The following is a 72,089-nucleotide window of genomic DNA, read 5'->3' as shown; positions in this document are numbered from 1 at the left end:
GGAATCAGTTCTAGGACAGCATAGGGCACAGTATGAAATGATACATGTAACTCCTAAGCTATCTGGAGCACTTTTATAATTTCCAAAGTAGTTGCAGAAGGACATTAATGCACAGTTTCAATCAAATGTTTTATTAATAAACTTTCAAAGAGACCCCCACGGGAGAGGTCATTTTCTTTTCATTTCAGGAGATGTTTCTGCACAGCTCTGCTAACAATTGGAGGTCTTCCAAATGAAACTGATGTTATTTCAATGGCTTAGTATACCAGAAACCAGATCCTAAAATCAGATGCCTGCAGTGGAAGGCTAGGCACTCAGCATTCAGGCCAGGATGCTTTATGAAGGGTTATCAGGGATGCTGAATCGTCTGTTCCGGCTTTTAAATCTGAACAAATTATGAGACTTAAGAGGAGAGTTTACACATGAAAGTTTGCCAAAAACAAGTGGGTGGTGACATTCCCCGACTGTAATCTATTCCTCCTCCCACTCGCTGCAGTCTATCACTTAGGATAGTTTATGTTTCAAAAAACAAAAACCCATTTGAAACTAGCTTGAGCAAATAATGGAATTTGTTGGTTCATATACTGATGGCTTCAAGGTATTTGGCTTCAGGTATGGTTTGAGGCAGAGACTCACCATATTCTCAGGGGCACCATGGATTTGAGAGACTTTCATCCACTTTGGGTGTCAGATCTTTTCTTCAGGTTGGTCCCAGGCTGAGGTTCCAGAAATGGCTGTATGTCTCCAAACATCACATCCTTTCCCCATGCTGATCAGAAGATGAGAAAGCATCTTTCCTTAGTCCTTACCAAGAGCTAGGAAGCATTTTCCCCCTGGAACTTCAAAGTCTCCTTGCATTTTGTTGGTTCAAATTAGATTATATTCTCATCTCAAAGGTAATTGCGAAGCCTGGGAAGGGGTAGATGGAGTTTGCAGATCAGCTTGCGTCAATCAGAACTCGCCCCTGGAACAAAGTCAGATCACTCCTATTGGGAGTGGGGCTTTTTCCTGAAGGAAATCCTGGGTGCTGTCATCATGAAAGAGGGGGAAATGGACATAGGCAATAAAATCCCAGGTATCCTCTACAATATGCAGAACCATGATGGGCAGCACCACCCACCCCTGCCCTAATGGGCTTCATATAATGGCTTCTACTCTTGATACTAATTACAACATATTTTACAGAATAAAAAAAAAATATATATATATATATGCACACACACACACATAACAACAAAAGGTAAAAAAGGACCACTGGGATTCATCAGATGCTTTTTGTCCTGAGCAGTCTGAGAGGACCTGTCCCTGAAGTGGCATGCTGGAAGAAGGAAGATGATGGAATAGTTAGAATGAAGAAAGCTGTGGTAGGCTTGACGGGCACCCCACCCTCATCCCTTTCATGAGGCTGCAGGGCCCTTCCCCAGCCGCTAGAGGGCTGCTGGGGAGTTGCTAGTAACTGATGGCAGTGCCTTGTCCACCTCCCTCCCTGTCCCCCAGTCAGTTGCTGACAGACAAGGCACAAAAATCCAGCCCCTTTTCCCTGAGCTGGGGCCGATCTGTGGTGCGTTTGTCTTCTGATCCTCCTAGGCCTCAAGTCAAATCTAGATTTCACCTGAAACCACCTCCTGGCTCAACCCTTTCCCTTCCTTTTGATCCTCTCACTCCCATACAGCCATTTCTCGAAGAGCACCCCCTCCATAAATCAGATCACCTGAATCTCTACCCGAGGCTCTGGTTCTAGAGAATCTGGCTTTAAACAGGGACTACTTGGTATAGAGAAAGAAAAACCAAAACATAAGCTAACAATTTGAAATAGAAGTCAGAGCCTTGGTTCAAGGTGGGTTTGATGAGTAATGGGTATAAGAATCAGAAGATGCTTCAATTAATTAGGACTCAGTGGTTTCCCAGTAACAGACAGCCATCTGAAGTGACTGAATGCAAAAAGATGAGTGTTTCAAAGCATAAGGGTGCAGGCTGGGCACAGTAGCTCATACCTACAATCCCAGCACTTTGGGAGGCCGAGGCAGGTGGATCACTTGAGGTTGGGAGTTCCAGACCAGCCTGGCCAACATAGTAAAACCCCATCTCTATTAAAGATACAAAAATTAGCTGGGTGTGGTGGTGCACGCCTGTAATCCCAGTTACTTGGGAGGCTGAGGCACAAGAATCGCTTGAACCTAGGAGGTGGAGTTTATAGTGAGCCAAGATCATGGCCCTGCACTCCAGCCTGGACAACAGAGTAAGACACTGTCTAAAAAAAAAAAAAAAGAAAAGAAAAGAAAAAAGAATTAGGTTGCCACAGAGGACCTATGGGCTGCAGGTCAGCTGTAGTAGAAGGCCACCCACATTCTCCTCCTCTCTGTCACCTCTGCACCTGCTTCACTATTTTCTTCACTGCCCACCAGGCCCGGTGGAGGAAAGCACAGTCATGATAAAGCTCTGAATATTTCACTCTCTTCCACTTGGGAGATTGGACTGGACTCCGTTGTCCCAATTTTTGGTTCTAGTAGAAGGAATTTTTATTGGTCGTGTGTCAAGTTAGCCCTGGACCAATCAGTCTTAGCCAGTGTAGGGTAAACGTACCTGAGGGCAGTGACTTAAGCACACCCCTAGAACGACCCTGGATGGTAGATGCATCTGAAGGGTGCTCCAAGCTAGGGAACTTGAGACTGGGCAACATGGAGATCATTCCTTGTCTATGAGAAACATCTGAGCCCCAGACCCATCCCCTGGAACACAAGCTCTACGGAAATTGAGGTCCTGAGTTTTGGGTTAAATCAAGGTTACCAGGTGGAGGTCGTTTAGGGGAGGGTGTTAAGTGAAAATGCTGTATAAACTGCACGCTGTTTGCAAGCAGTTACCCACTGGGCCATATGGGTATCTTATCTGGCACCACTGGGCTATAGGTAAGGCAGATATCCTGTCCAGCTCAACCACTGCCACTGGACTCTCTCTATATGTAAGCCTCTAGTAAAACCCTATGTCTTGTTTGCTGGTTCTAGGTCTCTTCTTTGGCCTCTTGAAGCTGGTGCCTTCCTCACTGAGGTAAACAGGAGTTTGGCACAGCAGCCAGGAGCAAAGGTTTGGGGCAGATATAGCATTGTACAAACACACCCCAGAAGCCTACTTTTGTGGCCACATGAAAGAGAAGAGATGGTTCTCCAAGAAAGGCCATTGGCAGATAACATTATGGATGCCCACTATGCTAGTGAAAGTAACATGCCCCAAGGGAATGTCACTTTATGAATTCTATCACCCTGAAAGTGATTTCTATCTTTGCCCTAGTCAAAACAGTTATTAATGATGAGGGCAGCATGCTGATTAGATTCAGGGGACACTTTAAACTGGGAGAAATAGCTAATATGTTAGGTGACAGAAAAAGGACGCTGAAAGTTTAGTAGACTTTCCTAGTGCCCAAAACAATAATATCATATCTAATGGGATAAGGACTCTTTAATTATGTTAACAATTGACTTGGCAATAACAGCATGGAAGAGCCTTGACTTGACAATGATTAGTTTTTTAAAATCTAAGAATTTTAGTTGACCACGAGCTGGTTGTGGCACGACTTGGCTTTAAATAAAAGATTTGCCATCTCAGGCTGCATTTACAAGTACAGTATCCATATCAGATCAGAGTAGGGAGCAGGGAATATGGGAGAAGGTGGCTCCTTCTGTGCTCTGTGCTTGTTAGATCAAAGGTGTGTTCAGCCCTAGGGTCCATATTAAAGGCCTCAGAAATCTGAACGCAAGAGTAGAGGAATGCATATTTATTTAGCACCTACTAATTACTAGATACTACGGAGAGATTTTAAAACACAGTCCCCAGGTTAGATGAGTTGTCTAGAAATTCAATTTTATGACACCTGAAACTGAGAATGTTTTTCTGAGAGGAGAGAAGACCTCTAGAAGGAACAGGATAGCTGTGTTCAGATATATGATAAATTATCATGTGGAGGAAAGACTAAGACTGGTCCGTGTTGTTCAAGAAGGTAAAAGAAGCACACCAAATACCTAATAGACAGAAGCTAAGGCAGATTTATGCTGAATAAGAAAGAGTTTGCTGCAATTAGAGATGTTCTGTGTGATGAAACTGGTTTGTTACCAAGTGATGAGTCTATGCTGCCTTTCGAAGTGTCCAAGAAGAGACAGAAGGTTAACAACCATCATACTAGCTTGCTATATGCCAGTTTCCATGATATGTGCTTTATATACACTATCTCAAATCCTTACAATAATCTGTCAAGGTAAAAAAAAATACTGCTCCTATTTTACAAATGAGGAACCTGAGGTCTAGAGGGGTTACATCACTTGCTTAATATCTTATTACATGTAAGTGGCACAGCCTGAATTCAAACCCATGTCTGTGTAGTTTCAAAATAGGGATATAGCCAAGTGAATTCCTGCCTTAGAAGGTGTATTAGTCTGTTCTCATGCTGCTAATAAAGACATACCCAAGACTGGGTAATTTATAAAGGAAAGAGGTTTAATGACTCACAGTTCTATGTGGTTGGGGAGGCCTCACAATTGTGGTAGAAGGTGAGGAGGGGCAAAGTCACATCTTACATGGTGGCAGGAAAGAGAGTGTGTGCAGGGGAACTGCCCTTTATACAACCATCACATTCATGAGACTTATTCACTGTCATGAGAACAGCACAGGAAAGACCCGCCTCCATGATTAAATTACCTCCCACCAGGTCCCTCCCACCACATGTGGAAATTATGGGAGCTACAATTCAAGATGAGATTTGGGTGGGGACCCACAGCTAAACCATATCAGAAGGAGGTTGGAGAAGACAAATAGTAAGAATTGGTATACTAATTTTACCAGCTTACCAAGCTTCAGATTCTGCCCAGTAAAGTCCATGATCTCTGTATGGGTACAGCATACTCATAATTCTAAGTATTTTTTTGGAAGAACAAACAAGATATTCTCCTTCTATGAGGTCAGAGTAAAAGAAAATAGATAGTAAGGATCTGCTAAACTGCAGAAATAAACAATCCCTAAATCTCAGTGCCTTAACCCAATACCTCCTGCACGGATCGGCAGGGGAGTCTTCCCATCATAGTCAGGGAGCCTGGCTGACACAGGCTTTATCTTGCATGTGCTTACCTGATCACAGCAGCTGCAGACAGAAAGCATCACAAACTATGCACTGTCTCTTAACACTTTGCGTGGAAGTGATGCATAACCCTTCCACTCACATTTCTTTGGACAACACCTGGTCACACCTAACTTCAAAGAAGCTGAAGAAGTACAATCATATGAGACCAGAAGTAGAAAGTCATATGGATTTGAGACTACACTAGTGATTTCCACAATCAAATTTTGATAACAGTCAATATTGAGTTGATATTTAAATTATAACCATGATCATTAAGAATGTTTGAAGGAAATATTGGTGGAAAGATAGTGTGGAATGCATGCCCTGAAAATGTGGGGAATAATAAATTAGATCTCATGATACCAAATCTTCAGAAGATGAGTCATGTTAGTGGTTTCCATTCTGTGTCGTGGAATGTCCCAGACACTTTTATAACGGGTAAGGGGTGGGGCTCCAGGCTCCTTTTCTTTCCTCTCCTCAACTTTGTTCATCTGTTTTATTTGGTGTGTGGGTGCATGTTTGTGTGTGTGTGTGTTTGATGAATTTTGGTTTCTCAGCACCCAGTCTTCTCTTTTAACAGCTCCCAAATTTCCATGTGAAGAATTACACCCTTCATATTGTATAAAGCCTCAAGATGTCCTGACTGCCAGCCACACAGGCTATTGGTTTCTATGAGAAGCTCTCACCACCTAGGTACAGTTAACATGTGACCCCAGCTTAATCAGACTCTCTCCCCTTAGATTTTGACCCTCACATCAGCAACTACAATGGCAAAAGAAAAGGTGAAAGTTCATTCATTGCCACTTTGGTGTTCAGTATTAAATTAGTTTTCAAAATATGGCTTTATGTTTGAACCCCAATCTAAGGAATCAAGCATTTGCCTGATGCTCAAATATCCGAATCCAGATAGTTCCTATTGACTATCTGGCAGAAATGTTATATCATTAGCCATATTTAAACTCATAAATATCAGCCATGAAGATGGAGGAGATGGTGCTAGGATGATACAAATTAGTCATGGTAAATGATATCGCTGTTGCACAGAAAGGGCGCAACCCTAAAAAGCACCTTGTTCAAAGTCAGTAAGTGTGTGAGACAATGTTCTTCCTCTTCATCACAAAGAGAATTACCTGTATATTCAAAGCCCCATGTTTATATCCTCTCTTCAATCATGTGCAAGCATTAGTATCTTTCAAGTGAATTTCCTTATGCTTTAGTTAGCTCATTACTTTCTCTTGCCTGCAACCAAATAACCCTAAGGGTATAAGTTTTATCAAGGTACGTTTTTGCTTTCTTGCTTGGTTTTTGCAAAGAGTTCCATGCTAAAATATTAAAGTTTGGACCAAATGATTTTAGATATTGCTCCTAGTCTTATGCTTTTAAGCTTAAAAAACAACAGAAGAAAATGCGTTTTGCAGATCTGGCAGCTGACTCAATGCAAATGTTACCACCAACAGGAACCACAAAGAAACCTAGGTCAGTAATATGATCATGTAAAAGACGTCTCAATCTCTTTCCCACTAATCTTCCTGCACTGGCCTGTGAAATTTAACTCTTTCTTAATATTTCTTAAATGACGTTTTTCTTAAATGTTTCTAAATATTTAAAAGCTGCAGGCTTGCTGCATGTTCTGGAGCTGTGTGATACGGGTTTCTCTTGTAAACCTCGCTGTATACTTCTCTCTATGATGAAGAATAGGAACATTATCTCCTGCACTCCTGCTCTTACTGACTTTGAATGAGGTGCTTTTTAGCCACACCCTTTCTGCACAACAATGACACCATTTTCCATGAATAATTTGTATCATCCTAGTACCACCTCTACAATCTTCCTGGCTGATATTTCTGAGTTTAAATATGGCTAATGATATAACATTCCTGCCAGAATGTAGGAAATACTGGATTTAGATATTTGGGCCTCAGGCAAACGCTTGATTTCTTAGATTGGGACTCAAACAAAAAGCTATCTTTGGAAAACAATTGAATACAGGAATCATAAACATCATAATGAGCTGAGGGTAGACCATGCATTCCTCTCACTAGAGTGGGTAGTTGGTATCTCATTAGGACTGTTGCATGTCTTGGAGTTCTAGCTGTGTGTTCTGTTTGGGATTCCTGTTACTGTACAGGTTGCAAAGAGTTAACATGCATTTTCTCTGTGATCTATCCAATGTCTACTTATTTTGTTTATAGGACCTTGCTGCCTCACCATAATGTTTATAGGTTTTCTTGATGATTTCATTGCCTCTAGGGAATGCACTGCATCTCACCTCTTGCACATTACTCTTCTGTGGGAATCTGAACGTTCTGTGTCTTGCACTGCCCACAGGAGTCTACATTCCACTCCTGCCTTCTGCTGAGTCTCCATGCTGAAAGCTCACCTGCTTCAGTAATTCTCCAGCCTCCCCCTCTCTGCCCCCCTCAATTGATGATTATTGATGAGCTTTCTTGAGCTGCCACTACCCCATTAAATAACCCAGTTCTGCACTTGTTGAATAGTTTCTCATTCTCTGCAAAATAGGCACTTCTCCCTTCTTGTCCAGAAAGCAGTCTGGTCGCTGCTAGGAAGGCCTGGCCTCTTGGCAGAGGGCCATAGGAAGAGCATCACCCCAGCACTGAAAACCAATTTTTTGGTGTGTAAATGTTTTGTTTGTTTGTCGGCTTTGTTTTCTAGCTTTAAAAACATCACTTGGGCCAGGCGCGGTGGCTCAAGCCTGTAATCCCAGCACTTTGGGAGGCCGAGATGGGTGGATCACAAGTTCAGGAGATCGAGACCATCCTGGCTAACACCGTGAAACCCTGTCTCTACTAAAAAATACAAAAACTAGCCGGGCGAGGTGGCGGGCGCCTGTAGTCCCAGCTACTCAGGGAGGCCGAGGCAGGAGAATGGCGTAAACCCGGGAGGCGGAGCTTGCAGTGAGATGAGATCTGGCCACTGCACTCCAGCCTGAGCGGTAGAGCGAGACTCCGTCTCAAAAAAAAAAAAAAAAAAAAAAAAAAAAAAAATCACTTGGCCATGGGAAAGGCAGGCATATTTTGAGTGCTATCAGCAAGGCATAGAAACACTACTTCTGTACATTCTCAACATGGATCACTCTTATAATTAGGTAAGAGAGTTGAATAAAGAGAGTTTTGCAGAAGAAAGGATTCGCGGAGACTCTAGAACAAAGTTCCAGTGGAAGAGTGTTGAGGAAAGCAGAAAGCAACTAGTTTTCTAAATTAAAGGGAAACCACATACAGACTCTAGATGAGTTCAAAGGCATTTAAAGGCTGGGCTTTTTTTTTCTTTAAGTATCATTTTTGTTTGCACAGATTTCCCAAGCAATCCACCTGGCTGACTTTACTCTTCTCTCATCCATATGGAGGTCTCTGGCTAAGTCCAAGGAGCCATAAACAAAAAACTACAAATGAGAACTGTGTAAACAGAAAGTCAGGCTCCCAAGCGAGAAACGTGTCTAGTAAACGATGTGACAATACTAAGGAGTCATTGTAGCACTCCTTGCTCTGATCTTATCGAGCTCTTTCATTTCTGTAAAAGTGCCTGCGTAAACTGGCACCCCAGCCAACAGCCTGTTGCAGGGGAAAGACACCTGCCTAGCCTCCCTCTTATTCCTCCATCGCTTAGTCTGTCCCGAGATGTCATTGTCAGGTACTGGGAATTACAGAGTCAATCTGCCCCGCCTGTGATGGACTCCGTGTGAATACATCTCTTATGTGTGTTTCACACGCACTCTCTGGTCAACAGCCAGTGTTCTTTTTTCTCCTCCCTCCTCCCATCACCATCATCCACATGTGGCCATTCCCCTCACTGCCTGGTATCTGGGGCCAGCCTTACCTCTCAGGGGAGAGACAGATTTGCTTTGCTCTTCACCCTGAACAAGGAGACCTTTCATTTCAAAAGGGAAGATGCTTTATTTCCCTGTGAATTAGAATAATGAAATATTTCTTGTAAACCTGAGAATTAAAATGCAGACAATACGAGTCCTTCAGTTTCTTTTATTGGTCTTCAGAGGTGAACCTGGGAGCAGTTGTAAATATGCATCAGGGTATCTCCTGGTCTGATGGTATTGAAACTCCACTCACAGAAATGCTAAGTTAAGTGTCGCTGCTGGATTTGTCTCCAAGAGCTCCCTCCCATTTCTCCCCACCCTCTACCTCACTTCCAGCTCCCTACCCTGGTTACAGTGACTTTGAGACTAGTAAGAAGCATTTTGAGGTGACACTCGAGTAGCTGTGTGGTCTGGAATGCATTATAATGTTATGTCTCAATTACAATATTCTTTGGTTGATACACAAGGCAGGCACAGCCAAGATTCAGCCTTAGGGCGCACTGCCACCTCCTGGAAAACCCTCTGTGTGCGGCGCCTGCTATATCCTTCCTCCAATGCCACCAACCAGAAAACAAGCACTTGTTCATGGCCTTCTGTCTTTAGAACCCAAGATCTGGGCACACCTAGCCATCTTCTCCTGCCCCTTCAAATTGGAATGTACTAATTCCTGAAGGAAATGAAAAGGTGTTGCATTGTTGCATTGTCTTTTTTTTTTTTTTTTTTTTTTTTTTTTTTTTTTTTTTTTGAGACAGAGTCTCACTCTGTTGCCCAGAGTGGAGTCCAGTGGCATGATCTTGGCTCATTGCAACCTCTACCTCCTGGGTTCAAGTGATTCTACTGCTTCAGCCTCCCGAGTAGCTGATATTACAGGATCGCACCACCACACCTGGCTAATTTTTTTATATTTTTGGTAGAGATGGGGTTTCACCATGTTGGCCAGGCTGGTCTCCAATTCCTGACCTCAAGTGATCTGCCCGCCTCAGACTCCCAAAGAGCTGGGATTACAGGCGTGAGCCACCACACCCGGCTGCATTGTAATCTTAATTAAAAACAAGTAACTAGGTTGGGGAAGCCACTGGTGCAGAGATCTGTGATCATTACTCTCACCTTCTGCTCCTGAGGCTGGTAACAGATGCTGCTTACTGTAAATGAGTGCCTGGCACCAGCAGGATCCTGCCCTCGGGATCTCTGGAAGAAGTGCCAGCATTATTTACACCATTATGCCTAGTGTTCCATTATTGGAACGCTAAGCATGTGGAAGTTATTTATATCCCACTGCTCAAGGTCATTGCCAAGGTCTGATCGCAAAAATTCAAAAAATTGCAACCTCAGGCATAAATGGGTTAAGGACTGGAGCAAGGACTTGGAGCAGAAGTCACATGCACAGGCAGAGTGTTGGAGTGGAGGAAACCCTGAGTTATTCGGCCCTATTGCTATGTGGTGATTGTTTGAGATTTCACCTTACCAGCATGTAGAGACATCTAATGAGATCTTTTGAGAAAACACCAAAGACACAGAAAAGCACCTATAGGTTTCCATTTAGACTCACAGCAAATGAAGGCCAGCACACACAACTGTGTTGTGTCTTCGAGGCACACCCTACTGACTAGAGGAGGCTAGCTGTCAAGTTTTGACTAGAAAAGCAAAAATACATTTGGGGAGATGTCAGCCTCATCATCATGAAAAAGAATGGGTTAACAGATTTCTCTATCAACAGCTTTCCTTTAAAATAACAAAAATATGATTATCAGGCAAATAAGAACATATTCTCATTAACCGAATTGATTGATTTCAATTAATTACCTGAATTGCTTAAATTCAACTAGTATCCCTCTGAGTCAGCAGTTCTTATCTTTTGAAAGGGGGTTTAGAGATTCATTGAAAAATATTTTTAAAATGTGAAAATGTCTGTATGCTTCTTCCAGAAAAATGTATACACATTTTTTTCTATCATTTAATAATGTCTGTGAAACCCCATCACCACTGCCAAAGTGATCTTAACGGCACTTAATTAAAAATGCCTCTTGTAGCTAGCTTTCTTTGCAAGCCTGGGTTCAAGTTTTGGGCATCCTGGTTAATTTGGGGAGAAAGGAGGGGCCACAGGAATATTTGCAATAAGCAGATCCCTGGGTTGGGCACCTACAAGAAATGGCCAAGGATATTTCCACTTCTCTTCTGTTCCCTGGTCTCACACTGAAACTAGATTTAAATGTTCATCGTTTGAAAATCCTGGACCTTCAGAGACACACATCTGAAAAGCTCAGATAACACCTTGCTTCAGCCCACGCTCCAGGAAAACAAAGCTGAATCAGGGTTCTGCCACAGCACCTGTTTGGACACGTTCTCTGTCTTTACCCCTAGAGAGAAACCCTAATGAACGTGATTTGGGAACATAGCCTTCCTTGTGGCAGGAGCATCAGACACCACATTTTCTGACAGTATCATTAGTATTAATAGTCTTAACTCCTAATATTTACGGAGCACTAACATTGTGGTTAGAGTAGGTGGTCTAGGGTGGACAAGTCACTCTGTCGTGGAAAATCATCATTCAAAGCACTTTACAAACATTAACCCACTTAATCTCCCCAACAGTGGTGTAAGGTAGGTCCTCTTATTATCTGCATTTTATCAGTGAGGCAGTTGAGACACAATAAAACATGTTCTGCAACTTGCCCCAGGTACACAGCCATGAAGTGAGTGGGCGGAGCTTTACCTGGGCAATATGGCTTCAGAGTTTTTGCTGTTAACACTTCCCTACAGTGTCTCTCACTTACCTGAATCCTGGGAATGGTTCATGAAAATAGATTCCTGAAGATTTTGTGTAAGTGCAGAGACATGGCTGCTACAATTAAGTAGACACTGTGAGTAGAATGCACTGTGACTTTGCTCTGGGGGATCCTGAACCTAATTTTGAATGTATGTCCATCACATAGCTAAGAAATAAATGGTTTTACCTTCTTTTTGAGAATATGACACTTAGAATCTGCTAGGGTGAACTCTGAGACGTAGAAAGGCCCTGTGCTTTTTCTGGGATAGGGGGCAGCTGTCCCCCCTTTTTTTTTTTTTCTTGAGATGGATTTTTGCTCTTGTTGCCCAAGCTGGAGTGCAATGGTACACTCTCAGCTCACTGCAACCTCCGCCTTCCCGGTTCAAGTGATTCTCCTGTCTCAGCCTCCCGAGTAGCTGGGATTACAGGTGCGTGCCACCACGCCTGGCTAATTTTTTGTATTTTTAGTAGAAACGGGATTTCACCATGTTAGCCAGTCTGGTCTTGAAGTCCTGACCTCGGGTGATCCACCCGCCTTGGCCTCCCAAAGTGTTGGGATTACAGGCGCGAGCCACCCACACCCGGCCAGTTGTTGCTTTTTAACTGACCAGTGTCTACTCACTCTTCTTCCAACATAAGCGGCCTGATTTTATTTCCTATCTCAATCTATGTAGTTTGGGAAGCTGGTCTATGAGTGACCATGTGACCTTGGCTGGGACAACAGCATATTCCAACTTCTTGACTCATGGAGGCCCATTCAGTCCCTCTTTGGGAATTGTATTAGAACCACTATTAAGAGAAACACTTTTTTTCCAGGGTTGTGAAGAGGATAGGATCCAGGACTAGAGCTGCAGGGAATGGGTGGGAGGACAACAAGGGCAGGGGTTGCATTTTGCTCCTACATGGAAAGAGCCTGCTTTAATAAAACCAACAGAAAAAGATCTAATGCAAAATTAAAATATGGAAACTCATGAAATTCTGATAACATCTTTGGAATCCCTGGATCCTTTTATTCTTTCACTCCCTTCAGATCTTTTAGTTAGATGAACCAATACATCTGGGAACAGAAGCAAACATCAGATGGTTGACTTTCTGAGAAGTGAAGAGCCAGAGACAACCAGGTTACTTCTTGACTATGATTTAATTCCAGCCTCTTCTTCCTCACTCTGAGGGAGGGCGTGTTCAGGTTTAGCCCCTTCTCCATTGCTTTCGCTGCAAACCCCTGATTCTCAACACTCCTCCCCAACTACCCCATCCTGTCTCATAAAAGATGTTGAGATTAGTTTTAATTACAAATGCATAATTAACTGGTATATTCATGGCTATTATCAGGATCTCAAATTAAAGACTGTGTCTTGCACAGAGTGCGGATCATTTAAGCCATCAGACTACCTCCAAGTTCCTCTCACGTTCTAAGAAAACGAATGAACCCTTTCCTAGCCCCCTCCCACGCCCATCCCACAGAGGCTGATTTAATGGCTCTTCTCAGTTAGTTGCCTGCACGTGGTCTTCATTTGAGTACTTATTTTGTGAGGTGTTTACTTTTCTGTATTTTGAACTAGACTGAAAGATCCTTAAGGGCAGAGACTTTTGTCTTTATTTTGTATTTACTTCTTTTTACTCAAAAACTAAATCAAGATACCTCTGCTTACCTAGTGGCAACTTTTCTTAATTATGAGCCAAATGCTCTAGTGCGTTCCCCAGAGAAACAGCATCAACAGTGCCTGGGAACTTGTTAGATATGCAGATTCTCCACATTCCCTCCTTCCGTCCCACTACTGAGTAAGAAATTCTCATGGGGAGATGGGACCCACCAGCTCAGGTTTTAACAAGCCTTCCAGATGATTTTGATGCCCACTAACATTGGAGAATCACTACTCTAGCTTCTTGCCACTTGATGTGCAGTAGTGTGAGGACCAGCAATATCAGCATCACCTGGGAGCTTGTTAAACATGCAGACTTTCATGCTCTACCAGTGATCTATTGATGTGGACAAGAATCTGTTTTAACAAGCTGTCCAGGTGATATCTGTACTCTAAAGTTGTGCTAACTAAATTTTCAAGAGCATCAAATTACCTAGGGATTTTGTTAAACGCAAGCTCTGATGTCAAAAAATCTGAATTTTGAACAAGCTTTCATCTAAAACTAATGCTACTGGTCCACGGACCACAATTTGAGTAGTAAGTGCTTCAGGTCTGCAGGGAAATTGGGGGATGGGGAGTATCTTTAGACCCATTACCCAGCCTTCCCAAATCAGACAGAGCAGTTCTGTTTTTATCTGACTTATATTTTATGCTTCAAGGAAAATTTTTATTTGAAATAAGAATTCTCCTGCACAACAAATCTTTGAAGCAACAGCCTTTGAGAAAATAGTCAACCTTTGAAGTGATAGACTTGCAAACCCAATTATAAAGTAAATGTCATAGGGTGAATTAGCGTATGTGTAAGAGGAAACTGATGGCGATTACAGTTTTTAATTTTTTAAAAACTTTTCAAGTTTCCATATTGAATGAAGTTTGGAATATGAGATTGAAATGAAGGTTGCATGTGACTCAACACCTGACTAGAAGATCGAAAACTAATCCTGAATTTCAACTGACACCTCAGCGTGACAATTCTGCATTCCCTATTTCCTATCTGAAACCACATGGCTCCTCATTTTTCCATTCTGCTTCCCTTCTGGATTCCGTAGGTCTATCAGTCAATTTTCAGCATTATTATACTTTCTCAGGCAGGGATGAAACAAAAATGATTGAAGACAAGTTCTCATGATCTTATAATACTTGCATCCTTCTGAATAACCTCTCTGATTTCTGTCACTTTGTGGGGAAAGAATGGAAATTTCTGTGGCCACCAACTCAACGTAGTTGTTATTCAATTCATGTGTGTATGAAACCACCTTTACAAAAATCATAATAGTGAGAAAATTATGACAGTGAAAGGGATCTCATCTAGCCAACTCCATCTTGCCTTTAACTTCCAAAATGTCCTTGGTCATTCCTGGGCATAGGTCAAGCTAACTTTGGGAAAAATTTAGTTTATAGCTTAAATGATAATAGCCCTTCCCCAAACTAAACCACCTTTGTAAAACTAATGGGCGGCCACCATATTAGGAGGATGAGGGGCTTGATTTATGCTAAGACCAGTCTTTATTTTGAAGGTTGTATGGTTTTCAACTTCCCCAATTACTTCTGTAAATATCATCTCTATTGTAAAACTTAAGATTGGCCCTTTGAGATGTCTTTTCCAGCTTTTGCATTTCTGATGATGCCTCACCTAGACTAGTGACTCTTCTGTGGCCCCCACCCAGAAGCAGACTCCGCACAATGAGGGCCATTTTCCATACCCCTTTGATTGCATGCCCAACCAAAGAGCATTTCCCCTGTCCTAGCCTCCTCCCAAACTATCCTTGAAAAACTCTAGCCTCCAAATTTTCAGGGAGGCTGATTTGAGTAATAATAAAACTCCCATTTCCCGTTTAGCCAGCTCTATGTATATTAAGCTCTTGCTCTATTGCAATTTCCCTGTCTTGGTAAATGAGCTCTATCTAGGCAGGGGGCAAAATGAACCCACTGGGTGGTTACATGCCCAGTATAATATTTAATATTTTCTGAACTGTTTTTCCTGACATCTTCCCTCTAATTATTTCACCTTAGATCATCCTTCCAGAGTAATCTTTACTTTTTACTCCCTCTACTTCTTTACTCCTTTACTACCTCTGCTAGTACTCCCCACAGCCTATAGGGAGAACATTTAGACACTGGTCTGGCATTCAGGCTCTTCAACCACCTGATCCTAACCTGACTTTACACTTCACCTTCTCAAGATCCTCTATCTAGTCAACTGGGTTTTTGTGGGTTCAAACTCATAGTGTGAAGACACGTTACTCTTTGCCTCCTTTGTGTCTCTGTGGTTGCTTTTGCACCATCTATGTAAATAAAAAGGACACTGTTCATCTTTTATTGGAAGCATCATTTTGGAGCTGACTTTCAAAAATGTTTTTCTTTTTTTAAAATCCTCAGCAAAAACATAATAAGAGCTCTGTAGGAAAGGAACATGTTGGCAGGATAAGAGTTAATACACTCACCATTAAAGTTCTTTGGAGCTTTATTTTTTAATTATTTTAAATGAATAAATCCTGAGACAGAAATAAAAGTCTTTTTTCAGAGTAGCTGAGAAAAGACTATGCAGTCTTGATTACAGTAAAGTGGAAAACTATAATAAGTGTCTATTATTTTCCTATAAAGTCTTATTGTAACACCAAATACTTTAAAATTTACAAGTCCATAAAGACTAATTTTTTTTTTACTGTGCCTTCAATAAGAGGTTCAACTAAAAATGCATGTTATCCTGAAATAAAAGTCTTATCTAGAATAAGAGTCTTCATGTTCTAGAATTAGAAAATATTCAAAATAAAAATATTTCTGTTCATACAGCATTTGTAATCTCCAGGCATATTCTGAATATTGAGTAATAGTAATACTTGTATTAAAGGTTATTTTAGGAAATTAAAAACTTATGATGTTTTGGTAATAATTCCAAACCACTGACAATTACATTGGGTTCCCTACAGGCAGGTCCAGATGTGAGGAGTCATGCATAAGTGATTTATTAAGGAAGTACTCCCAAGAGAAACTAGTAAGGGAGTGAGGAAGCAAGACAAAGAAAGGGAGGAAGCCAAGCAAGGGTGCAACCTCAAGGCACGTTCTTTGGAGGGTAACTTTAACCTTATCCCACAGTATCTCTGGAACAAGTTACACTTCCCACTGCAGGAGAACTGGGCTTTCATACCCCTGGACTCATCTGTTACCCTCCAGGCAGAAGCTGGGGGTTTCTGGTGGTAGATGTAGTCAATCAAGTTTAGCCTAAAGCTGCCTTCTTACATATTTTAAGTTTGTCCTAAAGGTTTCTCTGTACATAGTGAACTATGACATAGTGTACACCTTCATAGTGGCCAACATGGCGAAACCCCATCTCTACTAAAAATCCAAAAATTAGCTGGGTGTGGTGGCTTACACCTGTAGTCCCAGCTACTCAGAAGGCTGAGGCAGGAGAATGGCGTGAACTCAGGAGGCGGAGGTTGCAGTGAGCCGAGATTGTGCCACTGCACTCCATCCTGGGTGACAGAGCAAGACTCTGTCTCAGGAAAAAACAAACAGAAAAACCACCAGAGTTCCATCCATAAGTTACCCAAACAAATCACCTTTTACCAACAAACTGGATTTGTCTGCCTTGTTCTTTGTATCTCTGCTCCGTCTGTGTTTGGGGGTCACTTTGAATATACAGTCGCCTTCATGGAACAGCTGTTTGTTTTTCATTAAAACACGAATGAAATTAAAGAAGGGCCACACATGGACTAATGATGACAGTATGTTGCAATCCAAGGATTGTGACAAAACCAATTTTGTGCACCTGCAGTCCATTTTTTTTTTTTTTTTAAGGGAAAAGGAGAGACAGACTAGTGGCAATATGGATTCTATTTTGGAATGGGAAGAGAATAATGGCATGGCCAAGCGTGGTGGCTCATGCCTGTAATCCCAGCACTTTGGGAGGCGGAGGTAGGAGGAACACTTGAGGTCAGGAGTTCGAGACCAGCCTGGCCAACATGGTGGAACCCCGTCTCTACTAAAAATACAAAAATTAGCCAGGTTTGGTGACACGCGCCTGTAGTCCCAGTTACTCGGGAGGCTGAAGCAGGAGAATCCCTCAAGCTCAGGAAATGGAGGTTGCAGTGAGCCAAGATCGCGCCACTGCACTCCAGCCTGGGCAACAGAGTGAGACCCCATGTCACAGAAAAAAAAAAAAAAAAAAAAGAATAATGGCGTGAAGAACCAGGAAAGAAAGGCATTCCAATAATCAGTGAAAATGATAGACCAGTAGACCAGGGTAATAAAAGTAAAGATGGAGAGTGAACAGATTTGTATGACAAATGAGAGGGGACATGGGCAGGACTTTGTGATGAAATGAATGTAGGGAAGAAGGCAGATGGTGGAGACGGCTGGTATTTCTAGTTTGTGAGAATGATGTCTCATTCATCAATCTAGGGAATGCCTGGGCAGAATTTTGAGGGGGCTAAACAGCCCAGGGGGACAATTCAAAATTCAAGTATGGAGCTCAAGAAATGGAGAGATAGGCCAGGCGCGGTGGCTCACACCTGTAATTGCAGCACTTTGGGAGGCCGAGGCAGGCAGATCACAAGGTCAGGAGATCGAGACCATCCTAGCTAACACAGTGAAACCCTGTCTCTGCTAAAAATACAAAAAAAATTAGCTGGGCGTAGTGGCGGGTGCCTGTAGTCCCAGCTACTCGGGAGGCTGAGGCAGGAGAATGGTGTGAACCCGGGAGGTGGAGCTTGCAGTGAGCTGAGATGGTGCCACTGCACTCCAGCCTGGGTGACACAGGGAGACTCTGTCTCAAAATAATAATAATAATAATAATAATAATAATAAAAGAAATGGAGAGATAAAGACTGGAGAACAATTTGTATGTAATACTGATGCCCTCTCTGTCCCTGTACCAGACCCTGGACCAAGCATATCATTCCACTGAATTTTTACAACAATCCTATGATGCCATTATATATGTGACAGAGGAGGAGACTGACTGACTAAGGAAACACTGAACAGTATTTCTTAAGCTGAAGGGTCCAGGTGAGATCAGAAACTCTTAGGTTTGCAATGGTGCCAGTTGGCAAGGTTACCCAATTTTTCTCTGGCAGTTCTTGACAGCCAGTGCAAAGGAGTGAACAACAGCAACAACAACAAGAAACCCTAAAAACTAAAATCATCAGTCAAAAAACTCTCGGCCAGGCACGTTTAGGTGTTCACATAGTGAACCTAAATGGAGGTATGAACAGACTGTAACCTATTCTTGTGCCAATCAAAGAGTTTTGGCCAATCAAAGGGGGCCAACTGTTCAAACTGTGTTCAAATAAGGCAAATGCCATGCTGTAACCAATCTGACTGTTTCTTTACCTCACTTTGGGTTTTCTATATGTCACTTTCCTTTTTCTGTCTATAAATCTTCTTCCACTCTGTGACTGTGCCAGAGTCTCTTTGAGCCTGCTCTAGCTCAGGAGTCTGCCTGATTCGTGAATCATTCCTTGCTCACTTAAAATCTGTTGACTTTAATTTGACTAAGGGTTTTCTTTTAACAGGTGTCACTGTCATACACTTCCAACTCTCTGTAGCGGTAGGCAAAGTACATGCAGTAGCTCAAGGGTAGCCACTGGAAAAAGTCATGCAATTATGAGCCATTGGAGGTAAAAACATGTCAAAGATGGAGAGCGATTCAGGAGAAGTTACCTGAAGGAGTTTTGGCAAAGCACTGGCAGTATCCCTTAGAGAGCACTTCAGACATCCTAAAACTGGAAAATTCCTATTCCAATACAACTAATCAATCATTAAGAACAGTGTCGCTAGCCGGGTACAGTGGTTCATACTTGTAATCCCAGCACTTTGGGAGGCTGAGGTAGGAGGATTGCTTCAGGCCAGGAGTTCAAGACCAGCCTGGGCAACATAACTGTCTCTACAAAAAAAATAAAAAATTAGCCACGTGTGGTGGTGTGCACCTATAGTCACAGCTACTCAGGAGGCTGAGGATGGAGGATCACTTGAGCCCAAGAGTTTGAGGCTGCAATGGGCTATGGTTGTGCTACTGCACTCTGGCCTGGGGCAATAGAGTGAGAGCCTGTCTCTAAAAACAAACAAACAAACAAATAAACAGACGTGTGCCCATGGCTGGGCATATTTCTTAACCTGTCTGTCTCAGTTTCTTCATCAAATAAATAAAAATATCTAACTCAAGATTCTTATGAGTATTGTCAGAGGCATGTGAACCAGAGCAACTCCATCTTGAATAGGGTCTGAGTCAAATAAGGCTGAGACCTACTGGGCTGCATTCCCAGACCGTTAAGGCATTCTAAGTCACAGGATGAGATAGGAGGTTGGCACAAGATAAAGACCTTGCTGATAAAACAGGTTGCAGTAAAGAAGCCAGCCAAAATCCACCAAAACCAAGATGGCGATGAGAGTGACTGCTGGTCGTCCTCACTGCTATCCTCCCACCAGCACCACGACAGTTTACAAATGCCATAGCAACATCAGGAAGTTACCCTATATGGTCTAAAAAGGGGAGGCATGAATAATCTACCCCTTGTTTAGCATGTCATCAAGAAATAACCATAAAAATGGGCAACCAGCAGCCTTTGGGGCTGCTCTGTCTATGGAGCAGCCATTCTTTTGTTCCTTCACTTTCTTGATAAACTGGCTTTCACTTTACTCGGTGGACTTGCCCTTAATTCTTTCTTGCATGAGATCCAGGAACCCTCTCTTGGATTCTGGATTGGGACCCCTTTCTGGTAACATCTTCACACAAGATAATACACATAAAATATTTCAATTGCTGCACATCATAAAATAAATAATTATTAATTTTAGATTTTAAAAAAACTCTGTATTTAGTACTGCAATTTTATGTTCTTGAGCAGTGGGCTTCTCTTAGTGCCATAGTAAATTTATACCAGATTCAAATTATATACATAAGATATGAATAATACTGGGGTGATATAAAGAATATATTTTTAATAACATATCAGGAGACTGATAAACTGCATAAGGAAGAGAAATAGGAGCTTTGTCATACATAGTGAAAATAAAAATATAACTCACTTTGACAGTGCCGTAAAAAAAAAACCCTAGCGCTAGAAGCTAGAAGCTTGTATATCATCTGCATTTATTATTTTGCATCATTTTAAACTCTAAATTCACCTGTAAGTCAAGAAGATCTAGATCCTTTGTAGGAATAGTTATGGAAAAAGCACTGATAGAGTTTGGTGGAAAGACAGAAATAGTAACGGAAAAGGCAGAATAGTCAAACTTCCTAAAAATAAAAGAGGAGGCATTATAAAAGTACTTTGATTAGTACTGAGATAAACTTAAATTGAACCATGTAAAAATCACCAATAGTTGAACTTTGTTGACCCACAAAAGCAGCAATTTCATAGAATTCAACCTGACACATAAAACTTACTGGGAGACAGTCCTTTAGAGCCTCTTTTTCTCCTGCACATCTTCCTGGCTGGGCCAAGGATGCAAGGCCCTGACCACTTTTACCTGGGCCATTTCTCAGTTTTATTTGCAGTAAGCAAGCAACCTTGAGTGATGGGGACATGTATTCTTCTGGGATAAGATCGGGCTTCTTACTGCTTGCTGTAAAAGCAGTGAATTCCAAAGGTTAGTGTTTCTCTCGGTTGCACAACTCGCTGCATGTGCACGTGGCATCTGGGCTCTTTGCATCATCCTCTTGGAGCTTGGGAGAAGGAGGAATCCCTGTAAATATGCTGATGCTCATGCTGCTTCATGTGCTTTGGGAAATAGTGTCCTTTGACTCTGACTGGGAGTTTCAAGCCTTCTACTAACATACATGAAGTATTAACAAGCTAACTTCTTAGCTTTAAAGTATGATAAAATCAAATCCCAGACCCAACCAAACTACAAACAGGATACTCTCAAGATTGCATTAGTAGCATCAGCTGTGAAGTTTTCCCAAACAAATATCACTTTCCACCACGAAGTTGAAAACATTCTTAGAAAGATCAGTGTGGTCATTCACCATCTTTCTATCCCTGTTCTTAGGATCCTTTCACAGGAAATAAAAAACTTCCAGAAGCAGTAAAAACTCTGTCATGTTTCCCAGTACCTTATTCCCCCAGACACAGGTGAAGTCCCCTCAAGGAAACTATGATCGCATCCTGGAATCTGGAAAAATCCATGTGGGAGATTTCAGGCAAGCTGATGGATTAACTGAGTTTCTCTCTATTCTCTTTAGACTTTATTTGCCCATGAGCTCCATCTCTAGACATGAATTAAACTTTGTAGATCAGAGCTCCCATAGTACTCAGAGGTTCGAGTTATTTTTAAAATAGCCTTGGAGACTAAAACCCAGGCTAGATGAACACTGATAACCAGTGTCTGTAAGCACAGATCCCCTGCTTTCTTCTTGAATATAGCATTGGGTGGTCACACTAGTTTTCTTCCTTTCTAGGCTGACCATTGATGAAACCAAACCATTTCCTCCTGACAATGCCACAATTGTGGAGTTGGCATTTTTATGTAAATAGCTCTTCTCTGATTCATTAAACCCTATTGCCTCTGACATTTTCCTTTCTGACCCTTATCAGCCACACACTAGCAAAACATGAAGAAATAAAGACTACAAAGAAAGGCAATAAAAGGGTTACAACCAACAAGTGTATTGTGACTGTGACCAACAAGGATATTTGGCAATGGGTGACTGAACACCCAAGGATGCCCTGTCAGCTGGTCACAACTACATTTATTCGAAGCCTGACAACTGCTTAGCACCATTTCAAGGTGTCACATAGAGATACATAGGAAATGACAGTCATGGCTGCTACTTTAACAGCACTTAAAATTTAATAGATGAGATAGCACAATTAAATGCCCAGATATCCGTACACATACAATATGGGCCTTCCTCTCCTCTCTATTGACTTTTCATTTCTTTCATAGTATGTGTCACAAACTGCAATATTTAATTTATTTATTTGTGTTCTTGCTTATTGTATTCCCCTAGAGCTGGGATTCACCTGGTATGAAATAGCATGTCCATTCCAATTATTTATGGCTGCTACTCCTGATCTCACTCATTGGAATATAAATTTCAAATAGACAGGGACCACATCTATCTTATTCACCATTGTAATCCCAGAACCTATCAAAATGCACCTAGTAGATCCTTAAATTTTTTAAATGAATATATAAGTAAATAAAACCAACAACAGTCATCAAGAGAGATTGTATAACTTATCCTCTGAATGCTGCTACTAACTCATTAACACAAAATTAAGAAAGCAAGAACCTGGTTCAAAAGCATAAGCAAAATTTTTGAAGAATACAGATGAGAAAAATTTCCCAGACACCAGGGTAGAAGACCTATTCCTACTTCATTTTCCTTAGTGAATGTTAAGATCATAAATCACAAAAATTAGTAGAACACAAAAGACCCTATCAGAATCTCATCATGTGACTTTTAATTAGATTTCAAGAGCAGTGGGGTTCCACTGGAACTCACAGGTTTCTCTGCATTTAAAGCTGAATAGGATAATAGCCATCTAGTTGAGCTGCCTCGAATTGTAGCTGAGCTACCGACTATGAAGCTAAGCCAGTGAAGGTCAAGGGTGTGATATAAACACCAGACAGAGTCATTTCACTGATGGCCCCAATTCTTCACTCACCACCTTCTGCTCTGTTCCACCCCTTGATGCAGAGCTCAGCCATGTGACTTCCTCTGGCAAATGGGATGTTAGCAAATAGGATGCAAGCAGAGGTTTGAAAAGTGCCTGCACATTGAGACTTGCTCTCCTGCTGCTTTTGCTCCTTCACCATGGCCATGAGTGCATGGTACTAATGTGCTGGAGGAGAAAATACAGGGAGCAGAGCCCCCGTTCCTCATTGCAGCTGAGGCTATCCTATACTAGCCTACAGTAGCCAACCCCCAGAGTGAGTTCATCCGAGATCTACCAGCTGCCCTGAAACTGACCACGGATGCCTAAGCGAGCACAACCAAGATCACTGCATCATGACCTGTAGATTTGCACCACTTGGTTTTAGAGAGGTTTGGTTTGTAGCATTATTGTACTAATACCTAACTAATTCCTAACTAATACCTAACTAATTCCTCGTATAAAGGAATAAAGCTCAGCTCACAGAAAAACAAATATTAAAACGCAGACATGATTTTTCCTTATTGAAATAGGAAGTATTTTTAGTTAAATGATTTGGTTTCTCTACAACCATAGCACACTGTTCCTCCAGCCATACCCAAGCCACTGGGGTTGAGCAGGCCTGAGTGGGATGCACTTAGAGAAGAGACATGCAGGACACCAGCAGGCCCAGCAGCACAGTGGCAGATGTCACCCTTCCAGCACTGTCCAAGTCCCAATGTTTCGCATACACATCATCCAGGACGGACAGCACAGCCTCCATGGTCTCCTCACAAGTGGGCTGGATCTGAGCTTCTGGCAGAACAAACCCGTATGTTCCACTGTCCCTCAGCTCAAACGTATATGAGAAGGGAATCCCAATGTCTCGGGCCCAGTCTTTTGAAGACCCTGATGAGGCATCTACAGGTGAAAACATGAAGGCAGAGGTAGAAGTCGTACTTTGAAAGAACAGATTTCTATAGCCATTTCAGGAACTAAAGGTTCACTTAGTAAAATAAAGAAGCTGTTTTAGATCAGGGTCTCAGGAATAGCTGTCTTCTCTTTCTCCTTGGTTGTAAGCCTCTGCAGGGCGGGAACCACATCTTATTTAGTGTCTCTGTCCCCCATCATACCTGACACTGTGTCTGGCACATGGGGAGGTTTGGCTAAAGTTTCTCAGCTGAGTCACTGACTTGGCAACCTAATATTGCCTGGCAAGAGTGAACTGAGTCATATAAAGAAAGGAACAGAAACAAAATGACCCACAAGAAAAATATTATACAAGTATTTAGAGGGGGGCTCATGGAGGGTGGAGAAGGTGGAGGTTGGGGTTGGGAGAAACAGCGCGCTCTCCTTTCAACTAAATTATTGTCTTTAGATATTTTTCTCCAGGGCTTTCTTAGCCTGATGGGTCCTCTGGGAACTGAATTGACTGACCAAAGGTCAGTGGACAATGTCCTTCCCGTTAACTCCTGTGCCTTCTAGCTTGCCAGCTCTTTTTAACTGAAGCCAGGGGAAGTTCTGGTCTGAGCCAGCGCATTAATTCGTTTTCTTTTAGTTCATACCTTATCCCTAGAGAGTATAATTCTGGATTTGTACAGACTCCCTTTTATCCTTGGTCATTTTGATTTGTACAACTCCCTGTTGATCCCAGGAACTCTTCTGTTCCTCTCCCGCCTATCTCGCCACCCAAAGTCCACTGACTTCTTTTGTGCCTTAGATACTATTGAAGAGGCAAAAAAAGATACTTACATAAAATATCTGCACTTGATCCAACTCTATAATTGGTTCCATACTTTGCTTTCAATGCATTTGCTGCCTTCTGTCCAACTTGAATCTGTAGGTGGGAAATGCAGACACAGATATCTGGTGTTTAAAATAAATCCAACGATCCAAGCGTTTGGTGTTTTGTCCAGATTCATCTCCAGAGTTTTAGGCCACCTTTCCAACTTCCCATTGGACGTCTACATCTAGGTAGCCTGCTGGTACCTCAGATTCAACACGCTCAAATCCATTTTCACCATCTATCCCGCTAATAAGGCTGCTCTGACTTTCATATTTCTGGGCTTGCATGCTCTACCAAACACACATGTAGAATTCTGCAGGCATCTCTGATATTCCATCTCTAAAACAGTTGCCAAGTTGCATCTCCAGTGTCATCATTCTATGTCAGACTCTACCTCTGAAATGGTCTGTGGCATCTTTTTTTTTTTTTTTTGAGATGGAGTCTCATTCTGTCGCCCAGGCTGGAGTACAGTGGCACGATCTTGGCTCACCGCGACCTCTGCCACCCGGGTTCAAGCAATTCTCCTGCCTCAGCCTCCCAAGTATCCGGGATTACAAGTGCCTGCCACTGCACCCAGCTAATTTTTGTGGTTTTTTAGTAGAGACGGGGTTTCACTATCTTGTCCAGGCTAGTCTTGAACTCCTGACCTCATGATCCACCAGCCTCGGCCTCCCAAAGTGCTGGGATTACAGGCGTGAGCCACCGCGCCTGGCCGTCTGTGGCATCTTCTAATAGATTTCCATTCCTCTCACCAATCCTTCTTTCAAGTTCTCCCACCTGGCTTCCAGATGAAATTTTGTAGCATACAGCTATGATCATGATCCTGTGGAAAAGTCTTCAAGAGCTCCTGGTTGCTCACTGAATTAAGTACAAACTTCTCAGCCTAGTTTTTGAGATCCTCTCCAATATGACTCTACCCCACCTTCCCAACACCATATTTTGTCATCCCCCCAGATGATAGTCAAAAATTCGTTTTCCTACCATTCCTCAGCCTTGCCCCATATTCCTCAGCCTCTATCTTTCCTCAGGATGTTTCCTCCACATGGAATCCCTACCTCTTATCTCTGCTGTTGAAATTCTGCCCAGCCTCAAAGGACTTTTTCAAATGCCAACTTCTCCAAGAGGCCTTACCTGATCCCTACAACTGGATTCTATCTCTTCCCACTTTGAATCCCCATAGCCCTTTCTTCATATCTCTCTCTGACTCCCCTCTTTGTTTTCCTTATAGTGTTTATCTCTCATAGCATTTCAGAGCTGGAAGTCATACCCGTCCCCACACCTACCACCACTTCACCTCTGCAGCCCCTTTCCTGAGATCAGAGTCACGTTAGTGAGGCCCAAGTCTACTGGCTGGGCTTATTGACCTTCTGATGCATCTCGTCTAGGTTTGCCGACAGACCCTCTAGGTATTCCCCACCCTAGACATGTGTGTTCTACCCGTCAGATGGAATATCCCACTGCTTCCCATGACAGTCTCCCTCCCTGCCTGTACTGTGATCCACCATAGCTTTACCCCTCAGGGCTGCCTGACTGCACTCCAAGTGCACCAGCTCCCTGAATACCTGACTAGGGACAGGTCTCATTTTAGATTCTCTTTCTCCCAGCTCTGTATTGTCCAGCTGAATCCTGAGATGTTGCAGAGTAGTGCTTGTCTAGAGAGGAAACTGGCCCAGTGAAATTCAAAAGGAACAATATTTCTGCTGGCAATAAGGCAATAAGGATGTTGGGGGATCATACTGGAACATTGTGGGCAGTGTTCTTAAGGTACTTGGGGCTTTCTGTGTATGACTAACATCAGAGAAAAAACACTCTGTCAAACATACTTGCAAGTCACTTGCTCTCTCTCCACTCACTAAGAATGCCATTTTGGCCATTCACCTTCTCCCTCACTTCCTAAAAAGGGATTCTGAGTCTGCCTCAGTTCCTGGGTTTGTGTTATCCAGAATTGAGATAATGGGTAGGAGAGGCTAAAAAAGCTGGTTTAATCATTTACACTGGGAGGAGGTCCAAGAACGGTCTGCTGGAGAGAGAAATTCTGGTAAGGAAATGAGACTGAGGGGTGGGCAGGATTCAGGGTAGCTGCTGTATGTAATGAAGTTGAGAGAAGGGGCCTGGGAAAAGCATTGTGATTTACCAACCACATTCCCTTCTGAAGTTCTTTAAGAGTCTCTAGCAGAGATACGAATTGCTTTTAATTATTTTTAATTCCCATGTGTTGTGTGTGTGTGTGTATGTTTTAATGGAACACCATGCTAACTGGTCCATGTGAGGCCTTACCTTTCATTTGAGATATATGCATCAGACCCAGACTATACTTGCCAACCAAATGGTTCCTTGCTTTTTTTTTCTCTTTCCTGCAGCTCACCCTCGACAAGAAATTTTTTTTTCTCATTGCCAGCCATCATTTATTTTATCCGATATCATTCCCTTTCCTCAAATCCTGGCTGTGGGGTAGGAAATAGTCTTTCCAGTTTACCCTTCTTTGTTGATAAAAGAACTTTTGAGTTCTATTTTAATAATTCCATGAGGAATTACTATGGAGAAGCAGAGAGGAGTAAGAGATAGATATGAGAGGCATTCAGTTGTGATCCTCAGCTTAGCTATTTGGGCCTTTCTGAGAAGATAAAATGAAAATCCCCTAGACTTCTGAATTCAACTTCCATCTCTGGAGGTGAAACTCCTGATTGTACTTCTTTCCTTCTGACACTACATTGCAAGGCTATGATAGAGCCAATTTCTTTGCTGCCCTTTTTTTCTCAGCTTACAGGTACTTCCTAATAAAAATAATAAAAACTCATTTGCCAATAGTACATAATATACATTTCTAAAAACCTCTGGCCTGCTTAACAACTCCTTCTCTGGGCCCAGAGAATTTCCTGTAAGCATATATTCAGAGGCAGGCCCACGGAATGGTTGAATAAAGCCCTGGCCTGGTGGGGGTGGTGGCAACAGAGCTTGGGATGGAGTACAGAGGCTGATACAAAGAGAATTCAAATGGAAAGAATGCAAGCATGTAAAACATTAGAATTCTTACAGCTATTCTAATTTCCAGAGCAGTTTAGAAAGAGTCTATATATAGTTATGTTTCTCCTACATAGTGATTGCCAAGCTGTCTATCACGTAGTATAATATTTACCATGATTTCTATAAACTTTTGGTTTTGTAAATAATAAAGATTAATTACTAGTCTCTGCTGCTTGTAAATAGTACTAGAAATGGAAATCTCCTTGGAGCAGTTGGCTCGATTCTGTGTCTTTGTGCACTCTATCAAAGCTTGCCCCCAAGAACCAAAAAACCCTGCTAAGTAGCTTCAATAAGGTAGACACGTGGTAGTAAAATATTCACAGTCTTTTTATTGAAAAGGCTTGGAGATGACTGTTTATGTGAACTCTTCAGCACCTGAGACTGTAAGAGACACAGAATTGAAGCCATCTTTCTCAATTTGATTTACTGTTTTCTGTATTTAGTGCTATGAAGTTGCTAGTTATTCCCTTCTCAGAGTTACTGTCCAGCAGTGGTGGTGCCATTGCCTCAGGTCTCTCCTGCTGTCTTGCTCCTTCTAGCCTCTGGCCACAGCACAGGGCTCTAACCAGACAGTCAGTCAGCAGTACAAGACCCTCCAACCTTTGAATACAAACTTGGCAAAATGGTCACATAGTGTCTGTTTTCCTGAACCAATTAGAGAATGAAGTACCCAGGAAAAATACTAGAATATACTAGCCTCCTTTTTCTGTTGGTGGAAGACCACTTTCCATCAAAGATCTCTAATTACCTGTCTTTGGAGATTCATTTGTGTTTGTCACAGATCCCTTTAAGCAGAAAGTAGGAATCTACAACAAATATCCCCAAAACTGGGAAAAAGGGAGCATTCTGGGCTTCTTGACTGAAATATCTGCTTCTGTATATTTCTTTATTGAAGAAATAGAACTTCCAGTTCTCACAAATGAGAAGGAAATAGCACATAGTTGACTGGGAATCTAGCTGATAGACTCCTAGAAGTTGCACACCCTTTCTGAGCAGAGAGAGGCAGTGTGAGGTAGTGCGATGATGAATGTGTCCTCTGGAGTCTAAAGATATGAGTTCCAGCCTGGGCCCCACCACTTTCTATTTATAGAGTTATGAAGATAAAATTAACTCAGAGTTTCAATTTCTATACTCCAAAGTGAATGTAATATATTATCATGAGGGTCAAAGGAGATAATAGCTATAAATCTCTTTGTAAATTGTAAAGATCTAGGCAGATGTTAGTTATTTCCACGTGTTACCAAATGATCATGCGGTACAAGTGTTCCTGGACCAAGAAAAGGAAGAATAATTGCAAGAAAGGTACTTGAGTATTGTTGGATGTTTTTGACTGTTGGGAGAAGGGCTCCCTCCAACATAGGTCTGTAGTAGTTTTTCTTTTAGTGTTCAGGCCTTGTGTCTTCTGGGTTGTGCTCCAGAGGGAGATGTGCAAGAGGTGTAACCTAACCAAGAGGTCATCAGGCCTCTGTGATATTAAGAACAGAGCAAGCTTAGCCCCACTCCTTCTCAGCATTTGCATACAAAGAGGAGCATGGTTTTTTAAAAAATAAAAAGATAAACAGAAAATAACAAGTGTTGGCAAGAATGTGGAGAAACCCTTATGTACTGTTGGTGGGAATATCAAATGGAGCAGCCTCTATAAAAAACAGTATGGTGGTTCCCCCCAAAATTAAAAATAGCGTTGCCATGTGATCCAGCAATTACATTTTGGATATGAATCCACAAAAATTGAAAGCAGAGTCTTAAGAGAGATTCACACATGCATATTCATAGCAGCATTGTTCACAATAGCCAAAAGGTGGAAGCAACCCAAGTGTGTCCATTGGCAGATAAGTGGATGGGATGAACAAAATGTAGTGTATACACACAGTGGAATGTTATTTGGCTTTACAAAGGAAGAAAATTACGATACACCCTACAACATGGGGAAACTTGGGATAATATGCTTAGTGAAAGCCAGTCATAAAAAGACAGATACTGCATGATTCTATTATATGAGGTATCTAGAGTAGTCAGATTCATAGAAACAGACAGTAGAGTGATGGTTGCCAGGGACTCCTATAGGAAGAAATGGAAAGTTGTTTAATGGGCATAGTTTCAATGGTGATTGGCTGCATAACAATGTGAATATACTTAACACTACTGAACTGTATAAAAAAAACTGTATATCTTTAAAAAAAGATAGTAAATTTTATGTTTATTTTATTACAATTAAAAATGAAAAAAAACAAAAAATAAAAGGAAAACACTTATTGCAATTTGCAATTCTAAATTTACCCTCTCTTTGAGTTGTGTCTGTTGTCCTCTGGTTCACAAAAGGGCAAATTGCCCAGTCCTTCTCCGTAATTCTGCCCAACAGTGCTTGGGTAAACACAGCTTCAGAGAAGGACCCGGATAAGACAAAAACAGTTTCCCTGCTCCAGCTTGCATTTTGCTGGCACTTCCCCTTACAAATAGTCCTAAGCAAATACTGAAAGAAGGGTTTAGAAGAAAATAGAGCATTGTGTTTAGCAGAGAAGAGAGCAGATATTATTTAGCCATGTTATTTTAGATATGCCATATTCCACTAACAGCTGGCAAGTTCTTGAAAGCATGGTTCAAAAGCTGTAATTGCTGAACGGAGCTTCAAGAGAATTTACAGAAATGAAAGTGTATTCCTGCAGATTATTAATATAATCATCTCATTTATATTATAGATGAATACCTAAGATGTCTCCCAACTTGACACTTTATGAAACAGGTAGTTAATTAATGTAGGTAAAGCAGCATTTAACCCAAAGCTTTCCCAGCAGGCGTCTGGCAAGGTGCAAAAGCAGGAAAAAGAATATAGGGATAAGCAGAGAGAACAAAAGGGCAACTGGAGCCAAAATCTTGGAAATGGAAATCAGAAAAAGGAAGGCAGAGGTCTTGCTGAGGTTTTTCTGGAGGCCTTAGTGCTGTGGACTCACCATTTCTGGGTGGTTACTTGATTTATTTTTGGTGTAGCCATAAGGTGTGAGAATTAACTGCCCATAAGAGTGCATGGTCAGGAAGCACAAAATATCGTCCTTCTTGCTCTCTACAAAGCTGGCAATGGCTTTAGTCTCTGGTTCAGACACTGGCCCTGTCCCACAGAATGTTTGATCTTGGCAGTTTCTAGATGCGCCAATACCTAGAATATGGAAGAAATCACAAAGAAGGCTGCATGATCTCAGTTTGGAAATAACCAATGGCAAGGAGTCATCCATACTCAGGGCATCTGTGAGTAGAATCAGCGCCTGCCCTTGGTTGAGTTAGTCCTGGCTAGATTAGTCAACTTGTATAGTCACTGAAGGATAACCATTCTAGAAGGAACTCAGAATGGCAGAAAGGGATAATGTTAGGATTTAGAAACAAACTCCATGCTTCCATGGCCCGGGAAAGGGGCTACAAAATGAAATGGCATTTTAGTATACTTTTACTTAAACCTGTGGTGGGCCCTGAAACAAATGCCTGGAAAGCAGTTCTTGGGTTCCTGGGTAAGGTTCTGACGTCGTCTTTTTGATTTAAGGTTCTCCTTCACGTCTTACTAGCTTGAGTCTCATTAGAGCTATTTAGCAAGGACATAAGTGGTCTGTAATCCTCATTAATAATAATAAGAATGATCAGTTGAGCACCTCTTATCTGCCGGGTACTGTACCCAACACTTCCTAAGTAGCATTCCATTTAATCCCCACAACAAATTACTGATAAGGTAGGGTTACTGTGACCTACATTTTACATTAAAGAAAACTAAACCACAGAGATGAAGCAATTTTTTCAAGACCACACAGCTGCCAAGTCTCAATTTTAACCCTTCCCATCTGGTTAATGGCAACGTTCTCAGCCATTCCTCCTTCTTTATTTGCTTCCAATTCACTGGGCATATTGAGATTTGGAAACATGAAAATGCCATAAGGAGAGAAAAATGTTTGGTTTGTTTACTGCCCACCCCCTGCTGTGAAATAATCTGCAAGGATAAGTCTCTGATTTTTCTTTTCTTTATGATAATTCATACATTTAAAAACAAAGGGATGGATGTGAAATATATCCACACTGGTCTAGGTCTACTTTGTTCTTGTTTAGGCAGCCTCACTTGAAGACAGTCCTGTACTGGAATGCTGATAGCTCTTACTATCTAGATAATATTATCCTGTTAGAGGGAATAAAACTCATTAGGAAGCCCAGAAAGCTGTACCATATTAGATGTTTATTTTCAAAAATTATACATTTAGTAATTCATCTCTTTTCTTACTTCTCAGCTTTATATTTGTTCATAATTCATCTACTAAGCAGGTACTTACTGCACCAAGATGCATTGAAATTTCGATTGAGATCCGTCCCAAAACATGTGCCATTATTATGGGGTGAACGGGATTTCCTCCAAAGACGATCCTGTAGCAGAGGAACATAGGGATGTTGCTGTTCTAAGGTTTCATAAATCACAGTGTTGGTGATGATAGGTGGTCCTTGAACATAAAAAATGTTTCCTAGGATTATCTGGAAGAACTTCCCTTTAACATTAGGCAGCTTGTGTGTGTAATTTTTAGTCTTGCAGATGGGCTAGCAGCCCCCAATAATAGGAACATCTGTACAACCAAAAGTATATATACATGTAAACAATTAAATTGGAGGAAGTAGTTTGGCCTTTTCCTCATGAGCACATTAGCAGTGCCTGTGGACGTGATCTGCTTACTCAGGGAATGTTTGCTTTGGAGTCATTTTTTACGTCCAAGTGATACAGGATGAAAGGGAAATAGCTTGACAGATGGAAAAAGGCCGTTCCAGGCGTGTCAGAGATGGTCTCTGCACATTTCTGGAAGCTGAAGACTGATGAATGGAGATGGGAATAAAGACAAGTGTCATCAGACAAGCTCAGAGGGAGGACTCGATTCACACACCAGGCCAGAAAGGCTGTTCCAGAGAAAGGGGCCCCTGAAGTCCTTAGGGGAGCAATGGAAAAGAGGAGGCAATGAATACTCTCTAGAAATAGGGGCTCTTATTTGAGGAGTGATAGACTTCAGGAACATTTTAAAGAGACAGTTGTCTGCTGCATAAAAATACTTTATGTGATGTTTGCCCCCTGTGTGAATGATTGCATTGAAAAATGTAGGCTGGTTTTGTGTTTATACATTATTCATTCCCTTTATGCTTCTAGAACTGATTTGACATGGATGCAAGTTGGTACATGAATTTTTATCAATATAATCCTAATTGGGTGGCAGGCGATCCACAAACATTAAGAAGATAGAAGAGGGGAGGAAGAAACAAAGAAAAAACCTGTAATGGACTTCAACTCTAAAAAGGCCTTAGGCTTCCTCAGGCCTAAACTTAATGTAGATGGTTTGATTAAAGATGTTAAGCTGATTTTTATCCCAAATGGGGTTCCTTTCTTTACATAGGTATAAAATATTTTTAGAGCTGGAATGGCTAACATTGAAAAATTAACCTGAATTGAGCTTTAGTTCATGAATGCATCCCAAGACCAAACATGGTGTACTCACAGTTGTCCAAGTGTAGATATAACCATCTATGTTAAGAACTGGAAGGACATAGAAGTCCAGGTTCCTAAGGAGCTTGCGTATCCTTGAGTTGTCTTTATAGTTTTGTAGAATCTGGAAATTTAAGAAAGAAATGTTCAGAATTATTTTGAGAAGAGATCTTTTCTCTCTTAATTTCCTACCAATTTCAACTTAATTATAAGAGGTGACTGCACATCAAACCTCCACCCTCCAGCCCCCAAGCCCTCCTCCGTTGTCTTATTACGGTAGTTGTTCCCAAATTTTATCACACATCAGAATCACTGACGGACCTGTTAAGACACAGATTGCTGGCCTCTGCTCTCCCTTACCCCATTCACCTCCCACCATCCCTGTCTCCGCATGTTTCTAATTCACTAGGTTTGAAATGGAGCCCAAGACTTTGTATTTATATTAAGTTCACAGTTGGTATTGATACTGTTGATCTGGGGACAACACTCTGAGAACTACTCTTTACGGATTTCTCTGTGTTTGGGTTTCTGAAAAAACTGACCAAGAAAGTATTCTGTGTTACTTTTAAAGGTTTCTTATTCCCTCAAGGGAGGATTATAAGTAATATACAAAAATTCACTATGCTGGATATTTTCTGTATGCTACATATCTTAATCCACACTATAGACCCATGAAGTAGTTATTTCATACTCTTTTTCAGATCAAAAACTAGAAAATTGGCCGGGCATGGTGGCTCACACCTGTAATTCCAGCACTTTGGGAGGCCAGGGCGGGTGGATCACTTGAGATCAGGGGTTCCAGACCAGCCTGACCAACATGGAGAAACCCCATCTCTACTAAAAATACAAAATTAGCTGGGCATGGTGGTGCATGCCTGTAATACCAGCTACTCAAGAGGCTAAGGCAGGAGAATTGCTTGAACCCAGGAGGCAGAGGTTGCACTGAGCTGAGATAGCCCATTAAACTCCATCCTGGGCAACAAGAGCAAAACTCCGTCTCAAAAATACAAAACCAAAAACAAAAACAAAACCTAGAAAATTTGCCAAATACCATTAGAAAGAGGCACAGACAGGATTCAAACTCATCTCTGACTCCATAGACATTTGTTCTTCTACATTTAGATATGTTTACTCTCCAATAAAAAGTATTTTGGATGCACTGGAAAGAGATCAGAATATTTAGTTTTCAGTGAAGTTACTCATTAATTTTATTTCACTTGAGGTGAAGGATTAGCACAGTGAAGAGTTGCATCACTAACATGTGAAAGAAGCATGGTTTGTAAGTAGACAAGAAGTGACAGGTATTTTATGGGGGTGATTTACCAGTATGAGGAAGCTAAAGACACTTACTTCTTTGACAAACCATTGGCAAAAAGCAGGAGCAATCCATTCTCTGGCGTGAATTCCACAGTCCATCCAAATGATCTTTTTGGGATTACCAGATGGTTGGCTGATCTGGAGAAGACATCCATGCCCCATTACCAAACAATTGCTGATTGTTGTAAGGCACCGTGCAAAGTTATGAGATTTTTAATTCCCCTAGAGGTCCCTTTTTTTAATCCACTCTGTTGTTTCAAGAAGGAGGCAAGGATGCTAATGAGACACCCATCAATATGATTCTTTCCTCTGCCACTCTTGTTCTCCTGCCAGTTACCCTGATGGTTGTTCTCAGGACCATGCACTGACTCCCTGTGGTACCCACCCCAAAAATGATCTTGCCTATACCTTAAATTATTCCCTAACTATAGATAAAGGCATAACCCCTAATCCACAAGCTAAGAGGCTAAATATGGATAAACTTTATAAAACCTTTGCACTTAGAGTTCACTTAGAGTGGTGAAGTGCACAAGAGGTAATATTCAAGAATCATAGTTCTTTAAAACGAATCCCAATCTCCACTCAAAATTCTTGAAATTTCAAATGGATTCAATTACACAAATTCCCCTTCCCCTGAGAGACTCCCTGACTCCCTGCCAGCCCAATCTTCTTTCCTTCTCCCCATTTGCTATTCTTGTACACCAGTACAGCCTCACTCTAAGGAAGATTCCCCTCTTTCAGAGGGGTGGGTGGGTGGTAATTAATCTGCTAACTGTGGATTCTCTTTGGTGAAGAGGCTGTTAACACTCCCATGCTTAGAACAGTCACGTCTGTTTTGGATTTGTAAATAGCCTAGACCACGGCTATTTGTTGAAAACCATTGGGAGCTGGGGTGATGAAGGCTCCCTTCCTCTCTATGAGAAACTTATAAAATTAAATAAATACATGATTGGATCTATCATATTCAAGGAATTTTCTCCTTTTAGCCTCATCTATTTTCCAAATTGTCAGGACAATTCCTAATCCGCCTCCTACCTTAATTTTTTTTTTTTTTTTTTTTGAGACAGAGTCTCGCTCTGTCACCCAGGCTATTGTGCTGTGGCGTGATCTCAGCTCACTGTGACCTCCACCTCCCGGGTTCAAGCAATTCTCCCTCCCAAGTAGCTGGGACTACAGGAATGTGCTACCACGCCCAGCTAATTTTTGTATTTTTAGTAGAGATGAGGTTTTACCATGTTAGCTAGGATGGTCTTGATATCCTGACCTCGTGATCCACCCGCCTCGGCCTCCCGAAGTGCTGGGATTACAGGCATGAGCCACTGCACCCTCTTATAATTCTCTTATAATTGTTCTCTTATAATTAGCCTTTTTATGAGTATATGTATGCTAACTACATGTTTATCTTTATCAACTCTTTATTATGTGCATGTTCTATTCTTTATAATATGCCCCAGGCAGAGGATATTTAGATGTCTTTTTGGCTGCTTTAGCATAGACTTGGATGGCCTATGGAAAATCAGGTAGGCAGGTGCTCCATGCTTAATATATCAACCAGTTGCTCACATAATCCCTGGGTAAATTCTATTTCAGAGCCAATAATTTTTTAAGAGTTGTAGTTAACTCTCAAATTTAGGGCTGTGCTTTGTAAATTAACACACCTACACTAAGTAGTAAGAGAGCAGTGAACTAAGTAACGCTGGTTCTTAATGTCATACTACTTTAGTAGTGGTTCTTAAACAGTGGTCCTGGACCAGTGGTATCAGCATCACCTAGGAACTTGTTAGAAATGCACTGTGGTATCGCTTCTCAGCCTTTTGGCTATGATCAAGTGTAAAAATGCACTGTGGTTCTGAAACTTGAGTGTGTATCAGAATCACCTGGAGGAAGGCTTGTTAAAACAGATTGTTGGGCTCCAACGTCTGAGTTTCTGATTTAGTAAACCTTTGCAGGGACCTGAGAGTGTGCATTTGTAACAAGCCCTCAGGTGGTGGTGGTGGTGGTGGTGGTGGTGGTGGTGGTGGTGGTGGTGGTGCTGCTGCTGCTGCTGCTGCTGATGATGATGATTTAAGTGCTGCCCTTTGAAAACCACTGGTTTGTTGCAGAGATTGTCAACTCTGGCTACACATTAGGATCACCTAGAGAGTGTTCGAAGTACGCCCGGTCCCTCCTGAAACAACTGGGTCAAAATCTCTAACCAACTTAGGTGGGGTCTAGGCATAAGGATTATTGGCAGCTCCCAGGTGATTTTAATTTGCAGCTAGAATTGAAAAATCACTGGTCTAGAACCAGGAGCCCAAGGGTCCTGGCCCTGTGGAAAAATGGCTTTTTGGTCCCAAATACTTTTGGTCATGTTGCATGCAAAAGGGGTAGGAGATGCTGGAGACCTGGTTATACCCCTGGCTATACTGACATCTGGCTATGTGGCCTTTCACAAGTCACCTCACTTCTCTGGATCTTTGTTCCCTTAACCACAAAAGGAAGAAGCTAAAAATGAAGGTTATCTGTGGTTTTCAAACATGTTTCTTTTTTTAAAAGAACATTTTAAAATTTAAAAATATAAACAAAATAACAACTTAAAATACAGATGAGAAGTGAACTGGGTCTGGTTGAAGCACGAATGGACATTGTCCACTTCTGGGCCCTGCTGTTTTTCAGCCCCACCCCCATGGTCCCACTCAATTCTCCCAAATTCTCTTCACTCCTGAACTTGATTTCACCCAGATGATTAAGGCAAGAACATCTACGAGTTTTGAACTTCAAGAGCCCAGTTTGGGGTGGAAAAAGCAAAGCGATTCTGCATAGCCTCTTTTCCACACTTCTGATTAGAGTCCCTGAATAGTAAACACATATCCTCAGATTGGATAATTCTTCTGGTAAGGTAATTCTCAGCCTTCTCACTCACCTTCAAATAATACATGGGGTGGGTCTCATAGGTCACTCCTAGGAAATGCTGTGTCACCACTTCCTTGTACTTCTCACTGATCTCTCTCATCCACTGATAGATCTGAAACAGCAAGGGAGGACTGTGGCTATCAGCAGGAAGATTGTTTGCATGCCTCTGATTAAGATAACTGCTTCTTTCACTGACACATTGAACTCTGTTATCTTTGCTCTAGACTGCAACAGCTGTGTGGTAAAAGAAACAAAACGAAACCTCCCGTCTTTCCTTTTCTTTAACAATCTGTTCTCTCACCAAGTCTTAGGATCTACCATTGCACTTTCAAATAAGTTTTTAAGAATTAACAGTTTGAATAACCCACCAGTAACACTTTAGAAACATTGTATAACAGTACATCCTTCAATTGACCACCTGCCTTAGCTTTCATGTGGCACACAATCATGCCAGAAATTTCAGATCAGGCTTATTTTGTGAGATTTTCTTCCATCTTTATGGATCCCAGTGATATCTTTTGCTGATGTCCCTGTGATATGGTTTGACTGTGTCTCTACCCAAATCTCATCTTGAATTCTATAATCCCCACATGTCATGGGAGGGACCCTGTGGGAGGTAATTGAATCATGGGTATGGGCTTTTCCCATGCTGTTCTCATGATAGTGAATAAGTCTCACAAGATCTGATGGATTTAGAAGGTGCTACCCCCAACCCCCTTCGCTCTGCACTTCTCCTTGCTGCCACCATATGAAGAAGGACTTGTTTGTTTCCCCTTCCACCATGATTATAGTTTCCTGAGGCCTCCCCAGCCCTGCTGAACTGTGAGTCAATTAAATCTCTTTCCTTTATGAATTACCCAGTCTCTTGTATGTCTTCATAGCATTGTGAAAATGGACTCATACAGTATATTGGTACTAGTAGAGTAGGGTCCTTCTATAAGGATACCTGAAAATGTGGACACAACTTTGGAACTGGGTAAAAGGCAGAGGTTGGGAACAGTTTGGAGGGCCCAGTAGAAGAAAGAAAAATGTGGAAAAGTTTGGAACTTCCTAGAGACTTGTTGAATGGCTTTGACCAAGATACTGATAGTGATATGGACAATAAAGTCCAGGCTGAGGTGGTCTCAGATGGAGATAAGGAACTTGCTGAGAATTTAAGCAAAGGTGACTTTTGTTATGCTTTAGCAAAGAGACAGGAGGCATTTTGCCCCTGCCCTAGAGATCCGTGGAACTTTGAACTTGAGAGAGATGATTTAGGGTATCTGGAGGAAGAAATTTCTAGGGAGTAAAGCATTCAAGAGGTGACAAAGCATAAAGATTTGGAAAATTTGCAGCCTGACAATGCAATAGAAAAGAAAAACTAATTTTCCGGGGAGAAATTCAAGCCTGCTGCAGAAATTTGCATAAGTAATCAGGAGCCAATTGTTAATCACCAAGAGAATGGGAAAATGTCTCCCGGGCACGTGAGAGACCTTCACAGCATCCCCTCCCATCACAGGCCTGGAGGTCTAGGAGGAAAAATTGGTATCATGGGCTGGATTCAGGGCCCCCCTGTTCTGTGCAGCATAGGAACTTGGTGCTCTGTGTCCTACCTGCTTCAGCCATGGCTAAAAGGGGCCAAGGTACAGCTCAGGCCATGACTTCAGAGGGTGAAAGCCCAAAGCCTTGGCAGCTGCCACATGGTATTGAGCCTGAAGGTGCACAGAAGTCAAGAACTGAGGTTTGGGAACCTCCACCTAGATTTCAGAGGATGCATGTAAATGTCTGGATGTCCAGGCAGAAGTGTGCTGCAAGGGCAGAGCCCTCATGAAGAACCTCATGAAGAACTGTTAGGGCAGTTCAGAAGGGAAATGTGGGGTTGGAACCCCACACAGAGTCCCCACTGGGCCCTGCCTAGTAGAGCTGTGAGAAGAGGGTCACCATCCTCCAGACCAGAGAATGGTAGATCCACTAACAGCTTGCACCATGCACCTGGAAAAACTGCAGACACTCAATGCCAGCCCATGAAAGCAGCCAGGAGTGGGGCTGTACCTTGCAAAGGCACAGGGACAGAACAGTCCAAGGTTGTAGGAGCCCACCTCTTGCATCAGCATGACCTGGATGTGAGACATGGAGTCAAGGGAGATTATTTTGGAGCTTTAAGATTTAATTACTGCTCTATTGGATTTCAGACTTGCTTGGGGCCTGTGGCCCCTTTGTTTTGGCCATTTTTTTTTCCATTTGGAATTGTTATATTTACCCAATGCCTGTACCCCCATTGTATCTAGGAAGTAACTGACTTGCTTTTGATTTTAAAGGCTCATAGGTGGAAGGGGCTTGCCTTGTCTCAGATGAGACTTTGGACTGTGGACTTTTGAGTTAATGCTGAAATGAGTTAAGACTTTGCGGGACTGTTGGGAAGGCATGATTGGTTTTGAAATGTGACAACATGAGATTTGGGAAGGGCCAGCGGTGGAATACATTGGTTTGGTTGTGTCCCCTCTCAAAACTCATCTTGAATTGTAGTTTCCATAATCCCCATATGTCATGGGAGTAACCTGGTGGGATGTGATTGAATCATGGGGTGGGAGACAAGCTTTCCTGAGCTGTTCTCATGATAGTGAATAAGTCTCGGGAGACCTGATGGTTTTATAAAGGGCAGTGCCCTTGCACACACTCTCTTGCCTGCTGCCCCCATGTAAGACATACCTTTGCTCCTCCTTCACATTCCACCATGATTGTGAGGCCTCCCCAGCCATGTGGAACTGTGAGTCCATTAAACCTCTTTCCTTTATAAATTACCCAGTCTCAAGTATGTCCTTATAGCAGCATGAGAACAGACTAATACACCATGGTTCCAAGATTAGAGAAGACCTAAGTATGGCCCTCTCACATGTTCTCACATGCCAACAGAAGTTTCTGTATCAAGTCCTAAGCTAGTTGTTTTGATTCAATTGAGTAGACCTGAATAGTGGCTGATTTACTTACAAGTCTTATGTTGTGCTTAGAAAGAGTTCTTACACCTTGGTCTGGAAGTCCATAACTTGGGGTTCCGTAACAGTGAATGCAATAAGAAAATTCACAAACATAAGACATATTCAGACAATCATCAGCATTTCACACCTCTTATAATCAATTTCTATATAGTTGATATCTCTGACAGACAACAACCAAGAGTTATAGTAAATATAGTAAATAATATAACTATATTTACATATATAATATTTTATATTATATTTTTATAATATTATATAAAAATAATTTTATATTATATTTATATATAAATATAACTATATTTAGTAAATTATAAACTATTATTTACTAAATATAGTAAATAATATAGTTATTATATATAGTTAATTGGCCGGGTGTGGTGGCTCACACCTGTAATCCCAGCACTTTGGGAGGCCAAGGTGGGTGGATCAAGAGGTCAGGAGTTCAAGACCAACCTGGCAAAGATGGTGAAACCCTATCTCTACTAAAAATACAAAAAAATTAGCTGGGCATGGTGGCTGGTGCCTGTAATCTCAGCTACTCAGGAAGCTGAGGCAGAGAACTGCTTGAACCCAGGAGGTAGAGGTTGCAGTGAGCTGAGATTGCCCACTGCACTCCAGCCTGGGTGACAGAGCAAGACTCCATCTCAAAAAAAAAAAAAAAAAAAAAAGTTAATTGAGGGATAACAAATATCCTATTTGAAAATTGTTATATCTCAATTGACATTCATTTTAGCATGGGATAGGTATAGATAAAATTTACTATAACAGTAATAATACTTACTCGAGTGAGGGTATTTTCATTTCAGTCTATTCACTGAAAAGAATAACAGCTTAGCACATGCGTAGTTGCGTTTATATCTGTGATGGGACTAGGTCAGATACAGATGCCTTAAGTCTTGAGCTACAAATAGTAGCCAGTAGCAGCAACAAATATTTTTTATTTATTGCTTGTTCAGTACATAGTAGTATTGTTTATTTCATTTACTCTCACAACAGTGCTACAAGATAGATACTACTATTTCTGTTTCACAGATGAGGAAGCTGAGGATTAAAAAGTTTAAGTGTCTTTGTGAAAGTCACACTGACAGCAAGTGCTCAAGCCAGGTGTGAACACATCTCTGATACCAGGTCATAAAGTGTCCATGGGCCATACAGGACCTTTTCAAAATTGTAGAACTTTCAGTACTTTGGGGTGACTACTATATAAGAAAGTGTAAATCTTTTCTTGTACTTGTTGAAAAAAATTCTGGAAAATATGAATATATTCCCAAATGCTGAGAGAATAAATTGGTAAAGGTCATTTGAAGGGCAAATTGTGCATTTATATAAAAATGTAGACATGCAATATGACCCAGCAACTCTATTTTTAGAAATTTATACCTCAAAAAAGATTTGCATAATGTCACATACATACACACATACACACATGTACATAAGTAGAAGCTAATTTTTCACTGTATCCAATTTTGGAAACCACTAAACTTATCTTAATAGCCATACAAATATTTCTTTTTTGGGGAGAGAAGCTATGATTCAGTTTATTTTCATATAAATTATAAAACATTAAATAATATTTTGACCTTTCCAGTTTTACTGTATGGAGATTACAGAGGGTGTGGTTGTAAGGTATAATTTACATGGTCTTGTCTATTTATACTTAAAAGGTACATTCAACATAATTTTTTTGGTTCCATCCCCTTTTATTAAAAATTATACTTTAAGCTCTAGGATACATGTTCACAACATGTAGGTTTGTTACATAGGTATACATGTGCCATGTTGTTTTACTTCACCCATCAACTCGTCATTTACATTAGGTATATCTCCTAATGCTATCCCTCCCCCAGACCCCCACCACGCTACTGGCCCCGGTGTGTGATGTTCCCCTCTCTGTTTCCATGTGTTCTCACTATTCAACTCCCACTTATGAGTGAGAACATGTGGTGTTTAGTTTTCTGTCCTTGTGATAGTATGCTTAGAATGATGGTTTCCAGCTTTATCCATGTCCCTGCAAAGGACATGAATTCATCCTTTTTTATGGCTGCGAGTATTCCATGGTATATAGGTGCCACATTTTCTTAATCCAGTCTATTATTGATGGACATTTGGGTTGGTTCCAAGTCTTTGCTATTGTGAATAGTGCCGCAATAAACATAAGTGTGCCTGTGTCTTTATCATAGAATGATTTGTAATCCTTTGGGTATATGCCCAGTAATGGGATTGCAGGTCAAATGGTATTTCTAGTTCTAGATCCTTGAGGAATCACCACACTCTCTTCCACAATGGTTGGACTAATTTACACTCCCACCAACAGTGTAAAATCATTCATATTTTTCCACAACCTCTCCAGCATCTGTTGTTTCCTGACTTTTTAATGATCGCCATTCTAGCTGGCGTGAGATGGTATCTCACCGTGGTTTTAATTTGCATTTCTCTAATGACCAGTGATGATGAGCATTTTTTCATATGTCTGTTGGCTGCATAAATATCTTCTTTTGAGGAGTGTCTGTTCATATCCTTTGCCCACTTTTTGATGGGGATTTTTTTTCTTGTAAATTTGTTTTTTTTTTGTTTTTGTTTTTTTTTTTGTTTTTTTTTTTTTGAGACGGAGTCTCGCTCTGTCACCCGGGCTGGAGTGCTGTGGCCGGATCTCAGCTCACTGCAAGCTCCGCCTCCCGGGTTCACGCCATTCTCCTGCCTCAGCCTCCCGGGTAGCTGGGACTACAGGCGCCGCTACCTCGCCCGGCTAGTTTTTTGTAGTTTTTAGTAGAGACGGGGTTTCACCGTGTTAGCCAGGATGGTCTCGATCTCCTGACCTCGTGATCCGCCCGCCTCGGCCTCCCAAAGTGCTGGGATTATAGGCTTGAGCCACCGCGCCTGGCCTTCTTGTAAATTTGTTTAAGTTCTTTGTAGATTCTGGATATTAGCCCTTTGTCAGGTGCATAGATTATAAAAAAGCTTTAAAGTTTTCTCCTCTTAAGAACTACTGCATGTGTCCTGTAAATCCTACAAAAAATACATTTTCAGCTAAATATGATTCAGTCAGAAGGCTTCTCCACCTCACACTCATATAAACAGCAGTGCTGGCTAGCTTAATTAAACTTGCTAAGAACTTGACAAACAAAAATAAAATTTAATTCTGGTTCATGTTCACAGCAGCAAAACTGGCTCATTGGGATGTTCTTGACCATTTTCTTTTTGTTACTAATTTTTTAAAATTTCATATCACTAGCTTTTACAGCTTCAATGGTGGTGGTGGGTGGGGAGATGTTCAGGAATCCCTTGAACTTAATGTATTGACAGACCTTAACACCACATTTTCAGCCTCTCTAATGCATAGATATTAATAGTGAACCATTCTTTGCCTGTTCCAAAGTGGGTTGTGACAACTACCAACCTCCCGCCATGTGTCCTTCCTTACCTCTCCCATGGGGTGGTATATGTTATAGGAATACGTCTCCAGGCTCCGTGGACTGACTGGCTTGTCCACAATCGCTTGTCTGTGTTGTGCTAAGGATCTGCAAAGGGAAGAAAGTAAGAGGAAAAGCAGTGATGAAACTGGGATATCCTGAGGGTTGGTGGGTTGATGAAAAAGGTAGTAGAATCAGTGTGCACAGGATTTGGAGGACAAAGGCCTGTGTTGGAGTCCTTGGGTCTGTGACTTACTAATTGTGAGACCTTAGGCAGCCATTGAGCCACTCTGAGCTGAAGTTTCTTCATCTGTAGAGTGAGGACAATTATTCCAACCTTGCAGGGAAGCTAGGATAATTCAACAAAACGTTGTAGATAAAAATAAAATTTGTATATGAAATAATAACTAAGATTTATTGAAGTGAAACTTACAAGACATGCACTGTTCTAAGCAATTTAAATCTCATTTACTTCTCTCTAAAACTCTGAGATAGGTACTCTTGTTATTTCCATTTCAGAGATGAAGAAACTGAATCACAGGGAAAATGTTATTAGGGATTTAAACCCTGACAGTCTGACTGAAGACCCTGCAATATTAACCACTGTACTGCATATAATGGTGAGAACTAATCTATTTTTGCAATGGTATATCTTTTTAAAAATAAACTTTATTATTTAGCACACTTTTAGGTTCACATAAAAATTAAGCAGAAAATACAGATAGTTCCCATTTACCCGCTATTCTCACACATGCAGAATCTTCCCCGCTATAGACATCCCACACCACAATGATACATTGGTCAGAATCAATGAACTTACTTTGACACATCATTATCACCCAACATCATCCATTGTTTATATTAGGGTTCATTCTTTGTACATTGAATGGATTCTGACAAATGTTTGATGACACATATTTACCATTATAGTATAATACTAAATTGTTTTGTTTTGTTTTTGAAACAAGGTCTCACTTTGTCACCCAAGCTGGACTGCAATGGTATGATTATAGCTCACTGCAGCCTTGGGCTCTGGACTCAGAATATCCTCCTACCTCAGCCTCTCAATTAATTGGCACTACAGATGCAAGCCACTACACTCTGCAAATTTTTAATTTTTGTAGAGACAAGGTCTCACTGTGTTGCTCAGGCTGATCTCAAACTCCTGACCTCAAGCAATCCTCCTGCTGCAGCCTCTCAAAGTGCTGGAATTATAAGTGTGAGCCACTGAGCCAGGCACAAAATAGTTTTAATGCCTTAGAAATCCTCTGTATTCTTCCAATTTATCCCTCTCTTTCCCTAACCCCTGGCAACTTCTGCTCTGTTTACTTCTCCATAGTTTTGTCTTTTCGGAATGTAACATAGTTGGACTCACAGTATGCAGCCTTTTCAGGTTGACTTCTTTCACTAAATAATATGCATTTAAGTTTCCTCCATGTCTTGTCATAGCTTAATAAGCTAATTTCTTTATTAGCACTGTGTGATATTTCATTGTCTGGATATACCACAGTTTATTTATCCTTACTCATCTACTGAAGAACACCTTGGCTGCTTCCAAGATATGGCAATTATGAATAAAGCTGCTATAGTCATCCCTGTACAGGTTTTGGTGTTGACATGTTTTCAGTTCATTTGGATAAATACTAAAGAGTGCAATAGTTGGATTATATGGTAAGAGTTTGTTTAGTCTTGTAAGAAATTGCCAAACTGTCTTGCAAAGTGGCTGTACCATTTTAAATTCTCACCAGCAACGAATAAGAGTTCCTGTTGCTCCACATCCTTGTCAGCATTTAGTGTTGTCATTTGTTTTACAGTGTTTTGGATTTTGGTCATTCTAATAGGTGTGAAGTATTATCTTCTTGTTTTATTAACAAATATTATTATCTTGTTTTAATTTGTGATTTCCTAGTGACATATGATGTGGAATATCTTTTTTTATGTTTACTTGCTATCTCTATATTTTCTTTGGTGAGGTGTCTGTTCAAGTCTTTTGCCAATTTTTTAATCAAGTTATTCCTTTTCTTGTTGCTGAGTTTTAAGAGTTCTTTATATATTTTGAATAACAGTCCTTTATCGGATGTGTGTTTTGCAAATATACTCTATCAGTTTGTGGCTTGTCTTCTTGTTTCTTAACATTGTCTTTTGCAAAGTAGAAGTTTCCAATTTTAATGAAGTCTAGCTTATCAATTCTTACTTTCATGGGTTGTGCCATGTGTATTGTATCTAAAAACTCATCACCATTGCCAAAGTCATCTAGGTTTTCTCTTATGTTATATTCTAGAGTTTTATGTTTTGCATTTTCTATTTAGGTCTATTATACATTTTGAGTTAATATTTGTGAAGGTGCAATGTCTATGTCTAGATTCACTTATTTTGCATTTGGATGTCTAGTTGTTCCAGCACTATTTGCTGAAAAGACTATTTTGTTCCTTTGTCAAAGATCTTTTGACTATATTTATGTAGGTTTATTTATGGGATCCCTGTTTTCTCCCTTTGATTCGTTTGTTAGTTTTGTTGCCAATAACACCTGTCTTGATTACTGTGGCTTTATATTAAGTCTTGAGGTTGGGTACTGTCAGTCCTTTGACTTTGTTCTTCTCTTTCAATATTGAGTTGAATATTTTGGGTCTTTCACTTTTCCATAAAAACTTTATAATCAGCTTGTCAATAACCACTAAATAACTTGCTATCAAGTTGGGAAGAACTGACATCTTAACAGTATTCAGTCTTCCTGTCTATGAACATGGACTTTCCATTTGTTTAGTTCTTCTTTGATTTCTTTCATTAGAGTTTTTGAGTTTTCCTCATACGGATCTTGTACAAATTTTGTTAGATTTATGCCTAAGTATTTTATTTTGAGGCATGCTAATGTAAATGGTAACTTATTTTTAATTTGATATTTTACTTGTCCATTGATGTTACATAGGAAATCAATTGACTTTCTAATATTAACTTTGTATCCTACAACTTTGCTATAATTGCTTATTCCAGGAGACTTTTTTATTGTTGATACTTTCTGATTTCTGCATTGACAATCATGTCATCTTCAAACAAAGACAGTATTATTTCTTTCTTCCCAATCTGTATACTTTTTATTTTCTTTTCTTGTCTTATTACATTAGCTAGGACTTCCAGTACAATGTTGAAAAAGAGTGCCAAGAGGGAACATCCTTGCCTTGACCTTAGTAGGAAAGCTTCTAGTTTTTCATCATTAAGTATAATGTTAACTGTAGATTTTTTGGAGATGTTGTTTATCAAGTTGAGGAAGTTCCCTACCACCTTTTTAATCACAAATGTGTGTTAGATTTTGTCAAATGCTTTTTCTACATGTATTTATATAATCATGTTATGTTTCTTCTTTCAGCCTGTGGGTAGAACAGATAGTATTAATTGATTTTTTTGAATGTCAAACCAGACTTGCATACCTGGGACAAATTCCACTTGGTTATGGTGTCTAATTCTTTTTATACATTGCCGAATTTGATTTGCCAATATTTTATTGAGGATTTTTCTATCTGTGTTCGTGAGAGATATTGATCTGTAATTTTCTTTTCCTTTAATTCTTTGATTTTGGTGTTAAGATAATACTGATCTCATAAAATGAGTTAGGAAGTATTTTCTCTGCTTCTATTTCTAGAAGAGATTGCAGAGAATTGGCATAATTTCTTCCTTAAATGTTTGGCAGAATTCACCAGTGAACCTATCTTGGCCTGGTGCTTTCTGTTTTATAAGATTATTGATTATCTTTAAAATTTTTTTTTAATTTTTTAAATATTTATTTATTTATTATTTATTTAGTTAGTTTTTAAATATTTATTTATTTATTTTGTTGTCAGAGTTTTGCTCTTGTTGCCCAGGCTGGGGTGCAATGGTGTGATCTCGGCTCACTGCAACCTCCGCCTCCCAGGTTCAAGCGATCCTGATCCTGCCTCAGGCTCCCGAGTAGCTGGGATTACAGGCATGTGCCACCATGTCTGGCTAATTAACTATCTATTCAATTTTTTAATAGATATAGGCTTATTCCTAATGTCTATTTATGCTTTATTTTTTAACAGACAGCTTAATAGAGCTACTCAGTGCTGCCTCTTTACCAGATATTGTGCTCACACCAAAGAGAAACATTCATGCACAGTATATAATTTTATTCTCACTACAACTCTGTAAATTGTTATTCTCCATATGTTACAAATGAGAAAACTGGGACCAAGAGAAATTAGGTAATTTGCAAAGAGTCACAGAGCTAGTAAGTCATACAGCTAATATTCTATCTCTAAGCCACACAAACATTTGTTGAATTACTTAGTTTCCTAGTTTAAATGCTTTATGTAAGCAAGAAATGGGGTTATATTTTTATTGTCAGGGCATATTAAGTGGTAATTCATTTACCCAGCAAATATGTACAGAATGACTACTATGTTAATGGCACTGGAGTATGAACTTGTGGAGCTACTGGGGTACAAACTTTTGTATAGTGATCCTGAGTTGCAATGAAGTGTGTTAGAGATCTAATTAGCTAATATTTCTATGACTTTTACCTATTCTTCTACATTTTCTCAAGCATTCAAAAAATGCTCAAAATAGTATTGTATCTTCTCTTTCTCTAAGTCTTCATTTTTTTATTTGTAAAATGGGAATAATAATAGTACTTTCCCAAGGGGTTTTTATGAGGATTAAATAAGATAATCTGTGTTTAACAATGAGCACAATATCTGACACATAGTCAATTCCTAGTAAGTGTTAAAATACAATTCAAAACAAAGCAACAGCCCTATTTTGCTTCACAATATTAAAAATAAAAATTGTACAAAGAATAATTTAGCCATCCAACTAATATTATCCTCAAATAATGCCAAACTACAAAATATTTTGATAGAATTAATTAAAACGCAAGTTCCAGTTATATCTATGTAAGTCCTAATTTTATTTTTTTTCTGGTTCACTTAGCATCATGTACCACATTAAGCTACTTGAATGGAAATCAATTTCTCCACACAATTCCACTACTTTAAACTTAGAGTTAGATTTATTATTAATTGTTAGTAATATTAATAATAATTTGAACTTAACAGAAGCTCTTTGTCCTCAAAATTAAAAATGTTTTATTACATTGTTGAATGAAGTTTGCCCTATTAGCTTGTCCAAATGAAAAGACAATCTCAATGTCTTCATGAGATAGGATTGTCTAAATAATTGATTAAAACAATAAAAATGAATTTTAAAAGAAGATTAAAAGAAATGAATGTTATTTATATTGTAATAGTTGAGAAACAATTATCTTCTTCATGTTACTCACAAATGTATTTCTAATATTTACCATTCATTTGATTTTTTAATAAACAAGGGTGCTTTGGAGTGAGAAATTTTAATATAAAAATATATACTAGTGGAAGTAATATGTTGAGACTGATTGCTTTACAAAAGATTATCATTTTGTAAAGAAAATATGTGTATTTTCTATTGTATTTAAAATTCATAAAAATTCATTCTTAACATACATTTTCAGGAGCACATTTCATGTCTTTATAAACTAATCAGCAAATATGTATATTTTATACTAACAATAGTTAACCCTTACTGAGTACTATATGCTAGGCAGTGGTCAAAGCACTTTATATTATTATCTTATTTAACTCACTCAACAGCCCAGTGGCTATATACTCTTACTACTCTATGCAAAAGTAGTAATAGGTAGTAGTAATTGAAAAGAAGATTTCTTTCTTGCAGAATTAAAAATCTACTTAAGACAATATGACATAAACACATCAAAAGCAAAATAACTTAGCCATTAAATAACAAGACATAAGGTATAAGCTAGTGTCTGATTAACTACCCATTAAATGGTGCACAAAGTGTATTAAGGTCAGGAGAGGCAGAATTCCAAACTCAAGCATAGCCAATAATAACAACCAATATTTTACCAGCAATTGTGTATGCTAGAAACTGTTCTAAAAACTTGATATCTATATCATGTCTGTCTATCTATCTGTTTATAATCTATCTATCTCTCTATCTATCTATCTATCTATCTATCTATCTTCATTTGATCATAACAATAATTCTTAAGGTATATACTACTATCCCAGGTTTTTTTTTTTTTTCCTGAAGACTTTGTGACACACGCTTAACTATTCTTTTATTACATCCTAGAAAATAAGAATGAAGTATTAATTAATCCACTTTTAGGGGCTAAAAAATCATCCAAATTGTCTACCTCTGATTGGGACTATAAAGATAGTAAAAATAAGTATTATAAAGTCACTAGAAAATCATTTTAATCCTTTCTCAGAAGGGGAAGAGGAGAGGGAATGAAGCAAATGAAGGGGATATTCTTTTAACTTCCCCCAACCCCCTACACCCTGTCTCTCATTCCTCACACTGGCTGTTTGGCCCATCCTGTCCTGCCAGGAAATGAGATCATTGACGATGGTTCCGCAATGGTGTTGAGAACAAAGATGATGGCTGCTCTTCCTTCCTTCACATAGTTTAGCAAATGTTTGGGTTTTCCCTTATCACAGTTATCTACTCAGTGGTCTAGGAAAGTGAGTACACTAAAAAGTGGGGTTTGCACCTGGTGAATTCCTGTTTCAATTGGGCTGGGATTCCCTGGCAATGCCATAGCACTGAGGGGAATAAATTAAATAAAGATAACCTAACATCCTCAGGCATTTGCCTTACTCTTGGCTAATGTCTACAAAATGTGTGAGTCTGTTACTCCCTAAGCCCAGCATTGAACAACTGGGTCCATTTCGTATGCAAAAAAAGTGAGTGGTCTGGGATTTAAGTGAAAGCCCCTGATATTAAAAATGCTTATCACTTGTATGTGGAACTAAAACACAATACTTAAGCCTCAGAAACTCGAATACTTTGTTCAAATGAATGCTTAAACCATATACTTAGAAAAGGCTATTCTCTGTTTCTAAGCAATTTCTTGGGTGATGCATAATACATGTAGAGAGGAGGGAAAAAGCTGGCTAATCTCCCAAATTATCACCGGTCTCATCTCACTGATCAAATGAAAAGATTATTGTACTTTGTGTATTCTTTTTGAACGGGAATTCATAAAATGTTTAATAGAGAAAATGATCCTTTGGGGTACATTATTAATAAAGTCTGCAGATCAAAGATGATGGTCTGATAGCATTTTGACTGGAATGTATAAAGAGGCAAAAAAACCTAATGAATATTGAGGCAAATTTTGTATTTTAAATACTTGGTGGAGAAATAGTTACATAAATATTTAATGATAGTTCTTGTTTTCAGACTTTATTTTTCTGCTTACAAAATTAACATACGCCTAACATGGAAAACATAGAAAGTATGGAGAGGTGAAAAAAGAAGAGAAAAATAGAAAAGAGAAGGAAGAATTATCAATAATTACACCTTGTTGAGTAACTACTACTGATATTTTGGCATATTTCCTTCCAGACTTTAATCTGTGCATTTATTTTTCTGAAATGCAGTGCAGATTATATCTATATATAATTTTGTATTCATTTCTTTGTATTCTGTATGCTACCAAAGACATTTCCTCAAACCAATGAAAACTCTTTAATGGTTGCACACTATTTGACAGTAAGCGTATGTTACATAGTATCATTTATTTAAATATTTTCTTCTATGCTGGATATTAAAGCTATGTCCCTTTTTGTTTTTATGCTACTGTAAATAATTCTAGAGATAATAGCTTTTTGTGTACATCTTTGTTCTAATTTTCTATTGTTTCCTTAAGCTACATTCCAGAAAGAAGAATTAGTAAATCAAAGAAGATGAACATTTTCAAGCCATTTGATTGATATTGCTAAATCCCACATGATTATACAGAGTTGCACTTTTTCAGGATGTATGCAATGTATAATATATGGGAGACTACCTTCCTAAATGTTCAAGAGAAATATTACAAAGCTTGTAATTTTTATTAATTTTAAATTTTCTAGACTATTACCACACATGGTGAATAAAGACCATCAAAAATTGCAGCTAACATATGTCTTGAGTTGGCAAGAGCTACAAAAAAGTGACCATTATTTTATATCAATAACTAATAATTTAAATAAAAACGACCAATAAAGACAAGCACGGTCAAGTGCAGTCATGAGGAACCGTCCAATGGAAGCTGTCTTATCTGAGTCCCACTGCCTGAGCCTAATCACTTCCATAATTTAACCTGAGCTTGGAATCTAATTTTTTAAATAAAAGTTTTATGTCACATTCATTGTACAATATTTGCAAAATGAATAATAGTTGAGGGAAGGGAAAAATATCACCAACCAAAGATAACAATTACCATTTTAGTACGTATTTTTATTGTATTGTATTTTATTTTATTTTATTTTAGACAGAGTCTCGCTCTGTCGCCCAGGCTGGAGTGCAGTGGTGCGATCTCAGCTCACTGCAAGCTCCGCCTCCCGGGTTTACGCCATTCTCCTGCCTCAGCCTCCCGAGTAGCTGGGACTAGAGGCGCCCGCCACCTCGCCCGGCTAGTTTTTTGTATTTTTTAGTAGAGATGGTGTTTCACCGTGTTAGCCAGGATGGTCTCGATCTCCTGACCTCATGATCCGCCCATCTCGGCCTCCTAAAGTGCTGGGATTACAGGCTTGAGCCACCGCGCCCGGCCCTATTTTATTTTTTAAAGTACTCCATTAGATTTATATACAGCCTCTTTTCTTTAGCATAAAACACATATTTTCCTATGCCATTAAAAAGTTTTATACTTATTTTTCTATTGTGTGAATAATATCCCATTGTCCTATACTATATATCAGCATTTACATAACCTAACATAGACATTTAAATTGTTTCCAAATATTAGAATATATATATTACAAATAAAGCTGCATCTCAGAGCTGCATAAAACTCTTTCAGACTTTAGTTTATTTCCTCAGTATAGATGTCCAGAGGCAGGAACACTAGGCCAAAAGATTTATGTTTTAAAGCTCTTGATTTTTTAAGCAGCCTAATTTTTTTTTCATATTTTCCTGTAAAATATGTAAGAGTCTTCGTTTCCAACTTACGGATGAGGAATTTCAGAAAGGAAAATAAATGCATTATGTATATGAAACCAAGTAAACTAATGGAAAAATGAGAAGGAAATATTCAAACAAGTTTTTGATATTACAGAGATCCTGGACTCTGCACATATCTGAAATTGAACTGTCTATAAAGATAAGGAACAAGCTGAGATCACACAATTATTGTTGGATAAAAATTGGAATGGGTTTCTATGTTATGTGAGAGCAAGTTCATTGCAAGATTTCTTTAACTGTGAAGCAAAAGAGGAAATACCAATTATAACCACATATACTTCATGAGACATGCTAAATCAGCAAAAATAATGATTTGCATATGAACAAGGGAAAAACACACTTTCTGTGGAAACTATACACACACACACAGACACAGATTTCAAGAGAATGTATTTAGAGAACTTACGATTCATTAAGAATAGGAGAGACCAAAAATGGGCAAATGACATTAATGGGCAATTTATAAAATGATAAAATTAGTAATAAGCAAGACAAAATATTTATTCTTATTATAAATCAAAAAATTCAAAGGAAGTCAACAGTATGTATTTTTTACTTGTCAATTTGCCAAACACTTAAAAAGTGCTTTCATACACTGTTATTGGAAGTGTAGATTGAAGTAATCTTTCTAGAGGATAATTGGGCAATGTATAGCAAGATTCTTAGATATTCCTCAGCTACTGACCCAATAATTCCACTTCTTAGAGAAATAATCAAAGATTTGAAAAAGCACAAAAAATTATGTAGCTGGTTGCTCATCATTACAGCATTATTTGTAAAAATGAAAGAGCAAGAATTGACTAAATGACAGAATATTATTAGCAATTTCAACTATGTTTTAAATAAATTGCTAATGCCATAGGAAAATTTCTGTAATACAATTTAACTGAAATATTTCAGAAATAGTGCTGCATACATAATTAGCTAGCTATCTGAAAACATTAATAGTACTTATCTCTACATGAAATCATTTGGTCATTTTAACATTTTTCTTAATAATTAGGGTAATGTGATTTACCAGTTGAGATACTATGAAAATGAGGGATATAGAATTTGTATTACAATTTTCTTTTTCCAATCACAGAACATGACATGTCTATTGGTATACGTCATGCATTGTGTTAGGAAATGTTTGTTAGATATTTATTCATTTATTCAAGGATTATTAGAGGACTATTATTATTCAGTGATAAATTTCAGTGGTCTTTATTATTCTCATCTCATGGCGGTATTTATGAGTAGCAAGGAAGGAGAAGCCAGCTGCCTTGGTCTTAAAAAAAAAAAAAAGCATTCAATTAAGACAATCTAAATCATAATAATCAGTCCCTCTTCCCACTTTACACTCACCTATCATATCCCAGCCCTCCAGGAACCAGCATCCCCAAAAGATAAAGGGTTTCAAGCAGAGGCTTCATTCTGCCTCAGAGTAAGTTAGAAAATTCTGGGCCTCTCTGATAGTGGATCAAGTGTCCTTGAGAATGAATGCATCAAGACTGGCTCCCACAATCAAGATGAGATAAGTCAGTTAGTGGATGTCTCAGCAGAAAGAGACTCGGGCAATTGCTTTATTAACTCTATCATGTCCTCAAACCACCTTTTCTAATGGGGGAAATGCTGTACCATTTGATATTTCATTTCTTCTCTAAAACCAAATTTATGTGAGCGCTCAACTTCACCAGATCCTGAAATAAATTTCCTCCCTATGTAAAGTCACCTCAGAGTATTTCTAGGAATCCCCATCACTCATACTCAGGAGCAGTCATTCCTGCTCTTCCCCTCACACAGATTGGATGGGAATAGTAGGCTAGTCTTTCTGAATCACAAGCCTATTCATGAGACCAGAAAGAATACTCTGCTCTGGTCATAATGGACATGGTCATTATTCAGAATCTCCTCTTCCTCTTTCAATCTAAGGCTTCGATTGGGGTCAAATGCCTTCTCTTTTTCTGATGAACCACATCACCAGCTTCTTAAACAAACCCAGATTTCTCAAAATCTGAGCAGTGAAAACAGTGTCAATCCTTTCCCAAGTGGATTTTACCCCACGTCCCTCTTATGTGAGGGACTCTGTCAGATACTCCACCATGTTTTCAGACATAGCCAACTTATGCTTGAGTCTCATTGACCAGTAAAAGTAAAGACTCACGTTAAGACCACTGCTAATAGTCTAATTGAGCAAGGCAAACTTTAGTGCAGAGCAGGTAGAGTATTTAAATGGAGTCCTTGGCATTTAGGGACCCAGTTTAAATCTTTTGCCCTGTATTCATGCATTTCATTCTATAAAAATCTCATGAGCACCACTGTATACAAGACACTACACTAGATACTTAGGATACAAAGGTGAACAAGGCAGAGTCCCTTCTTTTATGGAACTCACAGTAGAGTTGAGAGAAAAATAAACAAGTACACAAACAAATGTTACAATTTCAAGTAAAGAGAATGCAGTTAAAAAAATAGAGGAGATAAGCACTTCCATGCTCTCTCCAGGCATGCCATCCACCCAGTCCCTCCATGTGTTTAGCAACCCAGAGGCTCTCCAAACTCTGTTCCCTTGTGTTTTTATGAAGACTTCATTACATGGGCATGGTTGATCATATCATTGGTCATTGGTGATTAAATAAAACTCCAGTCCCTCTTTCCTCCCCAGAGATGGGAGGGGATTACTGAAAGTTCCAACTTTCTAATCACATGGCTGATTCTCCTGGCAACCAGAAACTTAGAAACTTTCCAAAAGTTACCTGCTCACTTAAACTTAGACATAGTCAAAAGGGACGTCATGAATAACAAAAATGGCCGTTTCACCTTTATTGATCTTATCACTGAGGAAATTCCAAGGGTTTTAGGAGCTCTGTGTCAGGAACCAGGAACAAAGACAAAATATGTATTTCCTATTATATCACAATATCACGATGGTATTTAAAGCCAGTGGGGTAGAGGAGTTCATCTGGGGCATGGGTATAGACAGAGAAAGACAAAAACTGAGCCCTGGGCTGACCTAACATTTAGAGGACTTGGTAGAAGAGAAGAATCCAGCGAGGGAATTGTGAAGAACAGCCAGTGAGGTAGTTAAAAAATGGGTGACTATTTTGTCCCAGAAGCCAAGTGAGGAGAGCATTAAAAACAAAAAACTGGGAGTTACCCACTGGTCAAACGAGGACGAAGAACTAACCAATCAACCAGCAGGATAGAGGCTCCCGGAGACCTTGAAAAGAGCAATTTCAGTAGATATGTGGTGGGGACAAACGCCTGCCTGGAGCTGGTTAAAGAAGGAAAGGGAAGTGAGAAAGTGGAGGCGGTGAGTACAGAAAACTCAGCATAGCTTGCCTACGATAATGGCACCTTAAAGAAAACTGCATTGTTAGCATTTTGCATCCTTCCCTTGGTATATAGTTAATTCAAAAATCCTGAATTTGAATTTTGCTGTTCAGAATGAGGGGTAAAATGCAACACGCATGTCACTCTGTTCCTCACCCAAGTGAGGGGACTGGCAGTTACCTTGGTAGTACTAATTTTGGAGCAAGGATTCTAATGGCACTGTCAGTTCCACAGAAAGAGAGGGGGGACCTGGAAGTTAAGGATGTCTTCCTTCCACACTCTTGCTAATTGGAATGGACTGAGATGGATTCACGGCAGAGGGACGTATGGGTAGTCTAAATAAAAAGAAAGACTACAAAAGGCTTCCCCCCACCAACCAATATGTAGTTCCATACAGTTATTCTGAAACAAAAGAATATAAATAAAAGTTTAAAAACACATAAAAATGCAGTCAAATAATACATACAAATTGTTAGTAAAAACCTGCAAATAATTTTTAAAATGTGTTGTGAGGACATTTGGTATTACTACACAGGATTTTCTTAACTGTCGCTGATAATTGGATTTGCCTCAATCCCCACGTCCAATTTCACTGTAATATGTGCTCTTCTGCCAACCCCATTGGCCAAAGATTATCTTTCTGTGACCTTATGGAATGCAAGCAGTAACCCAGGGAACTCAGGGCCAATGAAGTGGAACCATGGGCTCCTCACTAACATGGGTGAATTATTATCACATCTTTCCTGGTGATTAGATTATTTCTTATCGTTGTGTTTTATAGTTTCTAGTTAGTCATCTCAACACAATTTATTCACAATAATAATGTTTTATTATTGCTGTTTTATAGTTCCTATAACAGTAAAATTTATTCTCAACTCTATTATTACAATATTTGACTACTAATGGAATTCTTATTTTTATTTGATCGTGTTTTAAAGCCATAACAATAAAATTTACTCCCAAAAATATTACTGCAAGTTTTATGCTCTTTAAACTACTTGATAGAATGCCTGCGAACACATGTGGTACTTTAAGCCACATGAGAGAAAGCCTGCCAAAACATAAACATTGTTCTAGGGGGAAAAAGGGGGGGAATTGGTTTCTATTATGGTGAAACTTGTGTTCTTTGATAGAGTAAGTAGTGGGATGAAAGACATGAAAGTACCTTAGAGATAGCTGATTTCAAAGAGAATTATATTCTAATTGGTAGAATTATTTGTTTAAAAAATCAGCCTCTTTTTATCACCTGCCAAGCCCTACACATTTCCACCGACTTCATCCTCCAAAATAATGTGCTCTCCAAAAGGTCCATGATTTCTCTGGGCTCAAAATTGCATGGCTTGTTGCCACATTAGTTGGATAGAGACTGCTATGAAATATTATTACCAAAAGCCAGGGTCATGTTGAAGGTGAACAGCTTCAATGACTTAAGAACTGGAAGGCACACAGCCAAGTCAGCTCGCTACTTCTGCTGCTTGTCAGTTGCTCTCGTTGACCATGAACCCAACGACATTGCAATAAACTTCATCACTTGCTTGGTGTGCATTGTTTGTGCCTGGAACACTGAACCAAAGCGACTATAATATGAATTACAATCCATCCAGTGGAGCAAAGTACCAGCAGGATTCAAATAATTGGTATATCAGATTGGCAGCAATTAAGGTGTGGTTAAGGGCTTGGTCTCAGATGGATAATACATTGACTTATGGTCACAAGGAGAGCTGGAGGCAAGTTGGGTGGAGATATAAGCTGGTTGACATTCAGAACTTACAGCCTTACTAGCAGAAGAGGCAAAATCTAGATTTGATTTCTGAGGCAGCACCAAGGAGAGGTTCTTCTGATAGAAGCTTCCGCAGATTGCTGCCATCATCTAAAGCAAGAAATGAGCGGATGGATGGATGGATGGATGCATACATGAGTCCACAGATGCATGGATGCATGGATAAATCTGTATCTATGCTCTGGTCATATGGCATAAATCCACTGACTAGATGAAACCTTTCACATACACAGGTAGGGACTTAGCTTGCTGTGACCATCTTCTTTCCTTTGCCCAGCTGTGGAAGTGTGCAAGTCAGCTCTACCTTCAAGAGAGAAACTGCTGTCAATTTCTGGCTATGAGTAGCTTCAGAATCTGACTCTGTATTCAAGCTGGGACTATGTGCTACCTGGACATCACCTAACCAATGACTGAGCACAGAACTGGCATAAGTGCTCACCATTGAACCAATGCAAAGTGCCTCTAGGAGCAATCTTGTGGCTGTCCCACAGTCTGAGGCCCTTTCTGGCCAATCTTTCTTTCCTCCCTCTATCTTTTTACAGGTGTCAGATCTGGGCATAAGGCTCTCCTTGCTTTCTCTTGCTTTTTCTCCCCTTTATCTTTCACAAGAATTACGCCCCTAAAATCTCTTCTATTTTCAACTCCATCTTGGTATCTGCTTTTCAGATGATCCAGCCAATACACCAGCCAGATCCCAGAAAACATGAAAATAAATGAATGTAATTGATCTTGAGTTATGTGGATCTTTCTGAAACTTTGTGGATAATTAAATTCAGAAATAAAACTGAAATTTGGAAGTAACAGGGATAATCCTACATGGCCAGGCCTTAACAGCGTTGCGACACACAGCCAGAAAGCTACAGAAAATTACGTGGTAGCTTAGTAACATTCCTTACCAGTTGGCTTCAAAAAAGTGTTTTCTCTCTCACTGCTTGCTCACCCTGGCTAATGTGTGGCAGGCACAGGGTCCTCAGCCTTTCCATGAAGATGATCAGCGTTGCTCTTTCCCACGTGCTGATGTATTTTCTATTTGGGTCATCTGGGGAAGGAAGAGGAGCAAAGATGAAATGTATGCTCTCAAGTGCTAAGAGTAGAGGTGGAGGGTGAGGAAATAGAGGAAGTTTTAAAGAGGAGCTGGATTTCCACCAGAAACCCCAGCAAAATCTGCAGGGCATGAGGTGGTAATAGAACTGGGGTGGGGTAGGGCCATCAGCTTGGGCATTAGCCACTGGATACTTCTCCATCTCTTTCTCAGTTGGACAGTATTTCATTCTGCATCAACTACCAAGAAGTTTTCGAAAAGAATGCTTCCAAACCATCATCCTGAATCGTCATCCTGAAAAAGGATGTTGATCAAGAGGGTTACCATTCTGAGTCTCTGCTTCCATCCATTGCTCAGGTACTTAAAGGAAAGACAACCCAATTAGGACAGGTTTCCTTTCCTTATCTACATTTTGTCCTACATCTTCTCATTTCTGCTTAATATATTCAGCAAGGTCATCACAGATCATCGCCTGCCTTGTCAGAGTCTCAGTGCAATGTTAGATGGTCTGGGTGCAGAGCAATGAGTCAGAATTCTGAAGCCTTGGGTTCTGATTCGTGTTTCTCCATTTCTCAACCATGCAATTTTCAGCAAATCTCACTTGTCTTCCTTTGTAAAAAAGAAAAAAAAAAAAGAAAAAAAATTATACCTGTTCTGCCTTCCTCTCGGGTTGTGGAGCACATTAACTGAAGTAATGTATGGAAAAGCCCTCTGAAGACTGTGATGCCATAATCACAAAATGTATGATATAATTATCATTGACACTAATAACAATGATCTGTGTCTAGATTACAGTGCTATGCAGGATTACTCTAACATAAGACCACACAATACAAAAGAGAAAAACCAAACTCCCCAAAGAGCATAATATGAAGCTATTTTTTTTCTTTTACTGTGAAATATCTTAATGTAAAGTTCATCAGAGGATTTTCCTAAAAAAGGGGGGTGGGTGAAGTTTCTCAGCTTTATATATATTGAAAAAACAGATTTCTGAAATGCATTTCTGAAATACAGCATCTGTTTAAAATAAGCTATATCTTAGCTTCTAAAACCAACTGTATATAATCTACATAATCCTAGCTCTCTGTTTATAAAATAATAACATTTCCCAGCATAATTGGCTTTTTAAATAAAATATACATAATTTAATGCACTTTGTATATTCCTGTTCCTGTGGGTTTACCCTATATCTCTAAAATAATTTCTATAAAAGGATAGACATGAAATTTCTACTTTATTTTATAAATTGAGATTAATTTTACACTCAGAGAAGTAATTGTTACTAAAATTATTATGGGGTTTAATAAACCCAAATACTGTATTTTCAGAAGTCCAATTCCACATTTATACACTGAGACCTCCCAGATTTCACAAGATTTCTACTTGTTATTACCATTCCTGGAAATAATATTGTCAATGGAGGGTGGATGTCCTTCACCTTGACTTTCCTATCTCCTTCTTGCTTCTATTATCATTTTATTAACTCCTTAGAAGGATGCCAGGCTATTCTGCAGGGAAGTCTTTTAAAAATTAAATTAAGTGATAGAGTTATAAAAAAAGGGTATAGAATTATTACTGTGTCCAAGATACTGTACTTTAATGTACAAACACCTATGTAGTAGGATCAATTATTGACCCCAATTACAGAAAAGGAGACTGAGCCACAGAGAGATCTTCATTGACCATGCTATTTGCTGTGGTCTAAATGTCTGTGTCCTCCCCCAATTCATTTGTGAAAACTTACTCCGCAGTGCAGTTGTGTGGAGGGGTGGGGCATCTGGGAGGTGATTAGGTTATGAGGGTGGAGCCCTCATGGATGAAGATTCATGCTTTTTTAAAAGAAGCCCAAGAGAACTTGTTTGCACCTTCCTCCATGTGAGAATGTCCATGTGAGGATGCTGCAAAAAGGCACCAGCTGTAAAGCAGAGCCCTCACCAAACACTGAATCTGCTTGCACCTTTCTTGGACTTCCCAGCCTCTGGAAGTGTGAGCCATACATTTCTGTTGTTTATAACTTTGTTATAGTAGCCTGAACAGACTAAGGTATTTTTTTTTCTATCGTAGCCCAAACGGACTAAGACACTATCTAAAACCTAAAATCTAAAATGAAATTAAAACGTGGGCTCAAGACCAGCCACATCAGTATGACCCCAGGCACTGTTAGAAAGGTAGAATCTCAGCCTCCATTTTAACAAGATCCCCAGGTGATTCACATTTTAAAATCTTTGTACTCATTTGTTTATTATAGGTCCTGTTTCCTAGAATGACGGTTTCCAGCTTTATCCATGGCCCTGCAAAGGACATGTTCCTTTTTATGGCTGCATAGTATTCCATGGTGTATATGTACCACATTTTCTTTATCCAGTCTATCATTGATGGGCCTTTAGGTTGATTCCATGTCTTTACTATTGCAAATAGTGTTGCAATGAACCTATGCATGCATGTATCTTTAAAATAGAATAATTTATATTCCTTTGGGTACATATCCAGTAATGAGATTGCTGGATCAAATGGTATTTCTAATTCTAAATCTTTGAGGAATTGCCCCACTCTCCTTCACAATGGTTGAACTGATTTACATTCCCATCAATAGTGTAAAAGCACTCCTATTTCTCTGCAACCTTGCCAGCATTTGTGTTTCTTGACCTTTTAATAATTGCCATTCTGACTGGCGTGATTTGGTATCTCACTGTGGTTTTAATTTTCATTTCTCTAATGATCAGTGATGTTGAACTATTTTTCATATGTTTGTTGGCTGCATGTAAGTCTTTTTTTAGGAAGTGTCTGTTCATATCCTTTGCCTACATTTTAATGGGGTTGTTTTTTTCTTGTAAATTTGCTTAAGATCCTTGTAGATTCCGGGTATTAGCCCTTTGTCAGATGAATAGATTGCAAAAAAATTCTCCTATTCTGTAGGTTGTCTGTTCACTCTGAGGATAGTTTCATTTGCTGTGCAGAAGCTCCTTAGTTTAATTAGATCCCATTTGTCAATTTTCGTTTTCATTGCAATTGCTTTCAGCAATTTCATCATAAAATCTTTGCCCATGCCTATGTTCTGAATGGTATTGCCTAGATTTTCTTCTAGGGTTTTTATAGTTTTGGGTTTTACATTTAAGTCTTTAATCCATCTTGAGTTAATTTTTGTATAAGGTGTAAGGAAGGGATCCAGTTTCAGTTTTCTGCATATGGCTAGCCAGCTCTCCCAGCACCATTTATTAAGTAGAGAATCCTATTCCCATTGCTTGTTTTTGTTAAACAGATGGTTGTAGATGTGCAGTTTTGTTTCTGAGTTCTCTATCTGTTCCATTTGTCTATGTGCCTGTTTTTGTACAAGTATCATGCTGTTTTGGTTACTGTGGCCTTGTAGTATAATTTAAAGTTGGGTAGTGTGATGCCTCCAGCTTTGTTTTTTTTTTTTTCTTTCTTTCTTTCTTTTTTTTTTTTTTTTGCTTAGGATTGCCTTGGCTAATGTGAGCTCTTTTTTGGTTCCATATAAATTTTAAAATAGTGTTTTTTTTCTTTTTTGAGATGGAGTCTTGCTCTGTCACCCAGGCTGGAGTGCAGTGGCACAATCTCAGCTCACTACAAGCTCTGCCTCCTGGGTTCATGCCATTCTCCTGCGTCAGCCTCCCGAGTAGCTGGGACTACAGGCACCTGCCACCACACGCGGCTAATTTTTTGTACTTTTAGTAGAGACAGGGTTTCACCGTGTTAGCCAGGATGGTCTTGATCTCCTGACCTCGTGATCTACCCATCTTGACCTACCAAAGTGCTGAGATTACAGATGTGAGCCACCGCACCCAGCCAGCTTTTTTCTGATCCTGTGAAGAATGTCAGTGATAGTTTAATGGCAATAGCACTGAATCTATAAATTGCTTTGGGCACTATGGCCATTTTCACGATATTAATTCTTCCTATCCATGAGCATGGAATGTTTTTCGATCTGCTTGTGCCCTCTTTGATTTCCTTGAGCAGTGCTTTATAGTTCTCCTTGAAGAGGTCCTTCACTTCCCTTGTTAGCTGTATTCCTAGATATTTTATTCTTTTTGTGGCAATTGTGAATGGGAGTTCATTCATGATTTGGGTTTCTGCTTGTCTGTTGTTGGTGTATAGGAATACTTGTGATTTCTGCACATAAATTTTGTATCCTGAGACTTTGCTAAAGTTGATTACCAGCTTCAGAAGCTTTTGGGCTGAAATGATGGGGTTTTCTAGATATAGGATCACGCCATCTGCAAAAAAGACACTTTGACTTCCTTTCTTCCTATTTGAATACCCTTTATTTCTTTCTCTTGCCTAGTTGCTCTGGTCAGAACTTCCAACACAATGTTGAATAAGAGTGGTGAGAGAGGGAATCCTTGTCTTATGGCAGTTTTTAAGGGGAATGCTTTCAGGTTTTGTCAATTCAGTATGATATTGTCTGTGGGTTTGTCATAAATGGCTCTTATTATTTTGAGATACGTTCCTTCAATATCTAGTTTACTGAGAGTTTTTAACATGAAGGGATGTTAAATTTTACCAAAGACCTTTTCTCTGTGTATTGAGATAATCATGTGGTTTTTGTCTTTAGTTCTGTTTATGTGATGAATTATGTTTATTGATTTGTGTATGTTGAACCAGCCTTGCATCCCAGGGATGAAGCCAATTTGATCATGGTTGGTAAGTGTTTTGATGTGCTGCTGGATTTACTTTGCCAGTATTTTATTGAGGATTTTTGCATCGATATTCATCAGAGATATTGGCCTGAAGTTTTTTTGTCGTTGTTGTATCTCTGGCAGGTTTTGGTATCAGGATGATTCTGGCCTCTTAAAAAGAGTTAGGGAGGAGTCTTTCCTTTTCAATTGTTTGGAATAGTTTCAGAAGAAATGGTACCCGTTCCTTTTTGTACCTCTGGTAGAATTCAACTGTAAATCCATTTGGACCTGGACTCTTTTTTTTTCTTTTTGGTTGGTAGGCTATTTATTACTACCTCAATTTCAGAACTTGTTATTGGTCTATATAGGGATTCAGTCCTGGGAGGGTGTATGTGTCCAGGAATTCATCCATTTCTTCTAGATTTTCTAGTTTGTTCACATAGATGTGTTTATAGTATTATCTGATGGTTGTTTGTATTTATGTGGGATCAGTGGTGGTATCCCCCTTATCATTTTTGATTGTGTTTATTTGAATCTTCTCTCTTTTCTTCATTATTAGTCTTACTAGTGGTCTGTCCATTTTACTGATTTTTTTCAAAAACCAACTCCTGGACTCGTTGATTTTTTTGAAGGTTTTTTTTGTGTGTCTCTATCTCCTTCAGTTCTGCTCTAAGCTTAGTTATTTTTTGTCTTCTGCTAGCTCTGGGGTTTGTTTCCTCTTCGTTCTCTAGTTCTTTTAGCTGTGATCTTAGTGTGTTGATTTAAGATCTTTCTACATTTTTGATGTGGGCATTTAGTGCTATAAATTTCCCTTTTGACACTGCTTTAGTTGCATCCCAGAGATTCTGATACATTGTCTCTTTGTTCTCGTTGGTTTCAAAGAACTTCTTAATTTCTGCCTTAATTTTATTATTTACCCAGGAGTCATTCAGGAGTAGGCTGTTCAATTTCCATGTAGTTGTGTGGTTTTGGGTGGGCTTTTAATCTTGAGTTCTAATTTGATTGCACTGTGGTCTGAGAGACTGTTTATTATTTCAGTTCTTTTGCATTTGCTGAGGAGTGCTTTACTTCCAACTATGTGATCAATTTTAGAGTAAGTGCCATGTGGTGCTGAAAAAAAATGTACATTATGTTGTTTTGGGGTGAAGAGTTCTGTAGATATCTGTCAGGTCCACTTGGTCTAGAACCGAGTTCAAATCCTGAATATCTTTGTTAATTTTCTGTCTTGATGATCTGTGTAATACTGCCAGTGGGGTATTAAAGTCTACTATTATTTTGTGGGGATCTAAGTCTCTTTGTCAGTCTCTAAGAACTTGTTTTATGAATCTGGGTACGCCTGTATTGGGTACATATATATTTAGGATAGTTAGCTCTTCTTGATGAATTGAACCCTTTAGCATTATGTAATGCCCTTCTTTGTCTTTTTCTGACTTTTGTTGGTTTAAAGTCTATTGTGTCAGAAACTAGGATTGCAACCCCAGCTTTTTTCTGCTTTCCATTTGCTTGGCAAATTTTCCTCCATCCCTTTATTTTGAGTCTATGTGCGTCTTTGCACATGAGATGTGCTTCTTGAATACAGCACCATGGTGAGTCTTGTTTTTATATCCAGCTTGCCATTCTGTGTCTTTTAATTGGGGCATTTAGGCAATTTACATTTAAGGTTAATATTGTTGTGTGTGAATTTGATCCTGTCATCATGATGCTGACTGGTTAATTTTGCAGACTTGTTAATATAGTTGCTTCATAGTGTCATTGGTCTGTGTAGTTCAATGTGTTTTTGTAGTGGTTTTCTTATCCATGTTTAGTGCTTCTTTCAGGAGCTCTTGCAAGGCAGGCCTGGTGATGACAAAATCCCTCAGCATTTGCTTGTCTGGAAAAGATTTTATTTCTGCTTTGCTTATGAAGCTTAGTTCGGCCAGATATGAAATTGTGGATTGGAATTTCTTTTTTTTCAAGAATATTGAGGCCGGGCGCAGTGGCTCACTCCTGTCATCCCAGCACTTTGGGAGGCTGAGGCGGGCGGATCACAAGGTCAGGAGTTTGAGACCAGCCTGGCCAATGAAACCCCGTCTCTACTAAAAATACAAAAAAAAATTAGCCAGGTATGGTGGCAGGCACCTGTACTCCCAGCTACTCAGGAGGCTGAGGCAGGAGAATGGTGTGAACCTGGGAGGCGGAGCTTGCAGTGAGCTGAGATCGTGCCACTGCACTCCAGCCTGGGCAACAGAGCAAGACTCAGTCTCAAAAAAAAAAAAAAAAAAAAAAAAAGAATATTGAATATTGGCCCCCAATGTCTTCTGGCTTGTAGGGGTAACCTGGCCTTTTTCTCTAACTGCTCTTACCATTTTTTCCTTCATTTTGACCTTGGAGAATCTGATGATTATGTGTCTTGGGGTAGATCTTTTCATGGAGTATCTTATTGGGGTTCTCTGGATTTCCTGAATTTGAGTATTGGTCTGTATTGCTAGATTGGGGAGGTTCTCCTGGATGATACCCTGCAGTGTTTTCCAACTTGATTCCATTCTCCCCATCTCTTTCAGCTACTCCAATTAGTTGTAGGTTTGGTCTTTTCATATAGTCCCATAGTTCCCAGAGGTTTTGTTCATTTCATTTCATTATTTTTTCTCTAATCTTGTCTGCTTGCCTTATTTTAGGAAGATAGTCTTCTAGCTCTGATATTCTCTCTTCTGCTTGGTCAATTCAGCTATTGATAGTTGTCTTTGCATCACAAAGTTCTCGTTCTGTGTTTTTCAGCTCCATCATGTCATTCTCTAAACTAGTTACTCCAGTTAACAGCTCCTATAATCTTTTATCATGGTTTTTACCTTCTTTTCATTGGGTTAGAACATAATCCTTTAGCTCGGTGAAATTTTTTATTACCCACTTTCTGAAGCCTACTTCTATCAGCTCAGCCATCTCAGCTTCAGCCCTATTCTGTGTCCTTGCTGGAGAAGTGTTGTGATCATTTGTAGGAGAAGAGGCTTTCTAGCTTTTGGAATTTTCAGTGTTTTTGCATTGGTTTTTGCTCATCTTCATGGATTTATCTACCTTTGATCTTTGAGGCTGATGACATTTGGATGGGATTTTTGTGGGGGGTGGTCTTTTCTGTTGATATTGTTGTTGCTTTCTGTTTGTCAGTTTTTCTTCTAAGAGTCAGGCCCCTCTTCTGAAGGTCTGCTGCAGTTTGCTGGAGGTCCACTCCAGACCCTGTTCACCTGGTTATGACCAGTGGAGTCTGCAGAAAAGCAAAGATTGCAGCCTGCTCCTTCCTCTGGGAGCTTTGCCCCAGAGGGGCACTGGCCTGATGCCAGCTGGAGCTCTCCTGTATGAGGTGTCTGTTGACCCCTGTTGCGAGGTCTCACCCAGTCAGGAGGCACAGCATCAGGGACTTGCTTGAGGAGGCAGTCTGTCCCTTAGCAGAGCTGGTGCGCTGTCCTGGGAGAATCCCTCTTGTCGGATCAGCTGAAGAACTGGTGCACTGTGCTGGGAGAATCCCCCTTGTCAGGATTAGCCACTCTCAAAGGATCATTTTTTAATATAAAATCAAGACTCTCACATAAAATGAACATGGGTCAAAAACTTTATTTAATGCATTAATTAATGAGATCCAGTAAGATGTTACAATCAGTTCAAAAGAGAATTCAGAGAATCACGTATATACATAGGTAATACAAAATGTTAAAATAAATTTACAAATACCTACAAAATTAGTCCATTGCATTCCACCAAACATTGTTCACTTGCATTTTTAGGGAAAAGAATCATTTGAATTATCAGTCATTTTCTACAATGTGGAGAGTTGAAAAATAAGTCAAAGACAATGAAAGACAGAGATAACCACAAACAATGCTCTAGACAATATCCAGGTTTTCCATAGTAGATGCCCCATAATCTTTGTGGTGCCTTGCACATTTTTTCCTGACAGCACTCAGTGTTTTTGAGGTCTAGCAACAGATTCTTGTTGGGATAGATAGAATGGCTAGATGAAAACCAAGTAAGAAGTCCCACTTAGGAGTTTGAGTGAGATTAGTTCAACTAATTGCATCCTCAAATACCTGCATCCACAGTGAAGCCAAAATCCAAGGTTTAAATGGGATAGCTAGACTCCAGAGGTGTCTATACACATTTTTCTGATGAGGAGGTCAAATTTCCATTGTTACTTGGAAAGGTGTTGCTTTAATCGTCAAGCTGGGAAAGAGGAAGAAAATGCACCAAGAAACTCATCCAAGTCTGAAAGATAAGGAAGGGGCTCTAATATTCTAATTGAGTGTTCTTCAGCTTCTTGCATATACAATACCTCATTTAAATTTCCTATCAACCCTGAAAGATAGTTACGTTTATCCCTGTTTTTCCTACAAGGAAGCTGCAATTTCAAAGGGTAATGGGATTTTCCCAACTGAGGGAAAGAATTTGAACCATACCCATCTTTTCAAGGTCCATACTCTTTCCTACAGTTTAATTTTGCAGATTAGGTTAGTTCATTTATCTGTCATTTTTAGGAGTCTCTAAAACTTTCTTATGGAAGCTATAGTTGTCACTCTGAAATAGAAAAACAATTACATGTCAATGTAGTCTAGGTTTATTCTTGGAGATTCAGCAGCAACTTGAAATTTCATTTTTAGTCACCAATTTCACTAATATTTTAAAAATTGCTTTGCAGATATCTGAATGTTTCTCAGATCCACCTTTAACTTATGCATTTTTTATTAAGCTGAGATGTTTAAAATCAATCACTTCCCACAGGCACTTTACAATTATAGGAAAAAAGGTGCTATAAAGTACGAAAAACTTGGAATGTACAGTTATTATCATGAAGACGCTGAAGTTGAGAGTCTCAACTGAAGATCTGTGTGTTTACTTATTTCTAAGAATCTGTGACTAGTGGATCAAGCTACAATTACACGGTGTGGGCAGCAAAGTCTCTCAACTTTCTTTGGGAAGCAATGCGACTGAGCCCCTTCAATGATGAATAAGTAGACTGCACTCCCAACACTGCTGTTAAACTCAAGTGTTACAATTAAGTCTTTTTAAACCAAGTAACCAAGCCTGAGGAAATATTTCAGTTTCTCTTCTGAACTTTACTTATGAGTTTTTCCTAATAATCAATGTGCTGCTAATAATTTGTATTCAGCTTGTTTAACATTTAACATCTTCACATCATCTACATTTTCCTGCTATACTTTGTAGCTGTGCAGGATCTCTTCATATTGAAACATCACAGCCCACTTAATATTTCTCCCTGCAATGTGACACTAGGGTGAGGACAACTTGGCTAGGTACACGGGGTTTTAAAATTGGTAATTTTGGCAATAACTTAGCTGTCTAAAACCCATTTAGTCAGTAATTTCATTTTAAGATGTACTATTAGTGGTCTAATGTTAGTCCCTGACCACTTCTGATCAATGTACAAGTATTTGGGGTATATTTCCTTAGGATGTATGCTTCGCAAAGTAGAATTGACAGGTCTACCATTACTTTATTTTTTTTAAATGTAAATAATCAGTGAACTGTAATTCCAATAATCTTCCGATAGTCTGGTAATTTAGCTGCATCCAATTCTTCCCTGCTGTAATCTGTTTTTAACCCTGATCCCAGAGAAAGCTTTCCAAATCCCAACTTTGCTCATATCCATCTATGACTTCCCATTGCCTTAAGGGTTAATAAAATCTCCTTGTCATTCCCCACAGAGATGACATGGCATGGCCCATTCTTATAACACCACCGTGGTCTAGACGAAATATTCACTGTCCCCTTCATACCTCAACTCACTTATCCATTTATCAAGGAGACCCTTCCTGGCCCCCTCCTACCCTTAATTGGATCACATATTCCAATTATATGCTCTTCTACTAAAACTAACCAAAGGCATTGTACAACACTAATTAATGTGATCATTTGGTTATTGTCTATTTTTGACATTAGATTCTAAGCTTCATGAGGGTAGGAATCTGCCTCTTTCTGTTTACCACTGCATTCCCAATGCCTAGCACAGTGTCAAGCCCAGAAGAGGCACTCAGTAATTCCTGGGTAAATTAACAACAGAATGAACAGTCACCAGTTAAACACAAAAATTGCAGTTTCTTCTTGGTCCCTATAGTTTTATCTATTTATTTGCTAGTTTGTTTCATCTGGGCTTTTCTGATTTTGTTTTATTTTGTAGCTGGTTTCACAACATTGCATCAGAAAGAAAAAGAGGAGGCATGAACTGAACAGGTACCGGGACCTTCAAAGAACGTTTTCATATGATCGTACTTAGTCCTCATAATCTGTGAGGTAGGTATTATTGCTCTCCTCTTTTTTTTTTTTTTTTTTTTTTTTTTTTTGAGACGGAGTCTCTCTCTGTCGTCTAGACTGGAGTGCAGTGGCGCAATCTCAGCTCACTGTAAGCTCGGCCTCAGGGACTACAGGCACCGGCCACCATGCCCAGTTAATTTTTTGTTTTTTTTTTCAGTAGAGACGAGGTTTCACCGTGTTAGCCAGGATGGTCTTGATTTCCTGCCCTTGTGATCCGCTGCCTGGGCCTCCCAAAGTGCTGGGATTACGGGTGTGAGCCACTGTGCCCAACCTATTGCTCTCATTTTACAGAGGTGAAATTGAGTCATAGAAATGTTATACAAAGTTATACTACTAAGACATGGCAGAGCCAGAGTATGAATTGAGACTTGCCTTTGACTGCTGAACTTGGAGCTGGGGATCTTGCTTGGTCTGCAGGCTGGGTAGTCATAGTCATCTACCCATCATTTTAACCAGGCTTTGAGCCTCCAGTTTTCTCTTCTACAAAGTGAGGACTAGAAGCCCATATTAATGTATATTTCTTTAATCACTAGTAATAATAGGAAGTTTCCTACTATGACCTACTATGAATGTGTGATGACCCACTGTGATGACCTTCTATTTGTTGTGTAACTACTATCTGTCTCCTTTATCAATCAGCAAGGAGTGTCAGATTACAAAAATGGGTACAAGTCTGCCCCTTCCCTGATTCCACATACTGTAGCAGTGCTCTCTTGCACCGAGTCTGAGATTGGCGCTGTGACTTGTTTGGCTCATGGAATAGTATCCAATGCGACACAAACAGAGACGTGAAAAAGCACATGTGCATTAGGGTTTGCCCTCAGGCTGTGTTTATGCCACATAGGAACAAGCATGAACTAGAGTTTCAGATGATGAGAGCAAGTGTCCCTATTGCACTAGCCAATAACTGGCTGCCTTTTAGAGGCAGAAACACCTAACCGACCCCCAAGGCCTGAAGAAGCCAGCACAGATCAGAAGGATCACTGAGTCCAACCCATGGATTTATGTGCCAAATAAATGCTTATTGTTTAAACCATGACATTTTGAGTACTGATTTCATATGTATATATATTTTTTTTATTTGTAAAGACTGAAAACAACAAAAACATCTAAAACCACAGTTTCTAAGAGAAAGACTTGTTCTTGCCCATCTGGTACCTCTCTTTGGACTTGACCTTGGCTCCCACTAGCCTTGCATTTAAGAGCGGGATCTCGGCCGGGCACGGTGGCTCAAGCCTGTAATCCCAGCACTTTGGGAGGCCGAGACGGGCGGATCACGAGGTCAGGAGATCGAGACCATCCTGGTTAACACGGTGAAACCCCGTCTCTACTAAAAAAATACAAAAAACTAGCGGGGCAAAGTGGTGGGCGCCTGTAGTCCCAGCTACTCGGGAGGCTGAGGCGGGAGAATGGCGTAAACCCAGGAGGCGGAGCTTGCAATGAGCTGAGATCCGGCCACTGTACTCCAGCCCGGGCGACAGAGCGAGACTCCGTCTCAAAAAAAAAAAAAAAAAAAAAAGAGCGGGATCTCTGAAGGTATCCTTGGTGATGACAGTTTTTGTCCAAGAGAATATCCACCGAGCATCTTGTGGGCATGAGGTGATTGTGGTTATGAACTTTCACAAAAGACTTGATGCTTGACCTCTTGAAGATTTTCTTCTTACCCAAGGCAGTCCTTCTGTCTCCTCCACAGTTCTGCTTTCTTTTGTAGTCACTTATGTCATTCTAATCCTTCTCTACCTGACTGCAAAGTTCTTGACAGCAGGAACAGTATATATTTTCCATTTGTTTAGTGTCTTTCACAGAGTACATGTTCAGTACCTATTTGTTAGAGTGATGTGAAGTTCAATCATCCCAGAAAAAAAATATAGTTCTTAATGCAGTCTTCCTGAACCTGTGAGTGTTCGCCACTTATTTGAAAACTTATGGAGTTTTCAAATCTGTGCAAATCTTCTCTTGTTTCCCTGCCTGGTATTATCTAAATAGAATATCTGCAAAATGGAAAGCAGAAGTCTTTGGTAGCTCAAAAAAAGACTGTAAAAGAGACATGTAAATTTAACTGACTGACATGTCAGTAGAAATAGGTTTTAGTTACCAGTAAAATAAAGAACTCAAGACTTGGAGACTGTTTCCAGGTTTGTGCCAGCCAGCTGGGCAGTACCCCCATGTGCTCAGTTCAGGGCC

General features: G+C 39.8%; 1 protein-coding gene across 1 annotated transcript; it reads right to left on the bottom strand.

Annotated features, from left to right (window-relative positions):
- Positions 1 to 23,544: 23,544 nt before the first annotated feature.
- On the bottom strand, positions 23,545 to 54,336 carry CPO (carboxypeptidase O). The gene is made up of 9 exons (XM_010386077.2): positions 54,188 to 54,336; positions 43,828 to 43,924; positions 37,442 to 37,543; positions 34,573 to 34,677; positions 33,236 to 33,346; positions 32,036 to 32,126; positions 30,683 to 30,885; positions 24,677 to 24,761; positions 23,545 to 23,845 (listed from the first exon to the last, which is right to left on the bottom strand). Exons 1-9 carry the CDS (start codon positions 54,253 to 54,255, stop codon positions 23,583 to 23,585), a joined length of 1,125 nt encoding a protein of 374 aa, XP_010384379.1. The 5' UTR covers positions 54,256 to 54,336; the 3' UTR covers positions 23,545 to 23,582.
- Positions 54,337 to 72,089: the final 17,753 nt, after the last annotated feature.

This window comes from Rhinopithecus roxellana, chromosome 14 (assembly GCF_007565055.1).
Source record: "Rhinopithecus roxellana isolate Shanxi Qingling chromosome 14, ASM756505v1, whole genome shotgun sequence".
In the NCBI taxonomy this organism is placed as follows: Eukaryota; Metazoa; Chordata; class Mammalia; order Primates; family Cercopithecidae; genus Rhinopithecus; species Rhinopithecus roxellana.
This window is presented reverse-complemented; position numbering and strand designations above follow the sequence as displayed.

Excerpts from the sequence above, each read along its gene's own strand:
- CPO (XM_010386077.2), bottom strand. The coding sequence starts at position 54,255 with ATGAAGCCTCTGCTTGAAACCCTTTATCTTTTGGGGATGCTGGTTCCT. Across the intron at positions 32,127-33,235 it reads ATATCTACACTTGGACAACT|GATCGTCTTTGGAGGAAATC; the intron begins GTGAGTACACCA and ends CCTCTGCTACAG. Across the intron at positions 24,762-30,682 it reads CAAGTAACCACCCAGAAATG|ATTCAAGTTGGACAGAAGGC; the intron begins GTGAGTCCACAG and ends TCCCACCTACAG.